We start from the raw sequence: 72,089 nt of genomic DNA on the forward strand, positions 1-72,089 counted from the left end.
TTTGGTGTGTCCAGATATGTTGCAAGGCCACGCTCTTCATTCATTGAGTCCAAATCTGAAAATTGGCTGAGATCCAGGAGCTCAAAGGGGGATCAAAGCTTTCTTAGTGCGATGAGTGCCCTTAGCCCCACAATCCTCTACCAGTGCCTTCTTCTGATTACAGATAATATGTAGCACTCTCTTCGGCTGTCCATCTTCTGGCCCCCTAGAAAGACCAGAGTCTATTAACCATCTTTAAAGATCAAACCGACTCAGCTGTCCATCTATCTTGCCATTAGAGTAATTGTAGTTCTCTGGTACCCTAACAGTTAAATACCACCCCCTGGCCTTCATTACTTTGGAGGCCTCATCACCCTCATGACCATGAATAAATTCAACAGTAAGACTGCCTAAGATCCATTGTCCCCTTATTTTAGAAATCAAATCCCTAAATTGGAGTTGAGAACTTACCTATCAAGCTATAGACCACATACCTAGTCTTTCCTACAGATAATTATGGCATTTGTGGCCAATGAGACATAAATAAATGTACTGGCTTATACTTCTAGGTGGCACCAGAAAGTAGGCAGTCAAGAAACTTGCTTTCCCCTTTCTTCTTCTGGACATCAGCTGCACATATCAAACATAGTGGCATATCATTGCGAGTGAGGTGAGGCTAGAGCAATGAGAACAAGACAGCTGGGGTTCCTAGAAAACCCTCAAGAAATAGACATTCTACCAATCCTGGATCACTGCCCCCACGAGCAAAAAACACTCTTCGACTTTTGTTTAAGTACTTTGAGTATTTTTTAGAGCACAAGAATCTGTATTTTCATACTTATTGCTGCCACTTCATCAGAAACTTATTTTTTAACTAGACTCGGAATGCGAGGAAGGCCATCATAGGTACAGAGGAGGCAGAAGTCTGGAATCATCTGGAGTTGAAGCATCACACAGTGACATCACACCTGTGCGCTTGCCCTGTGAACCTCAAGCAGCTATTGCGACAAAGTTGAGAACCTAGTAAACACATCCCCAGAGCACACTGCGTCCACCCAGGACACTGGCTTCTCAGTTTCTCCACATCTTCTTTGAATGATCTTTGCCCCTTTACTCTCCTGTCACACTCTAGACTGTCATGACATTAACTCCTCTACTTTCAAAACCAGCCCCTCCTATCTTCCCAGTTCTGCCTCTAGTTACCAATTGCCCAAAGTATTTGAGCTGAAAACGGGCTTTTCATATTTTAAACCCACCATTTTTTTTCATCTTCCCTTTTGCCTTCCCATCTGCACGTTCCTCCTTAGGCTTGATAGTGGCTGGTTATTATTATTTGGTCTCTCATCATCCTTTTATTCAACAAATATTTATTGAGCAAGATAAATATACTACCAGGTGCTGCTCTGGGTGTCAGAGACAGAGAAGTGAATAAGACAGGAAAAAACAACAACAACCACACCTGTTCCTGTGGACCCTGCTTACTTTCAGTGGGCAACAGCACAGAAGTAAGCGGTCAAAATATATTCTTTGATACCTTCATCATATATAAAGGTATATCGTTATCTATTATGTATTATACCTCGATGATTTTAAGTAAGGATTCACCAAGTTTCATCCTCAGCTCTAGTATGGGAACCAAATCGGGCATTCAGTCTTGAGTTTTGAGTCTTTAAAAACTGAATGGGGCAGCTGGATGGCTCAGCCAAGCATACAACTCTTGGTTTCGATTCAGGTCATGATATCACAGTCCCTGAGTTTGAGTCCCGCATGGGGCTCCATGCTGACTGCAGAGCCTGCTTGGGATTCTCTCCCTCTCTCTCTCTGCCCTTGCCCTACTCATGCTCTCTCTCTCTCTCTCAAAATAAATAAACTTTAAAAAAGATAAAAAAAAAATTGGGGCGCCTGGGTGGCTCAGTCGGTTAAGCATCTGACTTCGGCTCAGGTCACAATCTCACGGTCTGTGAGTTCGAGCCCCGCGTCGGGCTCTGGGCTGATGGCTCAGAGCCTGGAGCCTGCTTCCGATTCTGTGTCTCCTTCTCTCTCTGCCCCTCCCCCATTCATGCTCTGTCTCTCTCTGTCTCAAAAATAAATAAAAATGTTAAAAAAAATTTTTTTAAATAAATAAAAACTGAGTAACTGAAAAACTCCTGCAATATTATTTTTGGTGTCATCGAAATTTGAATGGATAATTATTACATAATCATATACATTGCCATCATATCTACTGTGTACAACAATGTCCATAATATGAACACAGAATTTTCTTATTATATATGTTTCAAGTGTCCAGCTTTATAATTCAACATTGACACACACTACAAAGTGATGAATGGTACTGAATTTGCAGCAATCATTTTGTAGCAAACAAAGAATTTAATTCAAATCCATTGCTAATATTTTAATGTGCAATTTCAAATGTAGGTATACATTCTATATTTTAGTAGGAATGAAATTCACTTCATATGCCTACTGCAATTCTCAGACATTTGATATATATTTGTCTATTATTGGAGTAGAAAATATTGTAACATTTAAATATGATTGTTACAGCTATTACTTTTATGAGAAAAATCAAATTTTAAGAAGTTTTAACTAGCTACATAGTTATGTATATCTGCCATTATTACAAAATGGGAAGAGTGCATTAGTTATAGAACTTTAAAAGTAATACTCAGTTTGAGTCAATAGCCTATTAAGATTAAATAATAAAAGGAAGAATAAGAATTCTAATATAGAGTATTCCTCATATTCAATATTAACCTATGAGATACTATTTAGTTTTTAATTACTAAATCCTACTTTTTTTTTCCCCCCTGTCTTTCAAGAACATGTCCTATTTGGATATTTTTCATCATTTTAAAAGGGCATCTAAAGTCAGAGGATCAGGGACACCTGGGTGGCTTCGTCAGATGAGCTTCTGACTTAAGCTCAGGTCACCGATCTCGCGGTTTGTGAGTTCGAGCCCCGCATCGGGCTCTGTGCTGATGGCTCAGAGCCTGGAGCCCGCTTCGGGTTGTGTGTCTCCTTCTCTGTCTGCCCCTTCTGCATTTGTGTTCTGTCTCTCTCCGTCCCTCAAAAAAAAAAAAAAAATGTAAAATCAGAGGATCAATGGCCAGCTCAAAAGTCCATAAGGAGGATAGACAACAAAATCACATGTGGCAAGACATCGGTATTGACAGATCCTTTTTGAGCTACACATTATATAGAATATAAGAATAAGAGAAAACTAAGGCATAAAAAACAATTTGTTCTCACTAAAAAAAAAATTAAGACATTCCAAAAATGCTTGAGGAAGAAAATTCCTTAACGTATTGACACTATGGATGCTTAAAATCTTAATCAAAATTCTTGCACATTTGATTGGCATAACATGGCAAATTTTTTTAGTACCTGAAAAAGAAGGAATTTTGGAGATTTACGAAACACATCAATCCTAGGTTTGAAGTTCCTTTTGAAAAACAAGCTACCAAAACCATCTTTTTTTTTATATGTTTCCATACACATAAAAGTCTGTGATAATATTAAATGCATCTCTTTTTGGTCTGGTCCACCAGTCATTTGAATATAGAGAAACACGGATGATGTTTTTAAATGTTTAACAGCATATGAATCCATGATGAATTTGACAATGTTTTGTGTGTGTGTGTGTTTTGTTTTGTTTTGTTTTGTTTTTTACCAGCTGGCCAAAAAATTTCTGGATTTCACACCGATAACAACATGATGATTCTGATAAAAGAAATATTTACAGAATAGAAGTTAACACTCTGCAGTTGAATCTTCATAGACTGATTATAGTCTTGTGCAATATAAGAGAACTACTGGCCATTATCAGAGACACAGTTGACTGCATTCCTTTTCAGCCAGAGACAAACTCCTAATACACAACAGATTTTCTTATCACCTTGCTATGCTCTTATATAATAAGTCCTAATGGAATGAAATAGCAGCAATTACCTGCTTAAAAACAGATTCTGGAGCAAAAGAATGTCTTGTGCTGTACTTAGCTTACAATAATACTGAAGTGAATGGACTTTTGTTTGCAGAGAAAACAGTTTATTTGCTGGAAACTACAAATAAACTTGATAAACCTTGACAATATATGTATTTCTCACCTGATAATTCCCATAGCATTCCACACCACAGCAGGTGCTAAAATTACTATCCATGCCATGAAAGCTGAGAAAAATCGAGAATTCGCTGAGAGCGAATTTAGTTATCTTTAAGCCATTTTTCCCCCATTTCCGTATTTCCAGATTCATGTCTCCTTGTGATTGTATAAGTGAAATAACATTTTCCTTAAGGTATTGTGTAGAGCAAAAACATCAGGAATAACAAATAATAAGTGGGGTAACAATCTCAAGTTTTGCTTCTGAAAATATTCAGCAAGCATCTTTTATTTAGCAGTATAAAAGGTAGAATTCATGGGATTATTTCAATGAAACTGCATCATCACCGTTGACAAAATCTTCTGATCTACAAGATGAAAATGAAATGCCTTTACCTAGTTATTTACTATGTTGAGAAATGAAAACTTAAAAATCTATTGGATATAACCGGATAACCCCATCACAAGTACCTTTTGTGAGCACAGCTAAAAGAAAAAAAAAAAGCAATCCTAGTCTTTGAAAGTGAACATCTATTCAGTATCTCCAAGATGCAACATAGTCCTGCCTGAACTGTCTAGAATCTGGCAGTGAAGAAGGTATTGTTTCTGTTCTGTAAGATCAAGCTTTGTAAGATTGATGCCCTATACTTTTACTAATCAAGTTAAAATCATGTAAAACTAAATAATATTTAGATATAAATCAGATTTATTATTCTGAAACAGTGACACTCAGCTTTGGCCAGCTATTGCCTTAAACAAAAGTCCATTCAGTCACGTGTGAGTTCTGTGCCTCACACACAAGTTAAATACAGTAAAGCAAATCATAGATGAAAGCCGGAAAATGACTGAGGGTAGGAACAGAGGAAGCCATGTTAGGTAGAGTGGTCAGGGTAGGCCTCACCATGCCATGCAGATATCTAAGAAAAGAGAAATCCAATGGAAGAATACCACTGAGGAAGGAAACTAACTGGTATATTCCAGGGACAGCAACCAGGCCAGTATGATTGGAGTAGAGCGAGCCAGAGGGAGAGTGGTGAAAGATGAGGTTGGAGAGAAAAAGGCCAGCCATATAAGCCCTACTGGCCTGTATTAAAGACTTAGCAATTTTTCTTTTTATTAATTTTTTTTATTTTTTAATATAATTTGTCAAATTGGTTTCCATACAACACCCAGGGCTCGCCCCAACAAGTGCCCTCCTCAATGCCCATCACCCACTTTCCCCTCTCCCTCTCCCCCCCATCAACCCTCAGTTTGTTCCCTGTATTCAAGAGTCTCTTATGGTTTGCTTCCCTCCCTCTCTGTTTGTAACATTTTTTCCCCTTCCCTCCCCCACAGTTTTCTGTTAAGTTTCTCAAGATCCACATATGAGTGAAAACATATGGTATCTGTCTTTCTCTGACTGACTTCTTTCACTTAGCATAATACCCCCCAGTTCCATCTAAGACTCAGCAATGTTTCTAAGTGAGATGGGAAACCATTGTCCTGCGTTGAGCCAAGCAACAATATGGATTGATCTGTGTTGTTAAAAGATCACTCTTGTAAATGACTCGGTGTTAGAGTCTAGTGTATAAGGTGAGAAGCAGACAAGAAATGCAAACAAATCCCTGTCAGAGACCCAGGGAAGACGAAATGAGATGCCCCAACTAAGGCAGGCAGGAAGCACAAAGGGAAAATTTCTCCTTCCTCTGCCTTTTATTCTATCCAGGCCCTCCATGGATTGGATGATGCCCACCCACCTCGGGAGGGCAAGCTACTGAGTCCACCAATTCGAATGCCAATCCTATCCAGAAAGACCCCAGACACACCCAAAATTAATGTTTAATCTGGACACCCGGTAGCCAGTCAAGTTGACACATAAATTAGCTGTCATCGGCATTGATCTTACATGTCACTAATATAGAAGCACAAGAAGAGACTGCTTCATCAGGCTTCCTCTAGACCTACCTACCAGTTTTGTCTGTATTACATTCTCCGCTCCTCCTTCCTTGTCAATAGGTCAATGTCAATGTCAACGTCTTGACTTCTCTTCAAGACCAAAATTCACACTTGCATGTCTACTGAATCCCTCTGGCCAGCGCAGCATGGGAACTATCCCCACCTTAGCAACAACCACAAATCGCCGGGCTGCGGTCCCTTGGTAGCTACTTTGGAACAGTCCTTAACACTTAATCGGACAAATCCAAGACTACTTGTCTGTGCTTCTTCCCTGACTCCTCCCCTCCAACTTTCTTTGACCCACTTCATTCAAGCTTCTGCTTCTCATCCTGCACTAGATGCTCTTCCTCACTCACTCCTCTTGCCAACATCACAAGTTCTCCAGTTCTACCACGATGAGGGTGGGTTCTCCTACGTCACTGTATGTATGGCATTGCTCAGCAGTGTTGGACTCTAACTCAGTAACTTCTTCTCGAAACCCCTCCTTCTCTTGGATCCGGAGATACCAAACAAACTGAGAAGTCAGACAGAGGGACAAATAAATAAAATACGATGCAGCAGGTGGCGTATTTCAGATTTGCAGGAAGGAGGAGGGATTATAAACGAAGTGTACTTTTTGCAGAACTTAGAAAAATGAGGATTTTTTTATGTTTTTTTTTAATTTTTGAGAGAGAGAGAGAGAGAGAGCGTGAGCAAGGAATAGGAAGAAAGAGAGGGGGACACAGAATCTGAAGCAGCTTCAGACTCCGAGCTCTCAGCACAGAGCCCGACACGGGGCTCGAACTCACGGTCCTTGACATCATGACCTGAGCCAAAGTTGGATGCTTCACCGAATGAGCCAAACAGACACCCCAGAAAAATGAGAATATTAACACGTTGGCGTACATAACAACAAACACAAAGTATTTGCCCTAGAAACTCTCTCCATATATAAATACACATAATCAACGATAAATGACATCAAGCTCACCCGATGGCTAAAATTTTGTATTTAAAAAAAAGGGCAGTGTTTCCTGTTTCTTTGAAAGCAACAGGGTAACGTCTAGTGATAAACCATAAAATAACTGAATATGTTTATGCTTTTAAAAAAAAGTAGATGACAAAAATGCTGTGTGTATGACATTACAGTTCTCAGTTGTTCAATGTGGGGGGTGGGGGGTGGGGGGAATCAGCCTTTCTGCCCCAAAACAGAGTACTCCCTGAACACAAAGACTGTACCTCCCTACACTTGTTCATACCCAGAGTACAACGTGTTCAGTAATGATAGGTGAATAAAACTACATTAATTAACGCTAACAAGCAACTTAGGAAGTAAAAAAGCATTATTCTCCCCATTTTGCGAGAAGGAAACGAAAAACTAAGTAAACTTCCCAGCATCACACAGCTAGTAAATAAATATCTTTCCAATATCCCTACGCTTTATTTTCAAGTGTCTCTTTAGCTATTTATAAAACTCTGAATTTTTATTTAAAATGTTTTCATCAGTCAAAGTAAAATCATAACTCCCTCTGTATTAAAATTGGGACACTGGGTCTCAAGATGAATTAGGAAAAAAAAAATCCTGTGGAGAATTTTACCATGAAAAGTAGGTTTTAGGCTCGAAGTCGCCAGCCATCCTGCATCAGCATAATTCTAAGGCGCAAAGTCATTTTATTAAAATGTGCTTATTTGGAAGAGAAGAATCTCTTTTCAGAAAACAAAACAGGGCCAAAATTGAAAACTTCTAGAAACATGAGCTTTACAAGCTAAGCAAACAGAGCAACTCTTTTCATAAATATCAGAACACTAAACAGCAACTCCAGTTTCTAATTTTGAAGTTGCTACTCTAGTCCTTTCATTTTCAAAATTTCCTTTGAAATGATATCAGTATGAAGAGTTGATTATTTTGAGTATAAGAATTGAAAGCCAACACAGCCATTAGTATTTGACATTTAGAGATTTGCAGCCACCTGAGATCCCCGTGTAAATATTTATGAGAAAAGTCTCCCTGGCTTTTATGACATGCACTTTTATTTACCAACTCCCAGCTCTGGTTCTGAATTCCCGTCTTGAGGACAAACCCCTTAGCTCTCCCTGAGTTAGCAAGTCTTTTGAACGAGTGTATAAGCATTTTGCATTATTGCACCCAGTTATCTTTATGAAAATCTTTCAAGTTATGATGGCCTTTGGCTCATTCTTTGATCTCAGATGACAAAACTGAGGCACAAAATGAACAAATACCCAAGTGGTAAAAACATCCAGATGAAGAAGGATTCCTGTCCTCCAGAGGTGAGGCTCACTCAACGTGTTACCTTTCATCAAGAAGATCCAGGGAAACAAAAAATAGATTTTTAAATCAATGTATTAAATCAGTTAAAAAAAAAAATAACCAGAGGCATGCCAGGTCACCTGGATGTGTGAAGAGCATTAAAAAAAAAAAAAAAAAAAAAACTTTCATTATCAATCTCAAAATGAAAGAAGGTAAATGCCTAAGGAAAACTCTGAGTTTTGCTTTCTACCAATTAGCTGTATATTTCACCCAAATATTTTCCATTTTCCCAACCTGGTGTGTCAGTTATCTCTTCAAATATTCAAATTCTCTTTCCCCACAGCACTGATGCATGTATGCCATTCTAAAAAGTTGTAATTACATTCCGCTTTAAAAAGGAGTTTGTATGTAACACTTTCTCTTCTGAGTACTTGAGCTCCCTATCTCTTCGTAGCTTCTGTGTATCCCCATTAAAGGAACTATAACTTCTTTTTTCTTTATAAGCCTTAGAATGTTACACACAGTGAATGAAAAAAAAAATATTGTAAACCTTGATTATATAAAGAGGGGGAAACATTGAGGCATTCAGTTTTAGTGAGTACGCATTTTTGACACACCCCGTGTCCTGCAACATTCTTAGTAGATTTAGAAGATGTGATCAGTTCTGCTGATTACATAGATGGTGCGTCTTACAAATCCAAGCTTCTCTCTCCACCTCTGCCATCATTACCTTGGTTCCAGGCTCCAACTTTTTCTATTCAGATGACTGCAAAGCCTCTATGATGGAGTGCATTTTCCAAAGATGGCTGTAAATTCTCCTATCCCACATATGCTTTTCTGGAACCTTGCTACTTACTCACCAACAGGGGCAAACCATTTCCCCCTTGCTTGAATCTGTGTGCTTTTTTGACTTGCCTATAAGCAATAGAATGCTATGTAAAGAACTCTATGTGGTTTCCAAAGCTGGATCATAAAGCGTGACTCAGCTTCCACTTGTTTGCTAAAATACTCACACCGTACTCGGAGCCCTGAACCACCCTGTTCAGGGTGGAAGTCACACTGTCCTCAGGCAGCCATACTGCAAGGAAATGGAGCCTAGGGAGAAGCCACAAATAGGTACTCCGGTAGGCAGTCCTAGCCTTTTATTCCTCACGGTCCAGGGACTGGTGATGTGAGTGAACAAGCTTTCATGTGACATCAGCTCCCTGCCATCGATTCACCCGCGACACCTGCAGCTTGCAAATTCTTGAAGCCCAGATGTCATGGAACATGACGAAACCATCCATATTGTACCCTTTCTGTATTCCTGACCCACAGAATCCATGATTATTTTAAGCTACTGTGTTGGAGGGAAATTGGTGATGCAGCAAAAGCGACAGGAACAGCTTCGAAACAAGATGCAATGGACTGAATGTTTGTGTTGCCTCAAAATTCGTATGTTAAAATCCTAACCCCCCAGTGTGATGATATTAGCAGATGGGCCCTATAAGAAGTGAATAGGTCATAATGGCAGAGTCCCCCCAATAGGATTAAGGATCTTAGAAAGGGGACCCTAGGGGCACTTGGGTGGCTCAGTTGGTTAAGTATCTGACTCTTTATTTCGGCTCAGGTCATGATATCACCGTCATGAGACTGGCCACCACAAAGGGCTCCATACTGAGTGTGGAGCCTGCTTGGGAATCTCTCTCTTCCTCTTTCTCTGTCCCTGCCCCATTCATGCTCATGCACATGTGGGCTCTCTCTCTCCCTCTCTCCAAATAAATAAATAAACATTAAAAGAAGAAGAATAAGAAGAAAATAAAAGGGACCCCAGAGAGCTCTGTCACCCTCTTTTTACCATGTGAGAATACAAGGACAAGTTGGTAGTCTACAACCTAAAAGAGAGGTCTCACCAGAACCTGACCTTGCTGGCATCCTCATCTTGGCCCTCCAGCCTCTATAAATGTGGGAAATAAATTCCTGTTGTTTATAAGGCAACTAGTCTAAGGTAATTTGTTGTAGCCATCCAAACTCAGATACTTCTGATCTGATCTCCCTGTGACTTATTTCCCACAAATTTGTCAGTACCATCTATTCTTCAACGATGAAAACTTAACCACGCTATTCCCTACCTGACTCTCCTTTATCAGATCCTCCTTGCTTGCCCCTGTAAATTCTTTGTCTTCACCTTCACCTGGATCCTCAACATAGAGCAATAATCCTTCATTCCTTCCATGGTCAATAACCTGTCTCATTGTCTCAGGGTTATTCTAAATATTTATCATCATCAAGTCACGATTTCCATAACTATCAGTCAGGTATATTGCCATTTACCTCAACAAGAAAGCTAATGAGGGGCACCTGAGTGGCTCAGTCAGTTGAGCATCCAACTCTTGATTTCGGCTCAGGTCATGATCCCAGGGTCATGGGATCAAGTCCACATCAGGCTCCATGTTGTACATGGAGTCTGCTTAATATTTTCTCTCACTTCCTCTCTCTCTCCCTCTGCTCCTTTCCTCCACTTGCATGTGCTCTCTCTCTCTCTCTCTCTCAAATAAGAAAGAAAGAAAGAAAAGAAAGAAAGAAAGAAAGAAAGAAAGAGAAAGAAAGAAGGAGGGAGGGAAGGAAGGAAGGAAGGAAGGAAGGAAGGAAGGAAGGAAGGAAGGAAAAGTGAATGACATTCAGGGGAGAATCACATCAACTGTTAATGCCCCATCCAAATTTAATTACATACACACATATCTTTGTTTCTTTCCTGACTCAATAAGTAGTCTCTTTCCTCTGCCTAATGCAGGATAATCAATCCTATGCCTTTGATCCCATTTTCCACCATTTACTTCTGGAAACTTGTTCCAACCAGTTACTCTATTGCCAAAACCTTCTAACTCTCCTTAACTCTTGGCCCTCTAGCTGAATCTTTAAAAATACTCATATTTCTCCCATCATTAAAAAAAAAAGGGGGGGGGGAGGCAAATGCCCCCTCAGGACAAAATAGAGAGCCTAGAAATAAGCCCCACATTTATATGGTCGATCTACAACAAAGAAGGGAAGAATATACAATGGGGAAAAGACAGTCTCTTCAACTAATAATGTTGGGAAAACTGGACAATAACAGGCAAAAGAATGAAACTGGACCACTTTTTTACACCATACACAAAAAAAAAATTCAAAATGGATTAAAGACCTAATTGTGACAACTGAAATCATAAAAATCCTAGAAGAGAGCACAAGCAGTTATTTCTCTGACATGAGACGTAGCAACATTTTTCTAGATGAGTCTCCTGAAGCAAGGGAAATAAAAGCAAAATCAAACCAAAATAAAATCAAATAAAAATAAAAGCTTTTGAACAGTGAAGGAAACAATTGACAAACGACAAGGCAACCTACTGAATGGGAGAAGGTATTTGCAAATGATATATCTGATAAAGGGATTCTACCCAAAATATATAAAGAATTTATACAACTCAACACCCCCTCCAAAATAATAATAATAATAATAATAATAATAATCTCCCTTAAAAATCAACAGAGGACCTGAGTAATATTTTTACAAAAAAGTGATAGTGATAGCAGATAGACACATGAAAAGATGCTCGACATCACTAATCATAAAAGAAATGCAAATCAAAACAACAATGAGAAATGATTTTACACCTACCTAGAATGGCTAAAATCAAAAATATAAGAAATAACAAGTGTAGGCAAGGATGGGGAGAAAAAGGAACTTTTGTTCACTGTTGGCGGGAATACAAATTGGTGCAGCCACTGTGGAAAACGATGTGAAGTTTCCTCAAAACATTAAAAATAAAATGGCCATGGGGCACCTGGGTGGCTCAGTCGGTTAAGCGTCTGACTTTGCCTCAGGTCATGATCTCACAGTTCGTGATTTTGAGCCCTCTTTGCTGTTGGTGTAGAGCCCTCTTCAGATCCTCTAGCCCCACCTATCTCTGCCCCTCCCCCATTTGTCCTCTGTCTCTCTCTCTCTCTCTCTCTCTCTCTCTCTCACTCAAATAAATAAGCATTAAAACAATTTTTTTAAAGAAAATTGCCATATGATCCAGTAATTCCAATACTGGATATTTATCCAAAGAAAATGAAAACACTAATTTGAAAAGATATATGCAACCCTATATTTATTACACCATAGTTTATAATAGCCAAGATATGGAAGCAACCCAAGTATCCATCGATAGAGAATAAATTAGTAGCTGTCAGAGCAGTGTGGGGGTAGGTAAAATAAAGGGGATTAATAATACCCTTATCTTTTTGATAGCTGAGCAATATTCCACCAGATATATATACCACATATTCTTTATACATTCAACATTTGAAGGACATTTCAGCTGTCTTCATAGTTTGGCTATTGTTGATAATGCTGCTATAACCAGTGAGGTGCATTTGCCCCTTTGAATCTGTCAGCCACCAAAACGATCAATATCTTGCTATTTGCAACGATGTGGGTAGAGCTAGAAGGTATTATGCCAAGAGAAATCAGTCAATCAGAGAAAGATAAATACCATATGATTTCACTCATATGTGGAGTTTAAGAGACAAAATAGATGCACATATGGGAAGGGGAAGAAGAAGAGAGAGGGAAACAAACCACAAGAGGCTCTTAACTATAAAGAACAAACAGGGATGATGGAGAGGGGGTGGGTGGGAGTTGGGCTAGACGGGTGATGGGCATTAAGGAGGGCATTTATTGTGATGAGCACTGGGTATTGCATGTAAGTGATGAATCACTGAATTCTACTCCTGAAACCAACATTGCATTGTATGTTAACTAAATAAAACTTAAATAAATAATAGCAATAATTTTTTAAAAAGCAAAAAAAAAGAGTACCCCTATCTTGATGAGCACTGAGTAATGTATAGAATTTTTGAATTACTATGTTGTACGCCTGAAACTAATACAATACTATGTTAATTATACTTCAATCCCTTCAAAGAAATAAACAACAACAAAAAAAATAAAAACAAAAGAACTCCCCCTTAAAACCCTTCTCTCTTCTCTTCTAGATATCAATCTCTAGTAAACTGTAGAACTTGGCTACCAAATGTTGCCGTGATTGCATGTACATCACTTTGCCATGAGATTTTGACACTCCTCCACCAGTAGAGAGAGTCTATCCCTCCACCCCTTGAACCTGGACCGCTATGTAATTCACTTTGCCCGATGGAATACTGCCAACATGAGAAAAAACTCCAGCCAGCCTCCAGGTAGGAAGGCCCAGTTGTTTTTGACATTACAGACATCACAGCCCTCCCAGCAGGTTATACCTGGCCCAGGCATAACCAGGTGCACAATGCAGAACAGGGTTCAACTGTCCCAACTGAGCCCAGACCGAATGAGTGACCCACAGAACTGTGAGCGAATTAACGATTGTTGTTTCAAGGCAACAAGTTTTGTGATGGTTTGTTATGCAGTAAGTGAACTGAGGATGTAGCAGTTCATACCCAAAAGTGGGATGGTGCTGTAATAAAACTCCAACACAGGTGGCATTGGCTTTAGAGCCAGTTGGCTGGGAAAGCAGAAAGGACACTGCTAACAAAGGTAATGAAAAGATGAACAATCGGTAAGAAAATCTCTATAACAGGTTGGAAAATGGTGATCTTTCTTATGAGGTAGGCAAACAATTGTCAAATTGTCATCTGCAGTACCTTGGAGGGAAGAATATATACCCAATGAAGTGTAGATTTGGCTAAGGATATTAGCAAGAAGAATGCTAAAAGTATCAACTAGCCCCTCTTAGTGACGTGTGACAAGAAGAGGGAAATGAACAAAGGAGCTGTTCCAATTAAGTTGACTGTTGACAAAATAGAGAAGTCCCTGGATGTTCTCGGTTGGAAAATAAAAATTAATTAAGTAATTAAGAAATTCTGGTCTCCATCCAGCTAAAAGTTTCTAAAAGTAAAATACAGCCTCAGGCTAAAGATCAGATTGAGACTGTAGCTGTAAGGCCCTCTGTTAATATCTTAGAAAGATTCGGGGTTGTGGGCTGCAGATCTTCTCATGGAGACAAAAGTGCTTCTTAAAGGTCATCAGGGTGTCAAAGTAGAAAGAGGACTGTATCCAAAAAATTGTGGTTTTTTTTTTTTTTTATCTAATGAAGTTGACTTTAGTATCATGCACAGAAAATCTATAAAGTAGTTAAAGGAACTATAACAATATGAACTAAAAGAGACTGAGAGAGTTAACAGTGAAAGTTTGAGTCTCCAACTTTCCATGGCTAAGCAGTAAAGAAAAAAAATCTGCTTAGCTGCAAACACAGGCCATCTCCTACGTGAAAAGAAGGGCATCTCAGAAGGTAGAACGAGAATCCAAAGAGCAGAGCCAAGAGCCTAAGAGAATTATTAGACGAGGCAACCACTCCAAGGAAGTGGAATAGGACTTGTTTGAGAACTACTTGCTGTCCCCAGGCTTGCAGAACCTGTTACCTTGTACCTTGCCAGGTTGCAGGATTTCTATGACATAATGACTGCTCTATCTTTCCCGTTCCTTCTTTCATAAAAGAGAGTGATTCCTAAAATCACTATGTGTATGCATCGTATGGAACCTGGGAGCGGGGAGGGGAGTGGCAGATAACTTTTAATTTTTTGTGCACAGGTCTATATACAAGAGGAAATAGCTAGAGGGTCTTACTTTCATCCAGACCTTTGAGCTTGGAATTTGAACTTTAGGCTTGACGACAAAATCAGATGAGAATTTTTGGGTCCTGGGATGCACATAACATATTTAGCACAGGAGAGAAATACGTATGATTTGTGGCCTTAGAACACATGGTGGTAGGCTAACAAATGGCCAGAAATTGTTCTTGGTCCTGCACGCATACCTTTCTGCAGTGTGACGCCAGCCGTCCTCCCATCAAGACAAAAGTCTGACCCTCTGTCCCTGGAATACCGGCTGACCCCATGGTTTGTTTGGACTCTGAGAATATGGCAGAAATAAAACTGAACAAATCTGAGCATAGGTCTCAACGTGTGTCACATAGAACAGGCTTCTCTTGCAATGATGTCATCTTGTGAACACGCTTGATTGTCTTGAGAATAAGAGACTCCGTGTGAAGACAGAAGTCTATCTACCCCAAATATCTTATACACCCGAGCTGATGCTCCAGGCACAGGAGTAGCCTCAGCGTCACAGGAAGCAAAAAAGACCCATCTTGTCTGAGCACAGCTCAAAATGTCAGCCCACAGAACTGTGAGTAAATTAAAATTGCTGTTTTACGTCCCTATGTTTGCGGATGATTTGTTATGTACCAATAGATAATCAATACAGTCGTTCTTTGTATCTGGTAAGACTAGCATCTTAAAAGAGCTTTATTTTAAATCCATTACTTTACTTCCCTTTTTCTCTGCTTTGTTTAGAAACTTGCATCCACGTGCATGGTTTCGAAGCTGCAAATAATAATATCGTATCAGGATGTCAGAGAATCCATACCTCTAAGCACTCCAGTTTGAAAAATTTGTTTTTTTTTTCTCCTGTGCAATGGGACTCATGATGGCAGTGCCTATCACGTACAATTTATCTTGAGACTTAACTGAACTAATACATAGAACATACTTTAAAAGGTATCTAGGGCATAGCAAATGCACAAAGTATGTTGCATATTGTCTACTAATCATTATTATCCTTATCGCTAATGTCGTCCTACTGTTAAATTTTGTATTTAGGTATCATCCATAATCAGAACTTTTTAACTAGTAAAGGAAGTAAATTAAAATTTAATACTAGAAATCGCGAAGTTTATGATAGTCTAGGAGAGAACTTTCGAAAAACGGAGAATTTTCTTAGAAGGATCCTAAATTAGGAACTAGATAAGAGCCAGTCTGCTAATGATTTGTTTCTGCATTGACTTGTATGCTAGTCCAAAAAAAAAAAAAAAAAAATCATTACTGTTGTCAAGCTAGAAAGGACTCTAGAGATATCCAGCCTAAATCGGGCAGGCTGATATCCAAAGAGAATACATGATTTGTTTGAGAACACACTGGAAGTTATTCTCAGGCTTGGCACTGAGACACAAGTACCAGCTGGGGACGCTGTGCACGATGGTCTGTTTCTTTCACTGCACTAAACCCAAACACCGAACCTCATGTGATCATCAGAAGTAGTGTCAAGGCTAAAACATTTCTGCAGAGTGTTCTAGATTCTGCTCGAGATGCAACAAGTTGCAAGCACATCTCTCCCACTCGTACAAAAAGAAAGCAGCCTGGATATATGAATTCAAAATTTTCTTGACCCTCCTTGAGAGCTGAGTTCACAGGGCAACCAGCTAGCAGGGAAATCTCAAAATAGACAAATCCCAGCAGGGAGAGGCAAGACAGTTGCTTACCAGAGACACTAATAAACATAATTCAGCTGTAACCATCAGTAAACTGGTAAAGACAAAATGTTGGCTACTGAGAGAATATAGAACTGTTGGAGGTACAAATACAAATGGAATTCCCAGCCACTTCTGGACCCTTCTCCATAGGTCAACACAAACATGTGGAACAAGAGACCTGAGAAAGTGTCTCCCGTGTCACAGTCTGGTTGTAGGAAAACAGCCACTATGAGAAAGGAACAGAACCCCACTCAGTGGCTTCTCCCTTGTGCCTGCATGGAACAAAAGCCTTAAACTGATGGGAAAGAGGCAAATGTTTCTGTCTCTTGAGGATACTAGTGAAAATTCATTCCAACAGGGGCAGGAACAGAAAAAAACCCTCAGTACCCGGAAAAGGGATAAGTTGTACAGAACTACAGCCAGTAAAGGGATAAAAGCACCGATCTGATTACATCCCCAAGATCCAGGGGTGCCTGCTCAGGACTGAGGCTTCATTAGGAGAAGAGAAGAGAGGTCCCGCCAGCCTGCATGTGAGTCTAACCAGCATCCAGCAAGAAAGAGAGGAACACCACCCACCAGCCATGGTGCAAGACCAGAAGCAAAAGTGAATCAGAAACGGGGGGCTCTTAAAGCTGAGGGTAGAGCTGACATGGAAGGAAACCCCGTGAAAGGGCCACTGCCCCTCGGAAAACAAGGGAGAACCAGCGAATTTGATGGCTGTAATACACTGAGATGAACCAGAACAACCAAATATCCCAAATGCTGATTAACTCCTGGCTAAGTTGCCCCATACTCCACAAGTAAAGGACTAGAAGGAGAGTCATGCTCATTTCCAGGCATAAAATCTATTTACCTCCGCGTCTAGTACCCTGCATAAGATGCCTGGCTGTATTTTCCCGGGTTCTCCAGAGAAACAGAACCAATAGGGTGAGTGTGTGTGTGTGTGTGTGTGTGTGTGTGTGTGTAGGTAGATAGATAGATGATAGATAGATAGATAGATAGATAGATAGATAGATAGATATAGATGATAGATAGATAGAGATTGCTTATAAGGAATTAGCTGATGCAATGATGGAGGCTGACAAGTCCCAATATTTGCAGGGTGAGTCAGCAAACCGGAGAGCTAATGCTGTAGTTTCAAGTCCAAAAATTTACAACCTCAAGACCCAAGAAGAGCTGATGCTTCAGTTATAGTTTGAAGAAACCACAAATTTTCCAAAATTAATGGCAAACACCACACCCCAGATATAAGAATCTTAGAGGACACCAAGCAAGAAAAGTACCAGAGGGGGAAAGAAATAAAAAACAAATAAACAATAATAATAATAATAAGCCTTATGTGGATATATCATTCAGACTGCTAAAATCCAAAGACAAAATCTTAAAGACAGCCATAGCAAAAAGACACGCCATCCATAGGAGAATAAAGATGGGAAATACACAACACTTCTTGTCAAAAACTGAACAAGACAGAAGACAACGAAGACATATCGTCAAAGTGCTAGAAGAAGTAAATAAATTAATGAAAATATCTTTCAAAAACCAAAGAGAAATCAAGACTTTCCCATATAGACATAATGAAGAAAATTAGTTGCCAGGAGATCTGCTTTACAAGAACTGTTAAAGGGAGTTTTTTTTTTAAGAAGAACGATGACAGGAGACAGAAATCTGGGTATAAACAAACAAAGAAACGACAGGAAATGGAGCAGACAAAGTAAAATAATTTTTTTTTACTCAAACTGTCTTAAAAGATAACGGACCATTTAAAGAAAAAAATGGTAGCGATGCGTCGTGTATTTATAGCATTTATAAACATAAAACGTGCAATAATAGCACAAAGAATGAAAGAATTTGGAACACACTGTTCTAATCGTTCACACTACATGCGAAGCATATAAACCATTTGAACATAGACTCTGATTAGAGATGTGCATTGTAAATACTAAGGCAACAACTAAAACAACACAATTCAGTGTCCTTCCTATCGTTTTTGGTTTTGCCACAATAATAAAGTATTTAAATACCCAGGCATAAATGGATGACTATATGCCTAATTTTTCTACCAGATATTTACTGCTTTTAGGTATTGTTTATTTGTATAAACTTCTTAACTATGTCTAACTCGTGTAAATGCTTCCAATTGACATGCCCATCTATACCAAATAATTAAGCACTTATTCAGTTATTATCTAAGGGGGAATTGTCTTTTTTACAAAGACTGTAATTTTCTTGATATTAGGAGCCTTGCTTTGCTTTTTAAATCTTAAATCTACCCAGGGTTCTCAGCACATGACATGTGTTAAGCCAAGTGTTATTTATAAATGAAAGCCCTGATGGTAGATGGTGGGTTTTTCTTTACTTTTTTTTTTTTTTTTTTTTTCTGTCTCCATTCTTAGCTCTGCCCAACCCTGACCTGTAACCACCAGCACCAGTGCTAACATAATGCAGTCTCATCTGTCACAGGGCCATACATGTCAACCCTAAATGCAAATTCAACTTATATTTCTCATCTTCACCCTACCTTGCTTCTCAACAAAGAAGATAAGCTTTTGTTAATGGTATCAGTCCACTTTGTTTCATTTTGAAGTCCAGCGGGGAATCAATAAAACAAAACTGGATGTCAAGGAATGTTGTGATGCTCTTGCATGTAAGTGGGAAGCTAGTTAGCCTGGATGAACTGCACAAGCGCTTTTATGTCTAAAATTCTGCAATTTGCTTTTTCTATGTCCATCCAAAATGGCCACCCATGTCACGAAGAAAATATCTCGGTTGTAACGGAGACAATGAGCTGTTAACAAGATCAATCCTTATAGCCAGGGGACTTGACTGATGGCTGAGTTTTTATTTGTTTGTTTGTTTGCTTGTTTGTTTGTTATTGGTGGAGGAAGTCAAATCTTCTCCAAGTAGAGGCACATGAAACATACTCAGTTTCTGAACTTCAGGTAGCTTATACAATAGATGGAAACACGACTGGGAACCAAACACAGAGGATAGAGAGTTTGGCGGCTAGGTTGATATATTTTATTATCTAACGCTAGAAAGGAATGGTGGCAGAAACCAAAAAAGGCAGACTAAAATTTTCATTTGTCTATTGAATGCAAATACTGAAACAAATGAATACCAATTGATGAAGGAAATACTAAGAAATATGTGAACTTAGACATGCTTTTCTCCACCCTGGCTGTGAAACCACAAAGTGAAAATTCATATTTTCAGGAATGAATAAAGAAGGAGAAAATAAAAGCTCTGATTTTTAGAGGAGCAAACTTCTTTCTTTTAACATTATATTAATAAGTTAAAACATTTATCAGCTTCTGATATATTACTCTAATTGTGGTTATTTTAAGACCACAAGTTTCTAAATTACTCACATAAAACAGATCTTACTAAAACTTAACTTTCAAAAAGTAAAGCCGTTAAATCTCTCAAAATGCATGTTTTTTAATATATTAATGGCCCATTCTTCTATGAATCTTACTATGTTTGACATCTTAATGATAATGAAATCAATTTCCTGAACTTGTTTTCTTTTTCACTGTGTATTCCAAGACCATTCTAATGAGATATGTGAAAGATACAGAGATAAAATGTGTCAAAACTGAGAAAAATTGTGTTCTATGGTTATGCCAATTATCAATTCTCCAGCTACTATCTTTGTCACTCCTTTTTATTATCAATATTACTTTGGAGGTTTTTAGACACATAATATCTTAATAAAAAATAGAATTCTAAGATAGCTTCCCCTGCAATCTGAAAATAGAGCATTCCTATGAAAACTTTCTTATGCCAAAATGGCAAAAAGTGAAGAGTATTCCCTGCTTTACACCCCCTCACTTTTTTTTTTTAATTTAAATTTTAGTTAACATTCAGCACAATATTGGTTTCAGGAGTAGAATTCAGGGATTCATCACTTACATACAACACCCAGTGCTCATCACAACAAGTACCCTCCTTAATGCCCATCCCCCATCTAGCCCATCCCCCACTTCCCTCCATCAACCCTCATTTTGTTCTCTACCATTAAGAGACTCTTAATGTTTGTTCCTCTCTTTTCTCTTTTTTTTCCTTCCCCTCCCCATGCGTTCATCTGTTTTGTTTCATTTCTTCAATTCCACATATGAGTGAAGTCATATAATATTATCTCTCTGATTGACTTATTCTGCTTAGCATAATACATTGTAGCTTTATGCACGTCATTGCAAATGGCAAATTTCATTATTTTTGATGGCTAAGAAATCGAATGTAGATATATACATAGAGAGAGAGATCTCAGGGATCATAAGATAGTCCTATTTTTAGATTTTTGAGGAACCTCCCTACTGTTCTGCAGAGTAAGCGGCACCAATTTGCATTCCCACCAACAGTGCAAAAATTTTCCCCACTCTGCATCCTTGCCAACACCTGTTGTTTCTTGTGTTGTTAATTTTAGCCATTCTGACGGGTGTGAGGTGATACTTCATCATGGATTGGATTTGTATTTCCTTGATGACAAGTGATGTTGAAGATCTTTTCATGTGCCTATTCGTGTCTTCTGCCCACTTCTTCACTAGATTATTTGTTTTGGGGGTGTTGAGTTGTTAAATAATTTAATAGATTTTGGATACTAAACCTTTATCTGATATGTCATCTTGCAAATATCCTCTCCTATTCTGTCGGCTGTTTTGTTGATTGTTTCCTTTACTGTGCAGAAGCTTTATATCTTGATGAAGTCCCAATAGTTGATGTTTGCTTTCGACTCTTTTGCCTTAGGTAACATGTCTAGTAAGAAGCTGCTATGGCCAAGGTCAAAGAGTTTGCTGCCTGTGTTCTCCTCTAGGATTTTGATGGTTTCCTGTATCACATTTAGGTTTTTCATCCATTTTGAATTTATTGTTGTGCATGGTGTAAGAAAGTGTTCTAGTTGCATTCTTTTGCATGTTGCCATTTTTTTAAAGCCCTACATTAGTACCTGGTTTTTGCTAACTGAAGGGGACTTTTGCTTTTGTTAAAGGAAAAAGGGCCTTTACCCTACTAATGTCACTACCTAATTCTAAGTATAGTTACCCACTCTTTAGCAGCACAACGTTATAAAGAAGGCCGATTAATAAATTCCTTTCCAGTGCTTGGTGTAGTGTTATGTGCTTAAAAATGTAAAGAAATACTCTAGCAAGCTTCCACACACACAACACCCACACATAACTTTGTCAAGGCTTGCCTGGACCCTTATTTTTGTTGCTATCAGTATGAATTCAATCCAAAATTTACATCCCTATAAATTCCTGTGACCAGTGGCCTCAAAGCAAGAAGTTACAACTGGATCTTCAAGGATCTCCCACAGATACATTTCCTCAGAGACGCCTCTTTTACAATATGTATTTAGTCCCTATAGGTTATTTCTTTGGTAATGGTGGTTTAGAAATTAGTTCTAACATTACTGTTACCTCACTGATCAGTAATGTGATTTGGGCCATTAGCAAAATCATAATTGTGCTATTATTTACAGGTTGATTCAGCTACTCTTTACTAAATGCCTATGATGCAGTCAGCACTATGTTAAACAATTGAAATACAATGTTAACCACATAAGACGTTTTCTCACGGTCTCTGATCTTAACACAGGATGTGTGGTCAAAAAGACAATAATGCTGAGAAAAAAATGTTAGTTTTTTGCTAGATAATGGAGCATATATCAGTGGGGACCCCATCTAGCCTGAGACCGAGGAACGACTCTCAGACAGTGTGATATTTAAACCGACAGATTAAGAATTTAGCTAGGTGAAGGGATCAGGGGAGTAGAGGAGAGAAGAAAGCAATACATTCTTGGCAATTGAAAAAGTATTTTAGCAGGATCAGAGACAATACGAGTTAAATACACTAGGTGGGGAACACAGAAACAAGAGTCTATAAGAATGAACCAAAACAAACTATTTACTGTCATGTAACTCATGCTAAACAGTGTTTTATGCTAAGTAAGAGTACTGAGTGGCTTCATTCAGAAGGATGATATAATTAAATCGACATTTTCAAAAGATTATTCTCTGTGCATCAATTTTTCATATGCAAAAGGGCTAACGTGGTCCCTTGTAGCTTTCAAATTCTGTGAGACACAAATTACAAGTCTTGGCAGATTTGTTCAGCAATCCGTATATTGGAGTAATTGTCATTCCGAAAGACCATTGGCTTGGGTAACAAAATCCATTATCGGAGAATGCCTATGGTGAACTGATTCTGGAAAGAGACACGAGCTCATCTCCCACTTCCCTTGGGCAAGACAGTGATGGCAGGAGAGTGGATCTGTCCAAAAGTAATTCTGTACATTGTCTCCCACCCTATTCTCATTCCTGTTTTGGCCTTGCATGCAGGGTGTATATTTCTGTTTTCATTAAAAAACAAGAGGCTATGTATGGTCCTGAGTCCTTCATACCAGGGAGATTATAAATGAAGATCATAATGATAATATGAATAATATTTGAGTGCAATGTGCCAGGCACTTTGTTAATTATTTTTTGATAGAGTTCTCATCGGAGCTCATCAACCACTATAGGCGTTGTGTACTGTCATTATTCTTCCCATTTTAAAGATAGGAAACTCATACATAGAAAGTTACTTCTGTTGCCCCAGTTCATTCCTTGTGAGGTTCTACCAAAATCCGAAAATCCCAGCATTCTCTAGCCCTTTGGAACTTTATGCTCTAAGGCATCCAATAACAATAGATGGGGTTCCTCACATGCACACTCTTGTACCATTTAAGTTATGTTTTGTGGAGTGAAGCAGAGAGGAGTGCAAAGGTGTCTCTGAAAACATGGGGTCCATCAGGCCTCACCTATATGTACAGAAGCCACTGCTTTTATCCTCGTGATCCCTGTTCCCAGCTCTGCAGCTCATTGTTTATCAGGAAAAAAGGCGCATTTAGGGATCTGACTAGTATTTACATTCCCAGTAATAAGCTGGTTTACAAACAATGAAGAACAAGCCCTCCTTACCATAAAATTCAGAATTTTATCCACCCGAATCATTTTCTTTTATCTGGAGGGAACTTCTCCTTGGTTTTCCAGATGCTGAAGCGATTTGTATCGGCTCAGGTTTTCCTGCGGGTGACAGGGTAGCATCCTGGCAGAGAAATGGTGAGGAGAAAAAGAAATGCTCATTAAGAGGAAATTCTGTTACATGTGTCACATGCATGCTTTCACATCCACACTGAGAAATTTTAAAGTCTGAACAAGGATACTTTGCCTGCTTTATCTCTGCTTTTCCTCATCCATCCCTGCCTCTCTGAAAATACAAGGCAGTGAGAAAGTAGGGACTTCACATGTGCTCTGCAGCGTGAATTAACGCACTGTTGCTTATGGGTAAAAAAATACAATTTTGATAGGGAAAGAGGAAACGGAGACTTGGTAGAAAATTACGGCTGTAAGAATCTTAGAGCAATGAAATTCTTCGCTTGCGGGACCACAGTTGTCCCATCTTTGACCCTTTCTTCATTCACAAATTAGGAAAAATAATAGTACTGTCTCCCAGGTAGTTTTAAGGACCATATGAATACTAGATAGAAAACAGTGAACATAGTTCTGGCAACTATAATTATATAATTTTGTATTTTATATATAATATTTCAAAACATTTAACACAGTTCTATATTCTATAATACAAGATATAAAATTACAAAATGTTTACAAAATTACAATCACAAAAATAGCTGTCTAAATTAGGTATAGAAATGGTACTCTAGGGACGCCTGAGTGGCTCAGTCGGTTAAGCGTCCGACTTCGGCTCAGGTCATGATCTCGCCGTTCATGAGTTCGAGCCCCGCGTCGGGCTCTATGCTAACAGCTCAGAGCCTGGAGTGAGCTTCAGATTCTGTGTCGCCTTCTCTCTCTGACCCTCCCTCACTTGTGCTCTGTCTCTACCAAAAATAAGTAAATGTAAAGAAAGTTTTTTTAATAAAAAAAGAAATGGTACTCTGTAAGATTTCTTTAAAATTGGAAAATAATGATTATAATAATGCCTTTCACTCACTTCTTTTTTACCCCATTAAAACCCTCACACTTTAAGCCATGATTTAATCAGGATTATGGTAAAAATTAAATAACATGCACAGTGACAAAACAATATATTTTATGTAGTAAGTGCTTCATAAAAATGAACTATCGGTGCACCTGGGTGGCTCAGTTGGTAAAGTGCCCAAGATTTCAGCTCAGGTCATGCTCTTACAGCTTGTGACATTGAGCCCCGTTCTGGGCCCCGTGCTGAGCACGGAGCCTGCTTAAGATTCTCTCTTTCTTGGGGCCTCTGGGTGCCTCGGTCGGTTAAGCGTCCGACTTTGGCTCAGATCATGATCTCACGGTTCGTGAGTTCAAGCCCCGCATCGGGCACTGGGCTAACAGCTCAGAGCCTGGAACCTGCTTCAGATTCTGTGTCTCCCACTCTCTCTGCTCCTCCCCTGCTCACGCTCTCTCTCTCTCAAAAGCAAAATAAATTTAAAAAAAAAGATTCTCTCTTTCTCCCCAGCTCTGCCTCTCCCCCATCCTCACACATAGGGTCTGTCTCTCTCTCTCTCTCTCTCTCCCTCTCAAAAAAAAAAAAAAAAAAAAAAGAGCTATTGAAAGACAGTATAGAGCTAAGTGACGCTGTCTAGAGTCACAGTAATGGAGTTTGAATACTGGTTCCATCACTAACTAGATGGGTGACTTCTGTTCCTCTATGTAACTAACTATATAATCATATTTAGAATAGCATATTGCAATTACTAAATAAAGAGAAAGACAGTCACCTCGTAAATTATCAAAACCAGGTTTAAATCCAAGCCTTCCAATCCAGGGTCTGTTGCTTTCTGAGACTACAAATAAAAAAAATCTCACTTCGTCATTTTTCCTTTTTTTTCCAACCCTCTATAAAAACACAGAGGAGGGACATAGTCAGCTGAGTGTCCAGCTCTTGGTTTCAGCTCTGGTCATGATCTTGAGGTTTGCGGGTTTGAGCTCCACATTGGGCTCTGTGCTGACCATGCAGAGATTACTTGGGATTCCCTCTCTCTCTCCCTCTCTTTCTGCCCCTCCCCTGCTCATGCACTCTCTATCTCAAAGTAAATAAACTTAAAAAAACAAACAAAAAACAGAGAAGCATCCTGCCTTTGATGAAATAGCAGGGAATCAAAACCACAGACATGTGTAAAAGGGTAAATCCAAGGCATCACTCCCCGACACCTGAATCTCTCCTCATTGCTCACTGGTGGCTGTTTACCCACACACACATTCTTCCCGAACTCTCTGCCCCACACAGAGACTGGGAAACAAGGCCACTTTGCTTGGAAGAAGGGTGCTCATAGCCCTTCACTGCATTTCTAATGTGCTACATAACATTCCCGAAGGATCAAGTCAAACCTATTTACTTCTATTTGTTTAAACCCACCTAGCTCAATTGTCGGCTTTGAGCCTTTATTCAGAAAAAATAAATGATAAACCAAAATTCTCGCAGACAAAACTCTTTGGAGTTCAAGTGCTGGGAAATATAACACGGTTGGTCTTTTCATTTTCGGTTCCTCTGGCAACAAATGCACCACAAGAGTTCTCCAAATTCCTCAGTCCTGCTGCTCAGAGAGTTTGACTGGCCATTTTGAAGATCTTGAGATAACAAAGGATTCTAGGTTTATATGTTTCAGTTAATGAAATTTTCAGGAATAATATCGCCGAGCATTTATACCTGGCGGTGCTTTTTGTCCCTTCATTGAAGCATTTAAGCAGATGCCAGGCTACTTCCTAAGAATGCACAAGTCTGGTGGGTGCCATTGCTTTGCCTGCTGAGAATCCCTCCCTGTGTCTTCCGTAAGGTGCTTTTCCCACACACCCAGCAGGCTTCCAATGGAAGCATTCATGTTCTTACTTGACTCTGGATCTCTGGATGAAGATTATGGGTCTATGAAGAGACAAATAAGTCAAAAGAGACTTTTGACTCTGGTGGTCAAATAAGACCACCAGAGACTTTTCCTGATACTTTTCAAACTAAAGGAGAGAACGCAAAGGTGTAGACTTGAAGATTCGGGGCTGTCAAGCCGGAATCCTTATGTTCCTATCAATTCCTTCACTTCAAGTTAAAAGTCATCAGACGGGGTGCCTGGGTGGCTCAGTTCTTTGTCTCCAACTCTTGATTTCGGCTCAGGTCATGATCTCACAGTTCATAGGATCAAGTCCCTCATCAGGCTCCAGGCTGACAGCATGGAACCTACTTGAGATTCTCTCTCTCCCTCTCTCTCTCTGCCTCTCCCTTGCTTGCTCAAATGCTCATGGACTCTCTCTATAAGTAAATAAATGAATGAATGAATGAATGAATAAATAAATAAATAAACAAACTTAAAAAAAAGTAAAGAAAGAAAGTAACCAGAAAGATGGAACACAGAGAATTTTTAGGGCAGTGAAAATACTCTGTATGCTACTATATCGACGAATATGCGTATCATTACACATTTGTCCAAACCCATGCAATGACAGCACCAGGAGTGAAGCATAATGTAGGTTATGAATTTTGAGTGATTACGATGTGTCCTCATAGGTTCACCAATTGTATTAAATGTAGCGCTGTGGTGGGGTTTGCGGATGATGGGAAAGGCTGTGCATGTGTCGGGGCCTGGGCCATATGGTAAATCTCTGTACCTTCCCTTCAATTTTGCCGCTTACCTAAAATTGCTCTTAAAACACAAAGTCTTCATGTTTTAAAAAAATGTAAAAAATTGCATAGAATTAATATCTACAAACAAATCCCAGTCAGTACAAGTACAAGGATCACTCTTGTACAAGGATCACTCTTGTACAAGGATCACTCTCGTACTACTCAACCCTTTATCGCTCATGAACCTGTAGGGAACAGATCTGAGTGATGAAGAAGGAAGGTCCCTGATCCTTCAAGACTATGTCTAGTTACCCATGAACTAGACACGTCTGTTCTTCCAATAGATTCTCCTTTTTTTGCCCCCCTCCCCCCCACCAAAAGTAAATGATTAGATCATGAGCTTCGAGTAATAGCAAATGGGACACCATGGAGTTCTATTCTTTAATGACTCTGGGTCTACCTCAGACTAACCGTGCATGTTGCCCTTTGGTGTGGCTTTTACTATTTAACATTGCCCTGCTGTGACTCCGAGTGAAGAGGGAAATAGCCAGTTTGGGACGTGTAAATCCCTGCGACAGAAAAAGGAAATTCAGTCCTTGCTTTCCAGGGAGAACCTGATAAGATTATGAGAAGATAAATGTTAATACATGGTAGAAAGACACCACCCCCTCAGGATAAAATCCGAAGTCATTGTTTTTCTCTTTACTTAGAAAACTTAATAGATGTCTTCATCTTGAATTCATTCTCTCTCAACCTCTGGGTTTTACATGCCCTTTTAGATGGCATTAGCCTTTCATTTCATTTTTTTTCCCTTCCTGAAGAATACAACAAAGATTATTTAAAACAGGGAAACTGGGTTTATTGATCCTGAAGTGGTACTTTATTGAATTGTCCTTAAGTCTATCTATCTATCTATCTCTCTAGCGTCTAACACCTATCTATCAAGTAGGCTTCATTGCTCCCCAGATTAAAGGGGTATGGATTAAGTTAGAAACCAACCAGGCAGTATAGAACTAGAGAAACCTAGGAAACTTCATGGACTTCCTTGTGGGGAGGTATTTTAGTATAGGTATAGCATAAACTTGTAAGTATCTGTATAAGCTGGAAAGGAGGGACATAAAATGCATTAGTTGAGAATAGATTTACCTAACTTGTTGAAATTTTTCTCAGAATTGTAAGTCTGTTCATGTTTATGTGTAAACAATCATTGGCTAAAAGATAAAATTATCAGGGTGCCTGGGTGGCTCAGTTCGTTAAGCATCCAATTCTTGATTTTGGCTCAGGTCATGCTTTCACAGTTAATGAATTCAAGCCCCACATCAAGCCCCCCTCCCTGACAGCAGGGAGCCTCTTGGGATTCTCTCTCTCCCTCTCTCTCTCTGTCCCTCCCCCACCACACTCTCTCTCTCAAAAATAAATGAACACTGAAGGAATAAATAAAATATAAAATAAAAGGTCATGACAATCTAGCCCTTGCTTATGTCTCCTCCCACTTTCTTATCATATTGTCTAGTTGTAGTAATGGTGCCCTTTTGAGTTCATGAATTATTGTTCTAATAAATTGGGGTCTTTCCACATGTTCTGCTCTGTGCCAGGAACTCTCCTGCCTTCTGTTCCCTTAGCTCTATCTTACTCAAACTTCAGGCTCATTCTTTGTATCGTTTCTTGCAGAATGCCTTCCATGATATCTCACAGATGGGGCTGGGTGCTTCTCCTAAGTGCTCTTGTGTTTGTGATGTTGTGTATGTGTTTGCTAATATAGTACCTTATTCAGTGCCTTCTAATGGCCTGTTTCCCCTATTCGTTTATAAACTCTCTGAGAAGGAAGCCTCTGTCTTGTTCAACTTTACATTCACATAGGAGAGCAAAGAGTCATAGAGTAGGTGCTCAAGAGAGATTTATGGAATGAACTCTGGTGTATTATAATTAAAACATTAGAAAATGAAAGAATTTCCCATTTTATTTATTATTTAGGACCAAGTCTGCAACAAGTGTAAGTGACTGGAAGATGTTTAGTCTTAAAAGATTGAATCTGAGTGGAAAAGAGAATTTTAAAATATGATTTCTTGTCACCGTGATGGATATATTTGTAATATGACATTAAATTCAAAGTTTCTACTGAGAGGCTAAAATATAGCAGATAGCAGATATCTCTGAGTGTAAGACAGATTTATCCTCCCAGAGAAATCTTTGAAGTCACTACTTGAGAACTAGCTGCAGGTCTCTTGGATCTGTCCTCTCAGATTGAGCATATTAAAAAGGCACAAAAGGAAACTGTGAGAAGGGTTCCTTAGCAGAGAACCAATGGAGTACTTAGTTTCATGCTGAGAACTGCTCTCTCTCTCTTATTCTCTCTCTCTGTCTCTCTCCGTCTCTCTCTCTCACACACACACGCACACACGCACATATGCGCGCACACGCACACACACACACACACACACACACACACCAGCACCTGAGGGAGACACTGGTGGGGGAGACTCAACCTTCTTCCTCTCAGGCTTAAAACTGAAGGCCTTCAGTGGGCTCTCTCATAAAATTTAATATTTTTTACCAGGTTTAGAAAGCGGACATGTGTCTGATCCACTTGTGTGAAATTCAGAAGGCAAAGGAGATGATCTGGCAGCTGATTAGTGAGGGAGAAGTGACTCGGAAGGGTAGTCCTGCACCCCCCTCAGTTTTCAAGGTAGAAGACATGTGAGCATTCCCCATGGACCCGATGTGGGTCATGCAAGAGAAAGAAAGCCAGTCAGGGTCCAGGCTCATTGTCTTATCTTCAAGAGGACTGCTCGGAGGGCAAGACAACTCTGATAGGGAGGGGTCTGTGTGGAGTGGACTTCAAAAGGCAGTCAGCCTCTAGAGGAAAACATATTGTCCACATCCAAAGGTCCAGGGGGAAACCACTAAACAATTAAGGAAAGCACCCCCAGAGAGTCACTGCCCAATATCTGACAGGCCCAAAATACACAAAGCCATTTCAACAGATTGCCATATCAGCAAAAACACCTGGACACCGTTATTCTCCTTTCCCCCAAACTCCAACCTCCATGTCAGGGTGAAGTAAGAGAGACAGGAAAAATAAAGAAATAAAAAGCCACCCAGATTCCCTTATGCAAAGACAGGCGCCCTGCATGTGCTTCAAAACCCAATGTGAACATGGTTTATGGAACAAGACAAAAGCAACAGCTTTCCAGAAAAGTATGAAGAAGAGATTTATAGAGGAAATATAACCCACAGAAACAAAACAAATTTAAAAAAAAATATTTTTTAACCTTTATTCTTTGGTTTAGCTGTTTTTGCTCGAGTTACGCCCTAAGGACAATAAGGCAGTCTTTAATCCTAACTTTAGTTTGTAGACATATCTCCGGACATAGAGGCAGAACACCAAGCTCCACTGCATCTCTGCAGGAATAATCACTGATGAAATGGTGTGAGCACCATATGGCAATGCTAGATTATCCCTCGTCCCAAAGGGAGTTAAAAAAATTTAAATGCTACTCAGCAGCAACACAATCAAGTATTCAAATTAAATCATTTTCATTCAATTCACTGAGAAAAAATGCAATTTTACCCAATTAATAAAAGGGAAAGAAAATAACAACACAAAAAGACTTCTTAGGACAACTGACTCCAGAGAGAAGACAAATATGGGAGTCGAGTTGATGGACAGGAAAGAGTAGCTCCCATGGGAACAAAGGGATAGAAATTGGTGAGAGAAGGGTGGGGGTAGACACAGATGGGGTTCATTGGACTTTGGGCTATCATGTCATACGTGCCATAGCTACAAAGGAACTAACCACTTTATTTTACAGGTAAGGAAGAGAAATTAATTTCCAGGTAAGGGCACATAATGTGTGTCAAAACTGAGACTCACGCCTAGGTTTTTTGACTGTAAATATCAAGGTCATTCCTCTTCGTTTCTCTGATCCTGCCTTCCAACACAAGCGCCAGTGTGATATTCTTAGAGGACATCGGCAATGTTCTTAGAGAAGAACATTAAAAATAAACCATAGGGGAAGAATCCTAAAGGACATAGGAGTAGAAAGATCAATACTCATGAATAAATAGGAACAAAAATGTTTCCACTGCGAAAGATTTAGTGTCTGCAGGCCATAAATTTCAGGGGTCTGAGAATAAGGAAAGAACCAATAGAAGATGGAACCAATAGAATAATGGAAATAACCATCCCTTAATACATGGTTCAAAAAGTCTTCATTAAGGCATGAGGGGTTGGAGGTTGAGGAAAAGCCTATTAAAAGCTTTGAGCTACTGGGGTGCCTGGGTGGCTCAGTCAGTTAAGCGTCTGACTTCAGCTCAGGTCATGATCTCACCATTTGTGAGTTCAAGCCCCGCATCAGGCTCTGTGCTGACAGCTCAGAGGCTGGAGCCCTCTTCGGCCTCTGTGTCTCCTCTCTCTGTCCCTTCCCTGTTCATACTCTGCATGTGTCTCTCTCTCTCTCTTAAAAATAAACATTAAAAAAAATTTTGGAAAAGAAAAAAAAGTTTTGAGCTACTTTGAAAGAGGGAAAATTCTAAATATAAGGAATTACTATAAATTTTCCTTTTTCTGGAGAATCTAGGACCTGTGATTTATTGTGTGACTTTCACCATAAGAATGAAAAAGACATTGCCACTTTTCCTCCCTCATGAGGTGTTTACCATAGGGAGAAAGACACAGGAACCCTTTCTGACTCACTTTGTATGGCCGTCCCTTCCTATTCATTTTGCTGCAAGAGACCATTAAGCCCAGCTGTGCACAGCACTGCTAATGGAAATAGATGGTGAGCGATTTGATGGATATGACAACAGGGTGAGACTTCACACCCCAGATTTTATGCTGACGAGTTAGCAAGAAAAGGATCTCTTGACTCAGCGTGGAGGACTTCAAGAGGCACCTCTTGCCTTCGCTTCGTCCCTTAGAGATTAACGGGCAATGGGGTCAGGAATTCTCTCTGACAAAGGGTTAGCATTCATAGACTGGCTGAAGAGAGTCCAAGAGCCTCTTCATATACCACCTTTACAAGAAACACAATCTCAGTGTTCTCACTAACTATGTTAGGTTAATCCTACTGGAACATGAGAGGGAAAATAAATTGCAACTGGCTGAAGAACGCAAGTGAAATGGCTTGCTTCTTGCTTAATTTCTCAAACCTCTGCCCTCTGCTTCATAGAGTAAGAGTTCAAACCACTGAGAAACACTATGAGTCACCTATGGACTTACAGCCTGATTTGGATCCTGTAAGCACTTTTCAGGGAGAAAATGGCACCCTCCGACTTGAAGACCTTGCAATAGAATCAATTAAAATATTCCACCGAAGTGTATGACATGGGGTGAGTCACCAGGGTAAATGTCTCAGTCCAAAGTTTAAAGCAGGTCAGACAAGAGGGGGCAGTCATGCTTGTCATGGTCGTGTTTCCGTGTAAGCATGTGTGGGAAAAGAAACACAAATGCATGGTACATTTAAGTAGTCAAGAATCACCACTAAATAAGCACCTTCCATGTGGCTCATACAGTCTGGATGTCAAATCAGAAGCATGAGCGACAGGTCTCCAACTCTTGAGATGCAGTCGGGACCCAATCTCTGCTTATCCCCAGTGAATGCCAGAAACTCATAATGTAGACAATAAGTACAAATTAATCTGGTTTGACACAGAGGTAAAATATGTTTGCCCTGACGCTCTTTTTCATCATGTTTGCATATGATATACAATGACATTGAACTATCTTTCAGATCAAAATTGACATGAAATAATTTAAGGCAATGCACGGTAACAATATGAGCACTGGACAGAGAGACCAGTGGTTTAAGTCTTCTATTTCTGCCTATAGAGCCTTGGACAAAAGGGCTCTCTTTCTTCATCTATAAAAATCAATAATATGCTGATGCTTGCTTTATCTACTTCACAGTATTTTTTAGGAATATCCTGGAAGCAAAAGGCCAGTTAAATTGCATGGGAGGCCAGGGGTCTTGATATGGTACCCTAGCAGTGACAGGACATATGGTAATAGGGTCTGGCTTAGGGCTGGAAAAATGTGAAAAGAAAAGGACCTTAGGTCGAGTGATTTTTTTTAATGCTTTGTTTTTAATTATGAAATAATTAAACACATAGAAAAATATGAAAAAGAATATAACCAAAATCTGTGTATCTACCAAAAAAAGAAATTTAAATATCAAAATTGTGTCACATTTGTTCAAGGATTCTTATGGAAAGAAGAGAAGGAAGGAAGGAAGGAAGGACAAAAGGAAGGAAGGAAGATGGAATAAAGGAAGGATGGGAGGAAGGAAAGAAAGAAAAATAAAAGAATAGGAAACTTTCCACGTACAAAAAAAATGTATCATTTTTCTTCATTTCCTCTTCAGATGTCACCGCTGTCCCCTCTTTGAATGTATTATTTCTCTGTATTTTTATAACTATATTCATGGATAAGACTAGCTTCTTGCCTTATAAATCATATCATTCTCTACCTATCCTTTGGTGACTTCTTTTTTTTTACACAATATTATGTTTTCATATTTTTTCCATGCATGTAAATATTTGAATTATTCTTTTAAGTTTATTTTTATTTATTTTGAGGGGGGTTAGAGAGAGAGGGAGAGAGAATCCCAAGTAGGCTCTGCACTGTCAGCAGAGAGCTCTACTCTGGGCTTGATGTCCCACACCAGAAGATCATGACCCGAGCCAAAATCATGACTGAGCCACCCAAGCACCCCCTGAATTATTTTTAAATGTATTTTTAAATGTCCTCTTTTGTGTGAGTATAGTAGTCCCCTTCTGTGGGACAGTTACATTGTTTCCACATTGTCACTATTAAGACTGCCATAGTATGCATCCTTCTACATGGAATTTATGAAAAGATAAGCCATTCTCTAGGGTAGAACCTCATGTACTCGTTCTGGCTAAAAAGACCATGCCTTTATTATTGTACCAGCCAGCACCCACCAACAATATTCTTTTCTCCCCACATCTTTGCAATCACTTGGCTTTATTGGGTGTACTAAAGTTTGTAAATCTGTGAATAGTATCTTATTGCTATTTTAATTTTATTTCTTTATTTTTTAAACTTTATATACTTAATTATTTTGAGAGAGACAGAGACAGTGTGAGTGGGGTAGGGGCAGGGAGAGAGAGAAACTCCCCAAGCAGGCTCCATGATGCCAGCTCAGAGCCCGAGGCACGACTCAAACTCAAGAAATCCCCAGATCATGACCTGAGCCAAAACCAAAAGTTGGATGCTTAACCGATTGAGCCACCCAGGTCCCCTGCTATTTTAACTTTAATTCCCCTTATTGTTGATATGACCAAGCATTTCTTTAATCTAATTATTGAGACTTCCAGTACCTTCTCTGAGAATTTCATGTTTATATTGTCTGTCCTTTTGTGAATTAAGCTATTTTTGTTATTTTTATGAGTTATTTATATATTTTAGATATGAATCTTTTGGTGGATTTTCAGTTTCTATTTTTTTAATTGATTACTAATTTTATTATATAGGAGTGAGAGAAGATATTTGATCAATCAACTCTGGTTCTCAATTTTTTTTGGTAGTTCTGTTTTGTGCTCTCTTACATAGACAATTTTTACAATGGTCTTGAAAGGATTGTATGCTCACGAACATTGAGTGCAATATTCTATGCATGTTTGTTAGAGCAGGCTTGTTCTGTGTTACTTAAATCATCTATGGTCTGTGTAATTTGACTGCTCAATTTTTTTGGAGAGAAGTGTGTTAAAATTTTAAAAACCATGCTTGTTGATTAGTCAATTTCTCATTGAAATTCTGTCAGTTTTTGCTTGACATGTTTTGAAGCTATATTGTGAGATCTCTACTGAAAAAAATTTGGGTTATTTCTAAATACTTACTATTACCAATCATGCTACACTGAACAGTCATAAACCTAAATTCTCAGACATATATGTATGTATATCCATAGGGTTAAATCCTAGAAGGAACCAGATCAAAGCATATGTGTGCATTTTTAATAATCAGAGAGACTTTACCAAGTGATCCTTCCTACAGTTTAAACTGAAGAAACCGATTGGAAAAAAAAGTGCCTCATTAGAGCTGCATAAATTTTGAGTTAATAATGACTACCATTGGAGAATAAGGACCTTAGTCAAACTTGGAGAAATCTTTAGAAAGTTTTACCTTCCACTTTTTCAACTCCAGCTCTCTTCTCTGCATCTTGATAAGGTGGCTGCCTTTGCTACAGAATCTTAAAATAAATCCATTTCCATTTTCAGAAAACTTTGATTTTGTTCTAATACCTATATATATATTTTTTTCACCTGTTTCTTTGGCATTCGCGGGTGTCACTGTTATATACTTGGATGAAAAGACTGAACAGTCACATCTGCTATCTTGCGAATCAGAGTATACTTCTCGAAATGAGAGCATTAGAGATAAGCTGCCCCTGCTTTGCCAGCAACTATGAAAAACACATAACAAAAAAGGAGCCCAGAGTCTTTGAAGAATATTCTTGATAAATTTTGCAAGTTCCAATTTTCATCTTCTTGAAAAATGTTACGATGTTCCCTCTGAATCACCGATAAAGTTGTTACCAGTAAAATTAAGCAGACATTTTGTCTACTTGTTAAAGCTAAAATGCAGGCATCCAAACTGTGCACAATGGCTATGTCTTTCTTCAGAAGACATACAGCTGATTTTTTTTCCTTAAAAACAGGATGCAAAAGCGTAGGGAAAGTATCATTGGTTTATTAGTAGATGATACTCACTTTCAGGGAAAATTATTTCTTCCGGGGGAGGCTTCCATGGGTTGAGGAAGAGGCAGGAAGTCAGACTGAGATCATCAGAATCCCAACTTAAGACTTAAAACGTGTACTCTTAAATAATCGATTTCTCTCTGCTTTGGTTTCATTACATACAAAATGGGGATAATCAGTTTACCTCAATGGCCAGTGTGTGGTATAAAGTACCTTACACAGTACCTGGCTCATATCAAGACCAGAGAATTTTATTCGGTTGCTGTCAGTCATGGAAAATCAGCATCAATAGTGGTGGTCGTATAGCAATTGTCGTGTGACCCCCATCTCATTGGCCAGTTTGATAGACAAAGATGGAATTACTACTCCCCTGTAACAGAAGAAGTGAAATGTGGAAACGTTAAGTCATAGGCCTAAAACCGCAACTCTATTATTTGATAGGTAGACCAGGAAGCTCTAAGCCAGGTGTGCTGGTTGGTACCTAAGACAGAAATAGTTAAACCAGACCAAGTTCACTCAACTAGATGACTTATTTTAATGAACTCAGGCTTACTGGTGGAGGTTCTAATGGCAAGAGAAATGTGAAATTTTTATGATTTCTGATGACACAGTAAAATACACACACACACACACACACACACACACACACACACACAATCTTGGACACATCCTTTAACCACGCTGAGCCTCACATTTCACACTTGGAAAATGAAGGTAATACCTTTAAAAAACCCCACACTCTACCTGGGTGGCTCAGTCCAATTGAGCATCTAACTCTTGATTTTGGCTCAGATCATGAACCCAAGGTCATGGGATCCAGCCCCACATTGGGTTCTTTCGTACTGTACATGAAGTCTACTTGGGATTCTCTCTCTCTCTTTCTCTCTCTCTCTCTCTCTCTCTCTCTCTCAAAAAAACAAACAAAACACACACACACACACACACACACACACACACACACACACTCATTGTGAAGCTCTATGTAAGCACCTAGACTCTACGTAAGGACCTAAAACAGTGCAGGCATCGTTTTAACGAGAACAGTGACAGAAACGGTTAACACAATCACAGTTGCTAGTGATAGTAACCAGAAGTACAGCCACACAAGCAGGAAGCTAGAGGGGCTGGGAGTAAAGGGGCAGCCAATATCACACCAGCGGTAAACATAGAGCCACACCCTAGAGTCGTCACTGGCTGCCATCTCTGAAATGCCACGTGAACTTCTCTGCACTTTCAAACTCTTTTCTTCAAGCCCTGCTTCACCCTGTCTATTCCTTGAAGCCTCTTAGATGAATGACGGCTTTTTTTAACCCCACTAATTTTTTCTCAAAGATACTACCATCTTGTTTCCCTCTCTCTGTCTGGTGTCAGTTAAGCAGAGTGAAGGAAAGTGGAAAGGAGTAAAGGAAAGAGGCACAGGTCATTGCTTCTCTCCTGGACTTTACAGTCCGTTCCTCTCAAAAGCATGTGCCTTCCTGTACTCTGCTCTGAGTCACTATTTCCTGCTCACCCTTTAAAAATCATCTTAGGAACCAACTCCACAAACTTGTGCCTTACTCCTTCTCTTCTGCTCCAAGGTAGGTGCTTTGATGGTCAGTTTCATGCGTCAATTTGGCTTGGTTACAGTCCTCAGTTATTTGATCAAACACTCTTCTAAAGTGTCGCCATGAAGGTATTGTGTAGATGTGATTAAAGTCATAATCAATTGACCTTAAGTAAGAAAGATATTCTAGATAATCTGGGTAGGCCTGGTTCAACTAATTAAAAGGCCTTAGCAGCCCAGAGCGGGGACTTCTCTGTGAAAGACATTAGGCATTAGTACTCTCAAATTATAATTCTTCCTAGCGTAATTACTTTTTGGATGCCTAATAGGTAAACTCTCTTTGATAGGAGAACACCTGCCACATAGTAAACCCTCAGTATGGGTTTGCCTAATTAAATTAAATGTCTGATGGGGCGTCTGGGTGGCTCAGTCGGTTGAACCTCTGACTTCGGCTTTCACGGTCTCACGGTTCGTGAGTTCAAGCCCCACATCGGTCTCTGGGCTGACAGCTCGGAGCCTGGAGCCCGCTTCGGATTCTGTGTCTCCCTCTGTCTGCCCCTCCGCTGCTTGCACTCTGTCTCTCGCATTGTCTCAAAAATAAATAAACATTAAAAAAAAGAAAAAAAAAAGAAAAATTACTTAATTAATTAATTAATTAAATGTCTGATGACAACCCGATTTTTGGAGTCCTCACATGACAGAAGGAGGAGGGGAAAGCTCTGGGGTCTCTTATATGAAGACACTAATCCCATTCATGAGATGTCTGCCCTCACGACCTAATCACCTCCCAAAGTCCCAACTTCCTATCATCAAACTGGGGGTTAGGATTTCAACGTATGGACTTGGGGGGATGTAAGCACTTAGTCCTTGGTGCTCAGCTCTCTTTCTGCAAAAAGGTAATGATTATAGTGCCTACCACATGGAGTTGTTTTGAGTGATAGAGAAGTGCATAAAAATTCCTTAGCATACTGTCGCATATTAAGAACTTAATAGATATTTGCTAGTCTTGTTCTTGCTACTTGAAATTTGGAATAACTCTTTGTAGACTTTTCTTGAGACATATCCAATTAAATACCCAAAAACAATTAGTCTTCATAACTCTGCCTCACTCCTGGGGCTGGAATGCCTCTGGGAGTAGCAAGCGAGTTTGGCCATGGTGCCTGCTGACGTAAAGCTCTGAGACGGGCAGCTGATAACTAACAAGGTGTAGATTTCTCTTCTAGAACTTTCTCGCATATAGATGCATCTGGAACTCGATGAAATCTCAAGTCAGTATCTTTGACTTTTCATAAAAATACCAAATTCATACAAGATTATGCAATGCCTTGCTCGCTCAACTCTTCTCTGAAAAAGCCAGAAAGGAAAGGCACTGCTACCAAGGGTACCCACATCTGTGTGGCCCTATCCCATATTAATATAACGTATGTATACCTTGATCCTCATAGCAATCTTATAAAGCATGTAGAGCATTTGCAGTCTCCCTTGGACAGTTCACGAAACAAATTATTTGCGTATCGATCTATCAACTGCGTAAAGGAATTAAGAATCCATGCAGCCTAGATAAAACATTGGCGACACTTCCTACTTACAGATTTTGTTTACTAGTGTCTCTGCCCTGCGAACCCAGATCTTATGTACTCGAAATTATTATTGGGCTTCAAAAATATAGGGACAAAATATTTCCCTTTTTTTTTTTTGCAAGTTCCAACCCCAACATTATGAGTTGTACCTTGTTGAGCAATCCACTTTACATTTTCTGAGCCTCAATTTTTTTGACCATAAGGTTAGGGATAGTAATACCTCCTTAGAAGATTGTGACAATTGCTAGTAACAACACAGAAAGCGGTTCATAGAACCCTTCCATGAAATGTCAGCGACATCCTTTACTTTCAAGAGGCCATTGTATGATATAAGGACAACAGGCTGGCCAAAATGCTTGTTTCCCCAACCAGATTCAATAGGGATATATAGGTGTACCAAGCAAAATAGCCAAACGGTAAAGGGAGAAAGATTGTGGGCCATCTTCTATATTCCTCAGTGACCAGCATGGTCACTGGGTCATTTTTACTTTACCAACTTTCATCTGTGATTAAGGAAAGCAAAATGTACTTCTGTTTGACTTTCATCAAAATATCAGTACCTACTCATATGGTCTGTATTCTGCTGAACACAGGGCTGTCCTTCAGGAATATCAGTAAGAAGAGAGTTATAAAATAGTAAAAATCATCAAATTTACAAATTTCACTTATTTCCTCTATCTCCTTTTTTTTTCAATATATGAAGTTTATTGTCGAATTGGTTTCCATACAACACCCAGTGCTCATCCCAAAAGGTGCCCTCCTCAATACCCATCACCCACCCTCCATCAACCCTCAGTTTGTTCTCAGTTTTTCTATCTCCTAAATTACAATCCTTTTTCTCAAAGGATGGATGCCCTGATATATTATTCATAAAAACAGATAAAACATACTTAACCCTTCTCTGCTTAACGATATGACCAACACTGCCACTTGCCGAATTTACTTCTCTGCCTTATACCCAACCCCAAATCTGAGTTGTAAATAACTTAATAAAAATGATTTAAAACGTAAGTTAATGCTATTTATTTCCCAGAACCAACAGCATACTTTATGTCTCTCAGCTGGCGTAACATATCAAAAATTCTGATAAAATTCTTAGGATCCTAAAACATCTTTAGGAGATAGAATATTGAGCACTTTTATTAGTCATTATGTCTCAGGCACTTTGGTTTTGTCTCATTTTGGAAAGAACAGAGCACTCATAGAAGGACTCCCAGGCAGAGGCTGTTACTTCTCTCAGCTGCAAAAAGAGAAGTTACCACCCTGACATTAAAGCTACCAACTCTGTTTACTTCTGTGATTGCAGGAAGCTCAGACACTCACTCCTTCTGTTTCTTATCTTCACCCTTACCCCAGTCTCCACACTTGACCATGTGTTCCACTAATAGACCTGATCTCCCCCACCTCCCATACCCTTCCACTGTCCCCTCGGATAGCTACCAACCGTCATTTAAAAAACTGAAATTAAAAACCTCAATCTTAACTTCTTTGAAGTTTCTATTAACTTTCTTTATTTTTTCTTTTTTCTTTTTTTACTGGACTGAATGTGGGCCATCCCATGAAGATATCACTTGCCTTGAGAGCTTCTCAAGTGGAGAATGATTTTTCTCACCCCCCAAATACCTCAAAGTCATTTCCCGTTTCATTTCCAAGCCATTTATCATCTTTTTCCCATAAAAAAATCTTAGCTCTTAGATTTTCAGGTTGTAACAATCACTGTCCTTCCTTTAAAAAAAATGTTTGGGGTGCCTGGGTGGCTCAGTTGGTTAAGCGTCCGACTTCGGCTCAAGTCATGATCTCACGGTTCGAGGGTTCGAGCCCCGCATCAGGCTCTGTGCTGACAGCTCGGAGCCTAGAGCCTGGAGCCTGTTTCAGATTCTGTGTCTCCCTCTCTCTCTGACCCTCCCCCATTCATCTCTGTCTCTCTGTCTCAAAAGTAAATAAACGTTAAAAAAAAAATGTCATTTCCTTACCTCCTGACATTCCTCTCATTACTTTTAAGATGTTAAGATGCTCATCATCTCTGTCTCCACCCCTTATCTCATCACTTCCCTGAAGACACTTGAGATACTCTTGGATCATCCATTCCTGACTCTGATCGCTTTTTTTCTTCATTTTCGCATTTGCAGTTATCTTTGCCTCCATCCCAATTCAGCCTTCAGTTACCATCACCGATGTCATCCTCAGTATTCGTGCCTTTATAAGTTGCAGCTTACTGATTCAAGAAACTCCACTCAAAAACGTCATCTTTTCCTCTACTGCCCAATCATTAATTCGAATGTTATTAAGGTAAAATTTTATACATCACAGTATGTAGATCTTAAATATTGAGCTCATGTAAGTTAGGAAAATGAATATCCTTTTTTTTTCCCACTTGGCCATCATTTTTTCTGGGTTTCAAGTAATTGTAATTTAATTTAATGTCTGGTTGTATTTCTCCTCCGTGAAAGTCTTATATTACATTCCTGATACTTCATTGTTTTGTTTTTCATATATGGGTCTTTAATCTCCTTGGCCCTGAGTTTTATGCGTGGGATGTGCAGATACCCAATTTTCGCAGCATAATTTTTTATGGTGCTATAATTATCTTTTTATGGGGGTAAAATACATATAACATAAAATTTACCATTTTAATCATTCTTCAGGGTTCGGTTCAGTGGCATTAAGTGCATCTACATTGTTGTGCAACCGTCACCACTGTCCATCTCCAGAACTTCTACATCTTCCCAAACTGAAAAAGTACCCAGTGGACCCTAACTTCCCATATTTTCCTCCCACCGGCCCTTGGCAATCACCATTCTGCTTCCTGTCCATATGGATGTGATTCCTCTAAGTATTCCATTGGAGCAGAACCATATAATGCTTGTCCTTTTGTGTCTGGCTTCTTTCGCTTAGCCTTCACGCTGTAGAATGTATCAAAATTTTCTTCCTCGTTAAGGCTGAATAACACACCGTTGTATTTTTATACTACAGTTTTTATTTGTTTGTTTGTTTGTTTGTTTGTTTTATGCATTCTTCTGCCACTGGGCATTTGGGTTGTTTCTACCTTTTGGTCACTGGGAACAATGCTGCTAGGAACCTTGGCGTTCAAATACCCATCACCTTTTATTACGCGTTAATATACATGCATGGGTGTGATTCTAGATGTCAATTACATTGCACTGACCTATCAATCCCTTGACTAATATCATATGTTTTAAAAAATCTTGCAAAAATAAGTCTTCGTATTTAGTGGAGAAAGTTCTTTCACCTTCTTGTTCTTCTGGAACAATGGTCCAAAAAATCAGCCTTTCTCGTTTTCATATAAATTTTACTATCATCTCATAAGGTCCTTCCCCCAAAAATATTGACGACACTGATTTTGCTGGGATTACATTATACCTATCAGTTAATCTGAGTAGAATTTAGTTAAGTGATTGAGTCTTCAAATGCATGAATGTGGTGTGTTACTTATTTAGTGATTCTATAGATCTTTAATAAAGTTGTTATGTTCTCTGTAGAGGTTTTGCATATTATTGGACTTATTCCTAGATACAAACTATTTTTGTTGCAACTGTTAAGAAAATGGTTTTCACTTTTATGTCTACCTAACATTTTGCTGTTGTATTGAAATTCAATACATTGTTGTACCTATTGCAAAAATTGCAAAAAAAAATGCACCTAATTGATTTTGTACCTGTGGCTACTGCTAAGCTCTATGAGAAGTTATTGATTCTTTTGTATTTTCTATATTAACAATATGTAACCTGAAAATAATGAGAAATTTGTTTCTCCATTTTTTTATTATTTTACTTTCTATTTGTTTTCCTCCCTCGCTCTAATGGCCAGGATCTCTAGGTCAATGTTAAATATTTATCCTCAAAGGGAAAATTTCACAACATTAGCATTATTTATTATGTATGTTTCAGGTTTTTTGAATACATCCTTCCTCAGTTTAAATAATTTCCTTTCTTTAGTTGTCTAAAATTTTTAAACATAAATAAATGTTTAATTTTACCAAATATATTTACTTATTGATTGAATACGATTTTTGTCCTTTCACCTAATTGCTTTCTAATAATTGCTTTTGTAATGTTAAATTAAACTTATCTTTCTGCAACAAATCCGTTTTCATCATGATACATTAATCTTTTATACATATGAGATTATATATATATAATAATATATACAGAGAGAAGAGATATATAAGAGAAAAATAATATATATTACTTATATATCTATTACTTTTCTCTGTATATATTATGATATATACAACCACACAGTCTCTTTTTAAATTAATTAATTTATTTATTGCGAGAGAGAGAGAGAGCGAGAGAGAGAGAGAATCCCAAGCAGGCTCCACACTGCCAGCACATAGCTCTGACGCGGGGCTCAAGCTCATGAATTGTGAAATCATGGCCTGAGCTGAAACCAAGAGTCAGACGCTTAACCAGCTGAGCCACCTAGGCACCCCGTTAACCACACGGCCTTAATGATCCCATCAACTGTGTCTACAAACACTAATGTAGGATTCACAGAAGAGAAAGTTGAGAACTATGGGGATGCCACATATATCACCCTAAATAAGAATACAGTACTTTGCTGTATGAGAATAGGGCTTTATATGATCTCTGGAATAAAAAGCATCTTTGGAATCTGTTATCTGCACACCTATTTCTTTAAGTGCTGCTTCTACTCATTCATGTAGAATATGGAGTCTGACTCATCCCTAAATTCTATAATCTTAGCTTTGAACTTCACCACTCGCCCTTTATAGACTGGCCATACCCATAGACTTTGGTAAAAGTTCCTTATTATTGGAATTTTTTGATGTTTGGTCCTTCGTATTTGGTCATTTTTAATTCTCATAATATTATCATATTTGATGTATTTCTACAAATTACTCCATACTGGAATACAATGTAGTCGAGGATGGGAAATATTCTTCTGCACTATGCCATCAACAAATATTTACTGGATTCCCAGAGGGGCTGGGAACCATAGTCAAAATGAAATACTATAAGATATCCTTCATGTGTTTCTCCAGTTAGAAGGAAAAAGTTACATTCTCACATGTACACCTTGACACAAGAAAACAAGAATCCAGTGAATGGAACAGATGAGTATTTCTAAACATGACTGGTCATCAAAATCATTGGAGTAGTCTCTATTTCAAACGTCTGGGTCCAGCCCCCAAAGACTATGGTCAGTAGGATTGTACGAAGCATAGGATTGTATGTATGATTTTAAAATAATTTTTGAATACATCGGCTACACATCCAACATGAAATTTAAAAACCACAAAAGAATAATCAAATGAAAGGTTTTCTCATATCCTGTTCCTTTGCTTGTCTTCTCAGAAGCAACCACTCATAAAAATGTCTCAGTCCTTCTGGACTCTCTGTCTCTGTCTATGTCTCTGTCTCTCTCTCTCTTTTACAAAAGCAAGCATTACATACACATTGTTCTATATTTTGCTTTTTCACTTAATAGAACTTGAGATCGCTTTATATCCTCAGGAAAAAAATCATCTAGACAAAGCATGTCAATATTGAGACCATTCCTTTTATATCCAAGTAATTGAGAAACAAATTGCCATGCTAGAATGATTCCCTTTAAAAAAAAACTAGAAATATCAAAGTATGTCAGTTTTTAAATTTTGACTGCAAACTACTTGTATACTTCAGGAATTTTCAGCAACAGCAAAATGCTATTGCCAATACAGCTGTGACCATTCAGTCTTGGGTACGAGGTTGGATATGAAAACTACAGCGCGGAGATCTTCCCACTAAACGTGAAATTATTCACTACCTGTTTATTTTTTAGAATTCCCATAAGGACCCTTTTATTAGTTATAACACAATTGTTTGCAGCCAAAGCAGAAAGGATACAAAACTACGTTTACATCAAGAGAAGAAAACCTGGACTATTTGAAAAAGAACATAAAATGAATCAAAGCAATATTTAACCTGAAAAGAAAAACTTGGAAGATCATGCACTCTTCTACATTGAAGACAGTGGTCAATGAAAACTGAATTTCATTCCTTTCTGGTTGGCACAATCTAGTTGTCTTAGTCTTTTAAGTTTTGAAATTAAATTCCATTTCATCTGAGAGGCAAATAATGGTGTTATTGTTATTACCTCCGACTTTAGACCCAATTTTTACGGTAAAATGAAGAATTAGGAATCATATCAAGGGAACTGGCAGGAACTCCAGCTTGATTTATATGAACTTACCTTCAGCATCCCAACTGACAGGGAAGATGGAGGAAATGTAATGCTTTTAACAAGAAAGACATGTGTATGGCATGCAGAATACTTCTTTTTTCTGCCAGAGTTTTAATTTTCTTTTCTATAAATTTGGAATGTTGGACTAGATCAGAAAACCTTGGCTCATGCCCCAAATCCAGCTTGCCACCTGCATTTGTATACTTGTATATAAAGTTTTATTGGACCACAGCCACATCCATTTGTTAACATATTGGTTATGGCTGCTTTTGTTCCATTTGTTAACATATTGTTTATGGCTGCTTTTGTTCTACAACGTCAAAGTTGAATAGTTGCCATGAGACTATATGGCTGCAAAGCTAAGAATATTTGCAGAAGTAGGGGTGCCTGGGTAATTCAGTCAGTTGAGCATCTGACTTCAGCCCAGGTCATGATCTCATGGCTCGTGAGTTCAAGTCCCGAGTTGGGCTTTGCGCTGACTTTGCAGAGCCTGCTTTGGATGATCTCTCTCCCTCACTCTGTGCCCCTCCCTGGCTCACACACAAGTTCTCTCTCTCTCAAAAGTAAACAAACATTTTTAAAAAAATTATATGAAGGAAAGAATATTTGCATAAGTTTACAAATCCTTGAACTTGATAATAATGACTAATAAAACTTCACATTGGTGGAGAACCTCCTCTATGCTAAAAACTTCATATGCTTTACTTCACTTACATTTGTAAAAATGTTTAAGATGGATGCCGAACTTTGAGTAGTCCCTAAACTCACTTGGGGGAACTGATCTCAACTCAAGTTCAATAACTTTAAAGTCCTCATTCTTAAACAATAAACACCCATCTAGTTCTCAAGACCAGATATATTTGCGAAATGTGTATAGCCTATGACAAGATATGAAGGACGTGAGAGGTGAAATGTAGATTTATCAAATAGGCTATTTGAGGACAGGCATGATATCTTCCTTTTTGTTTCCCTAGTAACTGTCGCAGAACTGTTATATAGTTAGCACATACTAAAAATTGTATGAATGCATCAACTCTGCAGGCTTGAGGGAAATTAATATTGTATAAGATGGGGAGAGGCAACATAAAACCATGATAGAAGTCAGATATATTGTGGAATATTCCTGTAAAGGACATAAGAAAAGTAACATGTTCTATTTCAAGCAGGAAAGATCAAAGTTGAAACTAGCCATAATACCTTTGAGTGAGGGAGCAGATCAGAGTGGAATGAAACTTGGACCCAGCTGAAGAAGATGTCTTCCAAAGTACAGCTTGAAATTCCAGTTTCTTCCCCAAGGCATGGAATACTTATTGTCATCAATCTAGAAAGAGCTGTCAATACAAGTTGTAACTCTTTCTGCACACTTTCTTCTGTGAGCAGACTTCCTAGACGAGGGGTTCACTGTCTAGCTGGAAAATATCATGATTATTCCTTTGGTCACACCTCATTCAAAACACATCATTCAAAACATTCACTTGAATAATTCCTAACTTCCTGTAGTGAGTCTCTAACCAGCCCAGCCCAAGAAAAGTTAGGTCCTAGCCAGCAATATAAGTGATATCACCTAAGTGTCAACACAAAGCGAGCAAACATTTTAAAATTTCTAAAAGAGAGAGAGAAATAAAGAGAAAGAAAAAAAGAAAGATAGAGGGAGAGTTTTATTTAAGTGGGGACAGCTCCCCAAATACAATCTTCACAAAGAGTGCTCCAGAGAAGGAATGCTTAATACAGGATTATGCATGTTTTTTTGTTACATCAGGCATTTGAAATCATCTGGCCAAGGACATTTCATACAATTACAAACTTTATCTGCTGCTTTTAGCATCTGTAAGGTTGCAGGCTTCAGAACATTCTCTTTATTTGAAATGTTTCCTTTAGGTTATTTGCTAACAAGGCAGATGTATAGTGGGTGCTCGGTGAAGAAATAGAGCCCATGCTTTGAAGTTTGGTGAAGTCATTCTGATCTTGATAAGAGTATAGCTTCCCTGGGAGCCCAGGAGAAGAGCCCACAGACATTAAAAGTTGAAAATTTCCTTTACTGCAAGTATCATGTATTAGGGTGGGAAATCGCCAAGACAACCCAGAGAATCTAGGGATGGCCAAGATTGGCCCAGTATTTCCTTTCATGCATCCTCCAGGTTTACCCACCCATCACCTTTAAATGTTTTAAACCTTCATGAATGGAAGGCGTCTGTCCCTATCTGCAACAGTCACCCTTCGGTGACTCGAAAACTGTTTACCCTTTATTCCTGACACACAACTCAGCTCGATTCTTTTATACCGAGGGACATATGTTATGAACACGTTGTTATGGAAGGTAGAGACCACTTATTCTCTTCTGTCCAATCTCCAGAATTTTCTCTTATGTCTAGTAGTTAACACAGGAATGAAGGCCAATGGTCACTGAACTGCTATGAATGCTGGAAGGAGGAACGACTATTGAGGGCCCGGTCAGCCCATGATGACATCTTAGGATCATAAAGCCTATTGTTTTAAAGGCAGGATGGGCCATGCTTATCAACTATTATACATGTGGAGTGAGGATAGAGCCAGAGCAAATAAACAGCAAGCAAACAAACAAAAAAAACAGAGCCATGTAAATGATTGACCTAAGAAGCCAGAATACAAGTGACAAACAATGACTCCCCACAGGGTCATACATTGAAATGGTGGAGGGGCACCGGGGTGGCTCAGTCAGTTAAGCGGTCAGATCTTGATTTGGGCTTAGGTCATGATCTCACAGTCGTGAGATCCAGTCCTGAGTAGGGCTCTGTGCTGGGTGTAGAGCCTGCTTGAGATCCTCTGTCTCCCTCTCTCTGCTCCTCCCCACTCACTCACTCCCTTGTTCCTTGAAAAAGAAAAGTTAAAAATTAAAAATAAGTGGGGATATGGAAGGCTTTCATTCCTAATATCCTGAGACAATGGAGGTCCTGGATTTCATAAAATAAAGCACAGTCAGTTACAATATATACACTTGGATTAAAACCACATCTCATAATGGAAGAAGTTCTAGATTAGTTTTAAATCTTCACATATACCTGAAACATCTTCAAAATGGATTTCCTTTCTGGTCGTTCCCTCTTAAAACCACATACCATCCCAATATTTTCAGGCTCCTTAAAACAAAATGGCATGGTTCGTCCCCTACACTCAATTTTGAGAGCTGAGACCACCTTCATCCACACAGCTTTAACTGTTGGGATGGAGATCTGAAGCCACTTGTGTCAACATGGCATTCCTCTTTGTTCCAGGAGATTCCTGGCCAGGAAGATAAGACTGTAAACCAATAAATAGCGTTACCATTGGTGCCAGGACTTTTCTAAAAGCCAAAACATTTGAATGAATAGTTTGCTCATCTGAGCAAGCAGCCCTGCTGTGGGAACAATGGGTTGCTCGTTTAGCCAAACAGCTCACTTATCAAACATCTGTTTATTTATCAAAACTCCCTGCAAGATGCTTGCTTCGCTGTGCCCACCAAAGCGAACATACTATATCAAGAACTTGACCCAATCCCAGTAAGATATGTGCGTTGAAAGACCTGCCTTGAAGTACTCCTACCAAACTCCTACCAAAGTCTACGCCTGGCCTCTTCTTCCCGAGACGCTACCAAGACTACCGAAGTCATGCTCTATCTCACAGTAGGTTTAATTGGCTTAGCTTTGTTTGAAGAACAAGGTTTGCTGGTGGTCTTTTGCGGAATTGATAGTCAATCCGCATCTATATCCAACTGTCAGCTGCAGTGTCTCCTGATCTTTAAATGGATAAACCCCAGTAATCATGGAAAGAATACAGAAGGACACATGCCTGGAGAAATATGTATGGGAAACTTACAGAACCCTCAAGCATTTTAAGATAGCTCGTCAAAAAGAAATAAGACCACAATTTTATCTATGGCCCAAAGGGAGTTTGTTGATATATGTATTTACTATGATAATACTACATATACTAATAGTATGTGTAATAATACTATATATACTAACATAATCATTAATCATGAATCATTAAATACCTTTAAAAGATTATTGTGAGATTTTCTGATTCACATTCCAGATTCTTCAATAAGAAGTAATAACATCTGAAGAGATAGAAAAAAAGAGAAAGAGATATCCCAAGCACAACTTTGTAATGTACATTATGTTATTTCAAATGAGTTCCTCAACCCTTACTCCCACCCTCTCAAGCCTCTTCCTTCTTCTCTTGGTAAATGATTTAATTGACATTCTAGTATCCAGCAATGCTGCCCATGTTATTTCAGGACTTTGAATCCCTTATGTTGGCTCCATTGTGTCAGCAAGAAAATTTCCTTCCTTCCTCTGTTCTTTCCTTTTCTGCCTTGCCTTGCCTTTCTCTTCCTTCCTTCCTTCATCTTCCTTCCTTCCTTCATCTTTCTTTCTTTCTTTCTTTCTCTCTCTCTTTCCTTCTTTCTTTCTTTCCTTCCTTCTTTCTTTCTTTCTTTCTTTCTTTCTTTCTTTCTTTCTACTTGAATTGCCTCTTCCGTTGGTTGCAGTATATAAATAGTTCTAATGATGCAGTGTGATTCTATATCTATGATTACCTGGAGATGTTGTGTCAAATATACAGCATCATAAATGATACACTGAGAGGCACCCAGGGGGCTCAGTTGGTCAAGCATCCAGCTCTTGATCTCAGCTCAGTTATTGATCTCAGGGTTGTGAGTTCAAGCCCCATGTTGGGCTCCACACCCAATATGGAGCCTACTTAAAATATAAATAAGGAGGGGAACCTGGGTGTCTCAGTAGGTTAAGCCTCTGACTGTTGATTTCTACTCATGTCATGATCTCATGGTTCATGGGTTCTAGCCCCATATCAGACTCTGCGCTGACAGCACAGAGCCTGTTTAAGATTCTGTCTCCCTCTCTCTGACCCTGCCCCCCCGCCTCAAAATAAATAAAAAGTGTAAAATAAGTAAATAATACATTTAAAGAGGCATTTTAAATTTTTTTCTGCTCATTTTTGTGTCATTTGATCTCACCATCCACTATTACTCTCCTACTCTCCTGGTAGTCGCATGTTCTGAGTCTAAGAGTTCTTATTCACGACTAACGAATTGATCGATTATTCATTTAAGTCTTCCTACCTAATCCAAACTATGGAATTAACTGTGTCTTACTTGCAGCTGTTCAAAAGAATGGTCCATAAAAGCATCTCGGCGTTAAAAGTCTACTTGCTTTGTCGGGTTTTAACATGTGGGTTTTATTATTTTCAGGCACGGTGAGGCCAACATATCAAGAGAAGCTTACCATTGAAAACACAGTTTGTTAGTCACAGTGCCCCAGAGAAGGGAGCAGGCCATGCCACACAGGGCCACATGAAGAAGCACAGGAGACAGAAGGAATGAAGGGAAAGTATCTGTGGAAGCCCTTATTGCGGTCCCATGGGAAAGTTTTCGCACAGCAGGGAAGCAGGCGTGGGATCAGTTCGTTTGAATCATTTCTGGGTATAGCTCTTCTGGTGCACAGCAGCTATCTCTAGTTGTCTGCTGCCTGGCCTTGGGATAATGAGGGCAGAGAAATATTGCCTCCTGAAGCACAAAAGCCATCTGGAAGAGGTCGTTCAGAATATAGACTCTGGGTTGGTCTGTATATGAAAGTAATGCTGGGGCATTCATTTGCCATCCCCAAGAATTGAGGCAGCCTCTCCAAGTCAGTGAGGGCTCAGATGCCAGATCATCAAGAATATAAATAATAAAAACGTATAGTTAACACATTGTATTGAATTATAATTTGCATATGGTAAAATTCACTAAGCTTAAGCATACAGCATAATACATTGTTTATATTTGGATACACTCTTGTAATCACCCCCCAGATCAATGTTAAAACATTGCCATTGCTCCAAAAGATTCTGTTGAGTCTCCTTCAGCTTAATACCTGCCTCTCCCAGCAAGGAAGGCGATATTGTGACTTCGATTAGAATTCCCTGATCTTGAACCCCATAGAAACAGAATTGTACATTATGAAACTTTTTATGTCTGTTTTCTTTCATTCAAATTCTCTTTCTGGGGTTTATCCATACGGTTGCACTTACCAAGTTTGTTACTTTTTAGTATTGTGGAGTCTTCTTAATATGAATATAATGAAATGTGTCTATTTACTCTGTAATAATTGAGTTGCCATGAATATTCCTGTACATGTCTTTCACGGACACGTGTACTCATTTCGCTTGTGCATACCGAGGAATAGAAGTGATGAATCATGGGACTGGTATTGTCTCTAGTTTTAGTGGATACCACCAAAACGTTTTCCAAAAGTTAAAATAATTAACCATCCAATCAACATTATATGGGAATTTCCATTTCTCTGCATTCTTGACAACATTTATAATTGACAGTCTTTTTTTTTAACGTTTATTTATTTTTGAGACAGAGAGAGACAGAGCATGAACGGGGGAGGGGCAGAGAGAGAGGGAAACACAGAATCTGAAGCAGGCTCCAGGCTCTGAGCCATCAGCCCAGAGCCTGATGCGGGGCTCGAACTCACGGACTGCGAGATCGTGACCTGAGTTGAAGTCGGACGCTTAACCGACTGAGCCACCCAGGCACCCCTGTAATTGACAGTCTTCTTAATTTTACCATCCTGTTGGTTGTGCAGTGGTTCCCAGTCATGGTTTTCACTTCCATTTCCCTGATGGGCAATAATATTGAACACTTTTACATATGATTATAGGTACCTCTTCAAGATCTTTGCCACCTTTCATGTTGAATTCTCTGTATTTTTCTTATTTAATTAGTAGGATATCTTTATATATTCCAGATATCAGTCCTTTGTCAGATAAATATTTTTAAAATATTTCCTCCCAATCTGAAACTTGTCTTTTACCTTCCTTAATGATATATTTTGATAAACAGAAGACCACTTTATCATCTTTAAACTTTCATTATTAATGCTCTTGTTTTTAGTAATTTTCACTAATCCCAGGATTAGGAAGATGTGTCTTCTTCCAATAGCATTATTATTTTACTTTTCAGTGATTGGTCTGTGAGTCACATTAAATTGATATTTGCGAATGATGTGGAATAGACTCCTCAGTATCACCAAAACTTTCTTGCTTATGTTTGCAATGCAAATGGACAATTTCTTCTTGAATTAATTGTGAATTCGACTGTAAACCTCTTTGTGTTACCATAATCAATAGTTTCTATGATTAGTGGAAGCCAAGTTTTAGAATTTTGTAATCACAATTTATGCATGCAATTCAGAACAAACCCAACAAATAAATTCATGAAAATGAAGCCAATAACCTAAATTTATGATTCAAATAAGCTGAGACATCTAATTTACCAAGCTTAAACCCTGCTCCTTCTTAAAAGTTCCTTTTGGAGTTCTTTAATGCAGTTGTCTACATTAGGTCAAAGTTTTGTTTTGTTTTGTTTTACAACATTTGTTTTTAGAAAAAGTACTGTGTAAGCCCCAAATCCGTATACTTTCTTCAACATAGTCAAGAAATATGCATCTCATTTACTTTATGCTTTATTTATAATCAAACAGCCCCCTAAAGGTTCCCCCTTAACTGTAATAAGACAAACCTTAGAAAATCTACCTAAATTAACTTGCTAGTGTCTAAGAAAACTACAAAAGTAAAATCATGTTAACAGAAGAGAAGGCAAAGTTGTTTTTGATTAGAGAACTTGAGATTTATCTAGTAAGCTCCCCCTGACATCGAGAGGTGAATCTGATGACTTCTGCATTCCAAGAATCTTTGGTAAGGACTAAATGTGGTTCATGAGAATATACAACCACAAAAGAAACCTACATGGCAACTGTTTTCTCATAATCCTTCATTCTTCAGCACATATCTATTGAACATTTAATATTTCTCTGGGACTATAAATCTCAACAAAAAAGCCATGGTCCTAAACATTCATGGAGCTTCTAGTGCAGTTGGATAAATAGGTAAAATCACAGACTGGGGGAAAAAAAAGTAACTGCATATTATAATAAGGCGAGGGGAGAGAAAATGCTTACACAGAGAAGAAGGGGCCAGATGAACTTTCAGGTTAACGGTAGATGAGCAGAAAAGGTCTCTTCAAGGAAGTATAGAGCATCTAGAGAAAAACTAAGCCAGCTTTACAAACCATGCAGGCCACCTCGTGTCCAAAGTGCTCACAGAGACAGGTGAGAGAGCAAACTGACATGAGTTAGGTCTATTACTTTGCTTATGTTTCTGCCTTTGGAAGTAGAGGAAAGAAGACTAGAACCTACAAGCAGATTCCGAAACTACTGCAAGTGAAACCCCAAGATAACCTGCCCGTGGTTCTCAACAAGAGAACCAGATATGCCAATGTCGCCAAGAACCCTCTAAGCTTGCTTGTCCCTCAATATTAACAGATAAAATAGAATTCATTTCCAGCGGGCCATGGAGACCCAGCCCATAGCCTGAGAGAAAATGTCCAGAGATCCAGAGAGAATGTTTGCCCTTGTGGGCTTGGATTTGCCCTTGGACTTGGACATGGATTTGATTATTTTAACCTTTGCCACTGATGTGGTTCGTTGTCCTTAATGTGTTCCATGCAAGAGTATGACATATTCTTCAGATTGACAAAGTCTTGGTTTGCTCCACAAGATAATTCTACTTCTTCAAGAGATTCTGCAACATGCTCAGCTAATATAAAAAGAGCTTTGAGGGGCGCCTGGGTGGCTCAGTCGGTTAAGCATCCGACTTCTGCTCAGGTCACGATCTCGCGGTCCGCGGGTTCGAGCCCCGCGTCGGGCTCTGGGCTGATGGCTCAGAGCCTGAAGCCTGCTTCCGATTCTGTGTTTCCCTCTCTCTCTGCCCCTCCCCCGTTCATGTTCTCTCTCTGTCTGAAAAATAAATAAACGTTAAAAAAAATTAAAAAAAATAAAGCTTTGATAGCTGGCACACTGCATTATCATCTGAACAGTTCATATTACAGCATATAGACATTTTCCTCCTGTAGAGAAAACACCAAATTTCCCTTTCTCTTTGGTTAGGCATAAAGTAGAAAAATAAGCACTTCTAAGGAATATTTTTTAATCTTTTTCAGGTTTTTTCTGTGAATTTTCTCTGCTTCGTCTCTCAGAATTAAATAGAAAACAACACAAATATTTTCCATGAAGACTCTGGATTCTTTTCGCCAAAGATACCCTGAACTTAATGCATTTCAGGATGTTGAGATATATAAACTAGGATCTCTGTTGACTAGATCTCATGCCCCTGGGATCAAAACGCAGCAGAACTTTTACAAAACCTGCTTGGGAAGATGGCATCTTGGTGTCCAATATCCAGCTATGACAGATAGAAAGAATGCTACATTTCCCTTCCACTTTGAAGAAGTATCATTAAATAGATACTGTTCTTTTAGGAATGATACTCTCAGCAAAGTCTTCAAATCACTCTTTCAGAATGAAAACCAAGTGTCTCAGAGAATGCAAGAAGAGATTTTGGAAAACATGTCTATGGAGCTCATGTCAGCCTGTTAAATTGCTTAGTCCTCTCCCGGTTGGAGATTATATAATATTATATACAATCATATTATATATATGAATATATAATCATTATTATATATATGAATATACATTTTATATGATTATTGTGTTATAGGATTATATATATGATATACATATAGATTATATATGATTATATATATATAAGATTATATATAGAATATAAAATATATGGAGAGGGAGAAAGAGAGAGAGAGACACTCAGTTATGTGCTCAATTGTTTCCCCTCAAAATTCATACATTGGAGTCCTAACCCCAAGTACTCAGAATGTAACTGTTTTTGGACATAAGATTTTTAAAGAGGTAATTAAGGTTAAATAAGGTCCCTAGGGTACACCCTAACCCAATATGACTAGTATTCTTGTGAGAAGAAGAGCAGATTAGGACACATACACAGAGGAAAGACCAGGCACCATATGAAGACACAGCAAGGAAAGAGCTATCTGCAAGCTTAGGAGAGAAAAAGAGAAGAAACCAGCTTAGCTGACCCTTTGATCTTGAACTTCTAGCTTCCAGAATTGCAATAAAAATGAATTCCTATTGTTTAAGCCACCAGTCTGTGATAGCTTTTATGGTGATCCTAGTAGACTTTTTTTTTTAGATGTATATACACTGTGGAGGTATACATATCTCTCTCCAATACAAATACAACTTACACAATATCTACACACACTGTTTTCTAAAGGTGGTGGTGTTTGTGCAAAACTTATGGGAGATATCAATTACGTCTACAGCAGCCCCTATTTCTTACAGCATATCTGGTAGATACTCTGGAATTTTTAGATCTTTGGTAGTTTTTCTAGATACTGTTTGAAAATTGAATAATTCATCATTATTATTATTTTTTTCTTTTTTAGCTCATTTCTCTATATCCTATCTTATAACACTCAGATAAAGGAAACCCAGCTAAGCCATTTGGCATTCTTCTGGGACTATACTTAGCAAATCCAGCAGTTCAATAACAATATTATCTACTTTTTACATTCCTATAGGTGACAATATTTGAGGTTTTTAAGTTGCTATGTAACAAGGGTCTCCTTGCCCCCAGGTTCCAATAACATTTTGCTCGGTCTTCATTAAGCCCTCACCAATGGCCTTCTTGAGGCCTGTCAGTCATCCACTACCAAACTCAAGACCTTCCAGGTTCCGCTACCATGAATCTCGAAGCCACGTGTCTTTGGTTTTTCTTACAGCAGCATGATGTTTCTGATATCACATCGTGTCTCCTTTGCTACTTCTGCATTCAAAACCCTCTCCAACTGTAATGGAAGAAAATAACAATTTCATTATGCTCACCGATTCTGGGGGTGGGTCATTCAAACAGCACAGTGGGGATGACTTATATTCCAAGGGATCTGGGGTCTCCATTGGGAAGACTTGAATGGGAACAGAAGACTCAAAAAGCTGAGAGTTCTAATAACTGTGACTAAAGGATCCAACTCCATGGTGCCTTAATTGTTGATATCTGGTCCCGGAACTGGGATTATTAGAAGGCTTAGCTGAGCTCAGACTGTCTTGTCACCTAGAGTGCTTGCATGAAAACCATCTCCCTATGGCTTGGGCTTCCCATGGCGTGGTGACCAGGATACAAAAGGGAGCACCTAAGAGGCACCTTCCAGAGAGGGAATGTTCTAGAAGAACCAGATGGAAGTTCATGGTCTTTTATGATCCCACCTCATCAGTCACATAGCATTATGCTTACCCTAATTCATTGGTCAAAGCATTCATGAGCCCACTCAAACTCAAGAAAACAAAAATATAGATCACCAGTCAGCAGTCTAGGCAAGGCAAAAAATTGGGGTCATGTTTTAAAACTGCCACATGGTTTCTTAAATTCCTTATGCCACGAGTCATTTCTCTTACTAATATTCATATAATTTGATATTTCTGATATGGGGAATACATTTTTTTTAATCTGTTCATGACCAATTTGAAAATGTACCCAGTTAATCTATAATGATCAGTAGTTAATTAAGCCAGGAATCAATGCCTGCTTTGTAGGTGAGAAAAATAAAAGAAGCAAGCTGAAGTGATTTATCCATGGTAGAATTCTGGGTAGTGAGAATAGAAAGTAGAATTCCTAATCTGTGGGGTGCCTGGGTGGCGCAGTCGGTTGAGCGGCCGACTTTGGCTCAGGTCATGATCTTGTGGTTTGTGAGTTTGAGCCCCATGTCGGGCTCTGTGCTGACAGCTCATAAAGATACTGTGCTGACAGTATCATAAAGATGCCAATTCTCCAAAAATTGATCTATAAGATCAATAAGATTTCAAACAACTTCCTCAAAATGGTTTTTATGGATTCTGTGTCTCCCTCTCTCTCTCTGCCCCTCCCCTGCTCATACTCTGTCTCTCTCTCTCTCTCTCAAAAATGAATAAGCTTAAAAAAAATTAAAAAAAGGTTAGAGTGGGAGAGAGAGCCAAAGCATAACAGACTCTTAAAAACTGAGAACAAACTGAGGGTTGATGGGGGGTTGGAGGGAGGGGAGGGTAGGTGATGGGCATTGAAGAGGGCATCTTTTGGGATGAGCACTGGGTGTTGTATGGAAACTAATTTGACAATAAATTTCATATAATAAAAAATAAAAAATAAATAAATAAGTAAATAAATAAATAAACACTAAAAAAAACTAAAAAAATTAAAAAAGAAAGAAAAAAGAATTCCTATTCTTCTCCTCCTCCAAAACATCCAGCACTATGGTAAATACGTTGACTGATCATACAACTAATTTCTAGTTTAATGGCATTGTTTTTAAAAATTCTGTAACTATTTTTTTCTTTTCATAATAAATTTAGTCATATGAAAAAATATAAACATGTGGGCTTTCAGAGCAAAGAGATGTCATTTCAACAACTTACAAGTTACCCTTTTGCATGTTATGCCATATTTCCCATCCTTAGTGCTTATTCAATCTATAAAATGTGAATAATAATAATAATAATACATCTTCTATAGTAGTGGTGTGGAAATTAGAAATAATATATGTAACATATTAAGCAATAAGTAAGTGCTTAGGAAATAATTAGTTCTATTCTTAAAATAAATGCTTTGAGGTCAAATTACTTTATTTTCCCCTGTGGAGTGCATGCAAATACCATAATTACTGAGTTCATTCAGCTTATTTTATTCCTTTGTTATCATGTAATACAGTGACTAAAGCATGATTTTGAAATCAAACTGCCTAGGAATTGGTTTTGAAATCAAACTCGTGGCTCTAATAGAGACTGTGTGACAAGTTACTTAATACCATTGAGTTAGAGTCTTCATAAAAATGTTATTATCTAAGAGTTAAATGAAACATCTCTCTAAACAAGACATTACAATTTTCAATAGTTTAAAGCATTTATTGGCAAATGATAAAGATATAGCGGTGCTCTTGCTGAAGATAAATAGATATAATTGTCCACCAAAAGGCCCCTGTCCTCGAAGAACACAATTCCTGGGCATGTCTAAAGCAAATTAGATACTTTGATTAAGATTAAAATTCCTTTGGCGAAGGAGTGGACAGTTCATTTGGGAATGGGAACGGGAAAAAGGACACCGAGTACGAGACCAGGAAATCTGGGTTTTGACGTAGCTCTGCCGCTTATAGACTGCCCAGTCCTGAGTAACTCACTTTGCTGCTCTGGGCCTCAGTTTCTTCATCTGTAAAATGGGTATCATAGTATCGCCAGATTTATCTCACCAAAAGTTGTGAGGCCCAGATGAGACTGTCGAGAGAAATATGCCTTGAAAATCCTAAGTCGCCACAAAAATATAACTTACATTTTTTAAAAGTTATCGTTTGTGCCCAAATAGAGAAAACAAAGCTCATTAAAGCAAATGCATTGTTTTTGTGCAAAGGTATTTACACTTGGTTCACAATATGATCTTGTTTATACCAAGAGCATTTTCAGACTGGAGGGAGGATACTAATTAACTATCTGCAAAAATGAAAGGGTAGCCTTTCCATTTTATTATAGAAACTCTGCAATTTAAATCTCCACAAGTACATTTATGTCAAATTCCTACCAGCATTGTGTTCTCTGATTTTCTGCTCACTGATTGTGGATTGTAGCTACACAATTAAGATAAATGTGTAAATGCGTACTGTTCAGAAATAGTTTATTTCTCATTTAAGGCACGGTGTAGTGTGACTTTCATTTTCTTTTGGATATAGCTATTAAATTTGGATTACCCCTTGTGTTACTGAGAGGAAAAGATTTTTTTTTTTAATATACGAGAGGCGTATTAAGCTACAGAAAAACATAATAGCGCGTCCATGTAAGAGGATTTTCCAAGTTCTTATTTTCCATTAATGAAATAAATAAATAACGATACTTCCTCCTATAGAATTCACCCAGCACGTGATCATGAAACATGCTGCAAGTGTCTCCACAAAGCCCTAAATTCTCCAATTTTGGACAAAAATGGTGATTCACAAATACATGGTGAAACGATCATCATAATTAATATGTTGGATAGATGATTATGTGCCAGGCACTGTTTCATTTCCATGCCTTCACACAGTGAATCCCCAAAACAAACCTACAAGGTGTGCAATATTAAGATCCGACTTCTACTGATGAAGAAATGAAGTTTAGAGCGTGTCTCTGCAAGGTTCATCACAGAAAACAAACAGTAGCACTCCTGGTGTTTCCAGCAGAAACTTAAAAGAACATCCTGCTAAACGATTCATAGGTTAAAAAAAAAAAGAAATACTAATGGACATTTTAAATACTAATGGTCCATTTAAATAAAATGGACATGTTTAACAGCAAACATATTAAAATATGTGGGATGTTGGGGCGCCTGGGTGGCTCAGTCGGTTAAGCGTCCGACTTCGCTCAGGTCGTGATCTCACCGTCCGTGGGTTCGAGCCCCGCGTCCGACTCTGTGCTGACAGCTCAGAGCCTGGAGCCTGCTTCAGATGTGTCTCCTCCTCTCTCTGCCCCTCCCCGGTTCAAGCTCTGTCTCTCTCTGTCTCAAAAATAAATAAACACTAAAAACAATTTTTTTTAATAAAATATGTGGGATGCAACTATATAGTTGTTTGAAGCAATCTAGAGCCTTAAATACTTGCATGAGAAATTTCAAAAGCCTCAAAATTAACGAACTAAGCATTCACACTGAGAAGTAACATGGACTACCCTAAACCACAGAATATAAGGAAAGAGATAATGAATATGAAAAACAGAAATTTATATTTTGAGAGGCGCCTGGGGGGCTCAGTCGGTTAAGCATCTAACTCTTGACTACAGTTCGTGAGATCCAGCCCCAAACTGGGCTCCACACTAATAACATGGAGCTCCTTGGGATTCTCTCTCTCCCTCTCTCTCTGCTCCTCACCTGCCCACACGCTTGTGTTTTCTTTCTTTCTCTCTCTCTCAAAATAAATAAATAAATAAACATTACAAAAAAGAAATTTATAATTTTTAAAAAGTTGGTTCTTTTCACAATTATAGAAAAGAAATTAACCCCTATTAATTGCTTGAAAGAAGTAGAAGCAATGTAACGAATGAGAAGGGGATGTAATCACATATAATGCAAAGAATAAAAAAATGAAAGAATAGTGTTGTCAACTCGGCTATTCCAGCAGGGAAGGGGACGTTATTCATCAAGAAGAAATTAAAATCTTAACTAGCTGTATAATAATGAAACCAAAACAGTGGTCAAAAAGCTTTCTTGGAGCACCTGGGTGGCTCAGTCGGTGAAGAGGCCAACTTTGGCTCAGGTCATGATCTCGTGGTCCATGAGTTCGAGCCCCTCATCGGGTTCTGTGCTGACAGCTTTGAGCCTGGAGCCTGCTTCAGATGCTATGTTTCCATCTTTCTGCCACTTCCCCACTCATCCTCTGTCTCTTTCTCTCTCAAACATAGAAATAACTATTGAAAAAACATTAAAAAAAAATCTTTCTTTAAACTTAAAGCCAACCCCATTGGTTTTAAAGGACAAGTTTTACCAAACCTTCAATAAATTTCTGGACCTATGTTCCTAGACTAATTTCTGTACCTATATTCCTAGGCAGAATTGGATTTGAATTGACAAGTAATCCCTCAATTCAAACTATAAGCCCAACATAATGCAGATACATAAACAGCAAATCATTATGGGCCTATTTCACTCATAAATACAGAACCAGAATTTCTGAAACACAAAACAAAACAAAAAGAAAAGAAAAAGAAATCCAATCGGGCATTGAGAAGCAATACACTATTACCAAACTGGTTTTATTACAGGAGGACAGAAATAATTTGCATTATAAAATCCATTAGTGTAATTTTCCATGGTAACAGATTAAAAGACAATATTATATAATCATCTCAATAGATAAAGAAACTTGATACAATGCAAAACCCATTCATGGCAACAAGCTCTTAGTAAATTAGGAATAGAAAGGAACACCTGACCTGATAAAAAGTGTTTATAAAAAAACATACGTTATTCTAAAGCATTTGCTTTAAAATCAAGAACAAGGCAAGGAGGCACATTTACCACAACTTCTGATCAACAATAAGTTGACTGTTCTAGCTACTACAATTAAGCAAGAAAAAAAATTGTCCCAAGAATTAGACAGGGTAACATAAAACTGTCAGTAGTTGTAGATATTAACATTTATCTATGAATCCCAGAAAAATACACAGAAAAAAAATGTTGAAATAATAGCAGCATTTAGCAAAGTAGATGGATATAAGCTTAATACAAAAGTCAAATACATTTCTATTCTCCAGCACCACCAATCTAGAAAACATATTTAAAGACAGGACTCCACTTACATCAAATAAATATCAAGTACATAAAAATAAATCCAAAAAATAATGCCCCGGAAAAACTATAAAACTTTATGACAAGGTATTAAAAATTACCCAAATGAAAAGAGATATAAGCCACGTTTACGGATAGGAAGACAGTATCATCAAGATGCCAATTTTCCAAAAATTGATCTATAAGATCAATAAAATTTCAAACAAATTCCTCAAAATGATTTTTATGGGACTTTAGCAAGATCTTTATAAAAGCATATGGAAAATAAAGGGTCAAGCCTAGCCAGGACACTTCTGAAGGAGAGCAAGGAGCAAATCTTACCATATATCAAGACTGATTATGAAACCATGGTATCATGGATACATAAAACAACCATGATCTTTGGTATGACAGATGTATTATGTAAGATCAGTGAGGAAAGCAGAAATTGGTCAATAAGTAAAGCAGGAAAAGAAATGATTTATTCATTTGGGAAAAGTATGAAATTGGATCCCTCCCTACAATACACAAAAACCCATTCCATTAGAAGTAGAACTTAAATATCAAAAATAAAATAAAAAATATAAGTTACAACTGTTTAATCTTTGGGATATGGAAAAACTCCTCACCATGTTTACTGCAAACCTTTTAATGGATAAATTATGTTACATTAAAATTAATAATTTTTGTCTGAAAAAGAAAATGAGTTTTTGTTTAAGAAATTGAAAATACAGTTCACAAACATACACAGTGATTTACATTGTACAAAATGCACCAAAGTCAATGTCAAGAAGGTATGGTACAATATAAATTAGTACTAATAACAAAATTATAGAAAAATGGGAAAATAAATGTTAAATATCTCACAGAATAGGAAATGTGCGACCAATATACACTTGAAGATCTGTTCATTATATCGGAACTATGAAAATTAAGACCATAATGAGACAGCTTTACATTGTTACAATTCACAAAAATTAAAATGTCTGAACACTACAAGGGTTAGAGTGGATCCTCGGCATCTCTAATATTGTAATGGTAGGAGCATAAGTAAGCACAACCACTTTAGAAGAGGTTAGACTTCGTAGTCTGCTATTGAATACCCATAAGCCTGCGGTTCAGCGATTAAACTCCTATTGTATACACAAAAGCATCTGTTACACAGCTACAATAGAAGATGCATTCCAGAATATCCATAGCAGTACTGCCCATGGTACCAAAAACCTAGAAGTATCCCAGTTGTCCATTGGAGACTGTATAAGCAAAATGGGCTATAATCAAATGATAGAATCTTATATCGCAGCGGAAATGTATTAACTACAGTGGCATGCAGAAAACTAAATGAACCTCAGTCATATATTAAGTGAAATTCTAAGTCTCAAGTGACTACATGAAGCATTGTATACCTTATCTTAAAAGCTAAAAAGAATGAAAACAGACATACAGTTTTAGGAATGACTATAAGGGCAATAAAAATGAAAGCAAGGCATGAATGCAAGAGTCAGAACAAGGGGTTGACAAGAGGATAAAAGAAAAGAAGTAGACCATGCACTTGGATATAGATCATTCTCAAGGTCTTAGCTTCTGTTTTGCATGGCAGGTGCGCAGATACTTATTACATCATTAAAAATAAGGAACTAAATACAGTAAAACCTTGGATTGCAAGTAACTGGTTCTGTGAGTGTTCCACAAGATAAGCAAACATTTCTAATAAATTGTAACTTGATAAACGAGCGACGTCTTGCAGTACGAGTAGTCCGTGATTCCCAAATGTCACATGATCCTAATCATAAGAGCCAACGGTTCTGGAAATGGTTCTTGAAATATATGAGTGCTTTGGACTACAAGCATGTTTCCAGAATAAATTTTGCTCGCAAACCAAGGTTTTACTGCATATAAATAAATGTGGGGCATACTGACTAAAGAATGTATCAGAGAATCAAGAAAGAAAAAAATAAGAAAATTGTGCTTGGTCTCAAATACTCAGCAGAAACTCTCCTTTATGAGACCACATGAACAGCCAGAATTAGAATAGCATAGCAAATAACAATCACAAAACATTAATCGTGATCTAGATCTGTTCAAAAGCTATTTCAATTTCTAAGGAATTTTGCCAGAAAAGTTTTTCTCCCTGGGCGCAGCAGCCCCCTCAGCTGCCACGCGCACTTCAAAGGATCCCAGCTTATGACAATTTAAATAATATATACACAAAAAGTAAAGCAAAGCATGAAAATTTTAAGGCATCTTAAATCATTTTTCAGGTTGCAAAGCATAATAAAATAATCTAAGAAATGATTACATGACACCATGGGGGTAAATGAAGCCTAGCTAATGAATTCTGATGTCTCTATCCTTTCTTAGCTCTCTATCAGAAAGTCTGCATTTTCAAAAGTTAAATAAAGGAGAATTTAAGCTAAGACCTCGGTAAAATTCTCTTCTTGGGTAAATGGGTTGGCTCCTGAATAGATACCTGACATGAAACAAAAAAGTCAAGTCGCATTTTTCAAGACGTATTCCCTTTTTCTTTTAGATAAAGGAAACATCGCTGTTTATTTCATCAAGTTCATCAGCATCTGAGAATGCGTTACCGAGTGACAAGAAAGCTGTCACTGGGAAAATAATCCTACTCCTTTACTTCACATGATGTAACCTACCGTGTTATCTTCTCCAAGGGAGTGAAATGGTAACGCCATGGGAACCTAAGCAGCATTTATATATGGAAACAGGGCAACTATTTCAGGAGTGAAGTAAACCTGCTTGGAAGGGTCAGCAAGCAATTTAAAGCCTCTCTTTATCACGGTATACTGATAAAAGGTAAGTTTAAAACCGCCTTTCAGATTAGCAAATAGCACATAACATGTAAGCATGTACAGGTGGGGAACGCTCAGAGGTTCATCCTGGGTGTAAGACACAAATTAATGTCTCTCATCTACACACTCTATATGGATAGGAAAAGTACCTTTCAAGTTTCTGTGAGGAAAAGGAGAAGAATCGCAGTCTGATATGGAAGCGTGATGTCTATGGCTATAAATTCATGTCATCACCAATGAAGACTCAGAAGAATAAATAGTATGATTTAAGACCATCCATCCACATATACCCCCAAAGTGATTGTATCCGTTTCCTACTGCTGCCATAACAAATTGCCACAAACTTAGTGGCTTAAAACAACAGAAAGTTATTGCCTCACAGTCCTGGGAATCTCTAAGTATGAAATCAACATGTCAGCAGGATTGATTCCTACTAGAGACCCTAAGGACCTGTTCCATGCTTCTCTCCCAACTTCTGATCATTGCTGGCAATCCTTGACACAACCATTATTCCAGTCCCTGCCTCCACTGGCACATGGAGATCTCTCCTGGGTTTCGTCACATAGCATCTTCCTTATCAATCTGTCTCTGTGTCCCTCCTCTTCTTATGAGACACCAATTATATTGGATTAGCATATTGGACTATAGTACACCCTAATTGAGTAGAACCTCGTCTTTTTTTTTTTCCTTAATGGTTTTAGTTATTTTTGAGACAGAGAAAGACAGAGCATGAGCAGGGGAGGGGCAGAGAGAGAGGGAGACACAGAATCCGAAGCAGGTTCCAGGCTCTGAGCTGTCAGCACAGAGCCCGAGGCGGGGCTCGAACTCACGGAGTGTGAGATCACGACTTGAGCTGAAGTCTGACGTTTAACCAACTGAGCCACCCAGGCGCCCAGAGTATGACCTCATCTTAACTTGATTAGTTCAACTTATATTTTCAAATAAGGTCACATTCACAGGTACCACTTTAACATATCCTTTGGGGAGGGGACAAAATTCAACCCACAAATTGATCAGTGGGTAAGTTTGAGGAAAAAAGTAAGGTCCCTTCTCTGCCTTTTTACTCTGGGAACAAACCATCTGGTTAAACATTCTAGAAATTAATAAGTTTCCAACTTCAAAGACCAGTAACAAATCCATGTGCCCACAGGGGCTAAAAAGGTCACACTGGTGAGTGAAATGGACTGGTTAATTTACTTATTTCATTCACTTTAAAAAGTGATTTTACTGAAATTTTAGCCCTCACCTCCTCTTATAAATCATTAAACTTTTTATCATGCATCATTTCCATATGCATTTGCCATGTAATTTTCATAATTCTCATTAGGGTTTGTTTTACATAGGCATCTTGCATTGATTTTTTTTTGCATGAGACACGGTTTATTTATTGAAAATGTAGAAACACACACTTAACTTCGTAAAGAAATATGTTTTCTTCCGTTTTTATTGAAACACTCAGTGTGGCACACATTTTCCAACTATTGACAGAGACATAGGTAGAAAACTATGTTTCTGCAAAAAGGCAAATGACAGTGAAAGCATAATGATACGCAGTGGCTGGCCAATGACTTCAGTTATGGGCAGAGTAGGTATAGTGTGGACTGTGGACTGTGGCCCCTGTCCAAATGGGGATGAAGCCAAGCAGCTCCAACCAATTAGTGCCAGACAAGCACTCAAGGGAAGTCCTGAATGCAGACAATCCAGGTAAGTTTTTTCAAGAGAAGCTAGAAATCCAGTTCTGATTTTCCCTGAGAAACCGGAAGTCCAGATTTTTATGAGAAATCTCCATTTTTTTTTAAGGAGGTTGATTTATAAAAGCCAAACAAAACAAATCTGTGAATTCAAATTCAATTCAGTTCTCAGCCATTATCGATTATGACCTTTGAATCCACAGGACAACCATTTGAATGAATGGTTTTCCCTTTAGAAAGATGGACTTCCCCACCTCCTCTCCCATCTCACTGCTACCTCCCCTTGTTCCCCCATGTTCTTTCCTTCTGCCCTCTCCCACACACACACAACAATGACTAAGTTCAAATAGAATTTGAAGAGCTGAGCCCAGGTGATCAGCTCATGAAATGAAATCTTAATTATCACTGCCTAACTCATAGAAGAAAATAAGTCTGTGGATAGGAGAATCTAAATCTGAAGATTTTCTTCCACAAACTAGTCAATGCCTTCTACCACTGACAAAATACCTGATCGCGTATAGTTTGACAGCCGTAGGTATCTGCACCCATGTTCATGAAATGTTGTAATTTTCCATTGCATATATAAAATGTCGGCATTTTTTAAAGCTAATACACAGGTTTTAATGGCTATTCATCACTTTTTAACTCTCCCCTTTTGTCTTCCGAAACCCTACTTTCACAAGACAAAGACAAAGAAAAGGGATCTCTCACTAAGAAGATATAAGAATGACTAATGTGCACCAGTAGAAGCTGAAAATGCCAAATTCTCACTTTCCCAGTCTCTTTGGAACCTAGCGTTTAGCATATTGCCTACACTTCACCCATCAGATGCACCTGCCCTGACTTTGAAACTCAAGTTAGGGTCACAACTTAGCAAGGTCTGTGCAAAATACTTTCTGGTGAGAGTGCCCAAAGAGAGACCATCTTGCACAGATCCATCTTGCAGAGGAAGCAGGGGTAATAATGGTTCTTGTTGTAATGATTAATGTTCAGCATGAGAACTCATGATGTTAGCTTGGATACCTACACTTAGGAGTAGTGTTCAGTGACAAAGCCCAGCCAGTCCTCTTGTTCCATGCCATACTTCACGGAGGAACCTCACTGTGGAAGCTCCCTGCTCGATTCTCCACCTGTCCCAAAGATTTAGGAAGATATTTTGTATCTTATAAGTTCCCTTCCTGTTTCAAAGAACCAGACTTGGTTTCTGTTGCTTGCGACTAAGTTGCTTAATTTATATAAAAAATTAAATACGTCCATAGTTATAGTATTTTTCTCATGATGCTTAAGAGTTTTACCTCATGAACAACTATCCAAACCACTGTTCTAAGAGATGGCAGTACAACATAATGGTTACTATGAAGGACAGCAATTCAAATCCCATCTCTGCTATTTCCAAATGTGTCATAGACTCTAAGTCTAAAGTTCTCTCTTGTCTAGCAAAAGAACAGGACACACGATGAAAAGCTAAAGATGGCTCATGTCCGGGAAAAGACAAGGGCCCCGAGGAAGGGTCCTCGCCCCGTTTTTATTAGGATCAGAAGGCTTACAAACATGGTGATGGACGTGCACAAAGAGAAAATGAATCTGTGAACATTCACTTGTGGACATGAGGGAAAGGGGGTCTTGAAGATATTTGGGGTTGGGGGTTTGGGTTAATACAAAGCAAAATCCTGATGCCGGGCAGTGGGGTGGAAGGTTGTATACAGCAGATAAGAGGCACCACCTCTGTTTATCTTAGCTAGCCTGGGGGATGAGACAGGTAGGACATGTGACCTCAGGGTTAACAAGGCACCTTTTGTCCTGTTAATCATCTCACCTCTGGGCTGCTTCACCTGTAGTGCAGGTGTCTATAGCCCAATTTACCTGTTTACCTAACTTGGTCCTTCCTTCCTGTGAAAGCAGCTTTCTGCTACAGTACTAAATCGGGGGGTGTTTCCACCCTGAATATCTAATCTTGGTTATTTCATAGACCTATGTATTGGGTGCCTTTGCACCCCCCCCCATTCTTGGTTGTCTTGTCTTGTTTACCCAAACTCGGGTGTAAGCATCCTGTGGCTTTGTACTTCTTTATGCTTTGTTGACCCATTGTTGTTAGCCCGGGGGATTTCTAAGCTTATTCCCCACACAAGTGCCTTAGTCTCTGTGCCTCAGTCTCCCCATATATAAAGGGAAAAATAATGATTAACACTTATGGGATTGTTGTAAGGATCAATTGTTCGAGACATAATGATCGTTCAATAAATATTGCTTATAGACACGATTTCCCCCTCCGATCTACATCACACGGTTAGGTGGGAATCACTCTTGGTATAGCCACGCTGTTTGGATGAGTGGGAAAGAAATGGATAAAGCCAGAGAGGAAATCCAAGACCCTGGAGCTAGAGCACTTGGGGTTCCAATTGCTTATGAAAGCAACCAGCTGGCACTGCAGTCAGATTTCCCAAAAGTCGGAAGTCCTAAGAGAGAAATTACAAACAATAGCTGTCTCTTTAATGCTTCTCTTTGAATTCTTAAAAAAAAAAAAAATTTAGGAGGTCTCACCATTTCCATTTCTACAGTTTTGTTTTTTGTTTTTTGTTTTCAAGTCAGCCATCCTCACAAAGGCTCTTACGGTATGTATCAGTGAATAAAACTGGAAATGATCCCTGTCCATGGAGCTCATATTACAGAATGAAATATAGAAATACATGGATAACAAAATAATAAGTCAGTCAATATTATGGTATATTTGGAGTGGTGTTAGGGGGAAATAATAGAGCAAGGTAAGGGGGGGATCTAGAGTGCTCAGGGTAGGAAGTCGCAGCAAATCTCAATTTTAAAAGAGGGATCAGGGTAGGGTATAACCTTTTAGAAAGGTGATACCTGAGTCAAGTTAAAGGAGATCAGGGAAGGGGCACCTGGATATCTCAGTCAGTTAAGTGACAGACTCTTGGTTTCAGCTCAGGTTATGATCTCATGTTTTGCGGATTTGAGCCCGGAGTCAGGCTCTGCCCTGACAGCACAGATCCTTCTTGGGATAGTCTCCCTCCCTCTCTGTCTCTACCCTTCCCCCACTTGCTCTCTCTCTCAAAATAAGTAAATAAATACTTTAAAAGAGATAGATCAGTGAATTAGCTGTGTGTGGATATCTACGGGAAGAGCATTCCAGGTAGAGGAAACAACCATTGCGAAGGTCCTAAGGAAGGCACATGCCTAGCGTCTTGAAAGAACAGCGGGAGTTTAATGCAGACCTCACCGGAGGGGGTCACTGCGATCACTCGGCATTATTTGGGGGTAGGGCCTTGCAGTTGCTACAATGACCAACGTTCACTCTGAGTACGATGAGAAGCCCTTGGACAATTTTGGGGAATGGAGCAACGTAATATAATTTATGTTCTAAAAGCATCATTCGGGCTACTCTGTTGGCAATAAACTATGGAAGGAGCAAAGGCACGTACATAAGCAAGGACACCTCTTAGAAGCCTATCCTAGTAACCCAAGAGGGCGATGACAATGTCTTATCATAAGATGGTAACAGTACATGGTAAGAATTGGTCACATTCTGTTTATAAGTTGAAGGTAGAGTCCGTAAGATTGCCTGGTACTAAATCTTCCCTACGTCTTGTCAATCTACCTTTTCCGTTTTGTCATGCCTCACACTCTCACCCACCGTCCCTCCCACTACTCTGATGCCAGGAAGGGCTTTCCACACTCAGATGCTATCATCATACTTCTTTGAATTACCTCCCACGGCTCTCCATAAATATCATAAAAGAAACTCCTTGAGGTAGCTCATAAGACCTTTCCTGACCTGGCACCTGTCCATATCCCCAATCTCCCTTCCCTCAGTTCCTCCAGTAGCGTCCTCTTTGCTCACTCAGAGGACGCCACATGGCTTGCACTGCCCTGAATTTGTCTTACTGTTTCACACATGTCCCTGCCCTCACACCTACTATTCCTCTTCCCATATGCCTTTCCCCTGCACTCCGCCTGACTGGCTTTTACCGTTGATCACTTAATCCACTGTTTAATGAAGAAAGGAGACTTTAGAAAAGCAAAAAAAGAAAAGTCACTATAAATAATTGATTGAGAAAGTTTTCCTAACAACAAACTGCAGAACACCCACTGCATTTATGAAAAGCTGTGAGCATAATTAGATTCCTGAGTTCGCTTGATATGATTAAGAAAGATGAAGATTTCTTACGTGCAGAGGTTTCAGTTAATTATGAGTCAGCAAAGACAATACAGCAGAAGGGAATTCAGAAAACCGTTATTTTTATAAATTAAGGGATATGGGGCGCCGGGGTGGCTCAGTCAGTTGAACGTTCGACTTCGGCTCAGGTCGTGATCTCATGGTTCGTGACTTTGAGCCCCCTCACCTGAATCACTGCTGTCGGCATGAAGCATGCTTCAGATCCTCTGTGTCTTCTCTCTCTACCCCTTCCCCACCCATTCTCTCTCTTTCTCTCTCTCTCAGAAATAAATTTAAAAAAAAATTAAAACCCAGAAAATAAAATAAGGGCTATTCCTTGGTTTCATTTAGTCACTGAGCGACCTTTGATGCTCCCCTAAAGCTTTCTCAAATAGTTTATCCACTGAGAAGATAGACCCTCCACCTATAACCTGAATTGAAGAGGAATTTAGAAAAATATCTGATCACAGTCTAAATAGGGAAGTGATATAACCTAATTTGTTTTTTTTTTAAAGATTATACTGCTCCCTTTGTATCACGTGGCAAAAAAAAGCAAGGAGTTGAAGATTTGAAAAAGCAAGATTTGAAACAAGGAGTCCAGTTAGAAAGCTACCACAGAAGTTCACGTAAGAAACGTGGGGCCTTAAATTGGGATCACAGTTCTAAAGAGGGTGAGAAGCAGTCGAGTTCAGGTTCTATGTCGGAAGTAGGGTAGATACGTCCCACTTGTGAAGGATTGGTCATGCTTAGATGCAAAAGTATAAGAGGAATCAAGAGTAGCTCCTGGCTTTTGTTTGAAGCAATAATGTAGGGACAGCGACTGGTGTCATATGAGGCATTGGGAAATCTCTGTGAAATCAAATATCTGCTGATACACCAGCGTTTCCCTCTCTGCCTAATTCTTTGGATTCCTCCATTACCTCACTAGAATCAGTGTTTGCTACCTTCCACTGTAACAGCTAGTATAATGTCCCATCTGCCAGATTAGACTTTTCCCCAACCTCTGAAATTGCCCTGTTAGTGCCCAGTGTAATCAGTAGCTAGACATAATTTCAGAGTATGATCTCCCCAATATGTCCAATCATTAACTAGACAAGTCCAGTCCATAATCTAACGCATAAAGACTATTAAAAAAAAAAAGAAGAAGAATTCAAACCATCTACAAGGGTTTTCCAAATTTACATAATTATCAAAATAACTTGTTAAAATTCAGATTCCAGGACTTATCCCTGATCTACTGAATCAGAATTTCCCAGAGAGGAACCTATAAAGCTATTCCTTGTCTTTTTTTCTGAAAAAGAAATTCCCCAAGCTATACCAACAGTGAACTAAGGTTGGGAAACACAGATCCAGACTCAAACCCTCATTACAAAAGAGGGAACAAAAAGCTCAAAGGAGTTAAGTAATTTCCCAAAGAAGCCATTTGCTTCCCACAAGTGAAAAAGAAATTTGCTTTTTGCTCTTTTTTTCACTTTCCTCATTTCCCTTCCAATATATAAAGTTATATGTTTTTGATCAATCTCTGAGACGTCTGCTAATGCTTCCTAATCATGTCTCTGAGGAAAAGAGACCTTGGAAGCCTAAAACAGTCTCAGAAACTGTTCTATCCCTTCCTCATGAAAAACTCACCTTGAAACAGTGGCAGCCACACCTCTCTAGGAAAATTATTTCTTCTTAATTGGGACCATCTAGAGAGGCTTGGAACCATAGATACTCTCTTTGCCAAGTTAAAAAAAAAAAAGGCATCCCTTTGTCCTTATTATTTTCAAGATGATACATGGGATCTAACAGCTTTTGCACACCATGAGGCTCTCATTGACATCAATAGGCATTATGCATGTAAAAGGGCACCAGAAGCGGCTCATTATCTCCAGCCCAAGCAGAGAAAAATGCAATAATCATCGTTCTCTGCCTTTCTGGAAGCTTTTAACTGGTGTTGGAAACATCAGTAACCTTAGTACTTTGGGTTAGGGAGAGTAATACCTTTATCAGGTGGCAGATGGGGCCCA

At 38.7% G+C, this 72,089-nt stretch overlaps 1 long non-coding RNA gene across 1 annotated transcript; it reads right to left on the bottom strand.

The window, feature by feature from the left end:
* Positions 1-23,572: 23,572 nt before the first annotated feature.
* LOC106975112 (uncharacterized) lies at positions 23,573-56,219 on the bottom strand. The gene is made up of 4 exons (XR_003420990.2): positions 55,984-56,219; positions 46,400-46,533; positions 36,098-36,242; positions 23,573-23,659 (listed from the first exon to the last, which is right to left on the bottom strand). It is a non-coding gene; the product is annotated as an uncharacterized LOC106975112 (long non-coding RNA).
* Positions 56,220-72,089: the final 15,870 nt, after the last annotated feature.

This window comes from Acinonyx jubatus, chromosome B1, assembly GCF_027475565.1.
Source record: "Acinonyx jubatus isolate Ajub_Pintada_27869175 chromosome B1, VMU_Ajub_asm_v1.0, whole genome shotgun sequence".
Lineage (NCBI taxonomy): Eukaryota > Metazoa > Chordata > Mammalia > Carnivora > Felidae > Acinonyx > Acinonyx jubatus.